The following is a 51,154-nucleotide window of genomic DNA, read 5'->3' as shown; positions in this document are numbered from 1 at the left end:
TCGGATTTGTGAAAATTCAATGTGCATAAACAGCTGTCAATTGCCATTTATTGAAATACGTAACGTCGTTGTTAGTTACGTTACTGTTACGTTAAGTAACGTAACTACCAATTAGTGAAACGGCAACACGATTTATAGGACTATAACGCATTTCACACTTGCATTTAAAACAGGTGTCATTCATTTATTAAATCGGGATAATACCCCAGTTACACTTAACCGGATTAACCCAGTGGGTTTGGGTTTCAAATGTCAATTCCATAGCGCAAACGTCAAATAAACCCTCATGAAGTGGTTTAACCCGGTAAAAACTCTAATCTAACCGTACTATAATGCATGACACAACCATATAAAATACTACAGATGTGTATACGTACCCCTTACAAAAATGAAGTTTAGGTAAAATTGTTAAGGTTTTTGTAGCAACAATTGCATTGTGGCCACTTGGTAATAAAGTAACTATAATTTTACAAATTCATTTTAATATGAAACGTTTATTTATTTCAATTAAATAAATTAAATTTTCACAACACAGAAAAACTACTTGCAACTAGGTTTAATAGTGCGGTTGTATCATGGTGGAACAAGAAGGTGTTACATCAATAACAATAATTGTGTCATTAATCATATCAAACGTCAAATTTGTTCACAATAACGCATTACTGTGAATTGCTTGCTTACCTTTTGTATGTGATTTTATTCACAATAATACATTTTGACAACTAGTGTGATAATCAGCTGTTTTGCCGTTTTAAGGGGTGTTTACACTATCTATGAATGTCATATGATATGTCAAATTTGCAACCTGTGAATGTTGTACACGTACACGCAGAGAAAAAAATATGTTTGATCCAACAATATTCCAAGAGCAAAATATGTATTGTTAACATATTGTTGGATTCCTCATGTAGTATTGTAAATCCAAAAATAGTTTGTGTCAACTGAACAATATTTCTCTCTTTTCTTCGAAAATTTGTTTCTCTTCTCTCGCTATTCGATGGCGTATTGAAAAAACAATTTTGGTGAGTTGTGGTGTGTTTGTATGACATGCTGCCTTTACCTTTGTTTTTGTGTGTATGTACGTGTGAGACTCTTGCTTTTATTTGTTTCTGTTTTGTTTCATTCTTCTTTCCTTTTCATGTTTGTTATGGTGTTTAATTATTCCTTATGTTGTGGTGGGTTCTTGTTGCTTTTTGTTTGTCTTTGTTGTCAGCCAATGCAGTAAACCATGTATTGTGTTCATCAATGATTGCAATATTATACGCGACATTTATATCCAAGTTATGCGAAAAGTGTATATGAGAAGTATATGCACTCAAATCAAAAATTTCTGGGCTGGTTTTCTGTATTGACAATACTTTTTGTAAACAAAATTAGATTATGATAGTTCCTACAATCGGTATTGTTAACGATTTTAACAATATTGCGGAAATTCGAAAGTTGTTTTTGTTTTCTATGTTTGGAACAAAAGATGGTATTTTTGGATTTGGATTACAATGTTTGAACAAAACAAATACATTTTTGGAACCAAAACATATATTTTTGTTCCAACAAAAGCGAAAAATATTTTTTCTCTGCGTGTAGTGTGACCACTATTAAAATGTTCATCTATCAAAATGATGTGGCAAGCCATATGTACATTTTTCATTTAGGGAGCGCTCTATTCGGCCATGTATTTTCGTATTCCGTTGAGAAATTAATTGTTAGAAGAAAACAATTTTACCAAAAAATGAAGGAAATAGGTGAAGAAAACGAAAGTGTGAGTGCGATTAAAGTTTTTAACAATATAAATTGTGTTATTTGCGTGATTTATATTTTGTGGTCATATGAAATTGTATGCTAGTGTGAACGCAAAAACTAAAAGTGGTATGGACTTTGACAAACATAAAGGATGTCGAATGGATAAAAGAAGTGACAGCTCCATGACATAGATAGTGTAAACACCCCTTTACCTGTATTATTGTGCCATGGGTCGTATCATGGTGGAATAATAAGGTGTAACGCCAAAACCAGCTGATCTTCATACCAGTTGTCAAAATACGTTATTGTGAATAAAATCACATACAAAATGTAAACAAGCAATTCACAGTAATGCATTATTGTGACCAAATAGTAGTTATGAAATAATGTTGTGCTAGATATTTTAAACAAATTTGAATTTAATTCTTTAAAATCATTAATGTATATTACTTATTAAGATTATTTAAATATTATTATTTTCGAGTAGCTATGATATTCATGTGGATTCTTTGTAATTATATTTAAATTGGCCATAGAATTGTAAACTGGCTTCAATTGCAAAGTAAATAAATAAATAAATAAAGTGATTTTATGAAATTACTGTATTGGGAAACTCGACCTAAGAACGCCAAAATAATGGGAAAGTTTCGTATGAAAGTTTCAGCGTGTGGCTTTAGAGTAACTGGATTTAATAAAAATACTGGGTCTCAAATGTAAATTATATTGCTTCTAATGCTTGGTTTACATTACGAAATCCACTCGATTTCAACTGTCAATTCCTTTGCGTTACGTCAAATGAAAACTCGTCTGAAATCGACTGGATTTCATTTGACGTTGAAGCAAAGGAATTGACAGTTGAAATCGAGTGGATTTCGTAAATGTAAACATACTATAAGTCAAATAAATCCTCATAAAGAAAGTTAACCCGACAAAAAACTCTTATGTAAGCGGCGTTTAAACATAAATGAAATAAAATAGGATATCTTCAAGGTTCCGTAAAAAGTACATTTAATTAATTTTTCATCGAATACCCAAGTTTATATGTAGTTTACATGGCCAGAGGATGTAGTTACTCCCAAGAACATAATTTTCTAGCTGTGTTCCTTTACTTACCTGAGGTTACCATTTTTCCCATTTGTTACCATTTTTAACCTGCAAAGCGTTCCTTAACCCCGAAAAGTGGCAAAACTGGAAGCAATTTTTAAGAGAGTGAGAGGGGAGAGAGAGCGAAAATGGCTTTCTCTTCTACCACAGGCTACCAGCAAAATTTCTGCAGGTAGAAAATGGCAGAACTGATTTTTCGACTTTTGTTTGACGATTATTTCACAAAATGGACGAAAAACCGAAGGAAAAGTCGAACACTGACAAAACTAAATTAAAAACTGTGAAATAAAAGACGAAAATTGATTTTTTTATGTTTCTTTTTGACATTGCTGCCAGATATACCATTTTCCGTTCCTTTACTTTTCTGGTAAAAATGTTCATGAGAGAGCAATTTTGACACTTTTCTCTTTTACCACCCTCACCATTAAAAAAGTAAAGGAACAAAGCTTCTATTTTCAACACAAATATTGTACTTACAGGGTGTTTTTGTAAAAATGTTTGCCTGTCACACGAACCGTTCGTACTAATGGGTACTTTACACGATATGTATTTTACATATGAGTTGTCACTTTGCATACATGGTTTCCATGATACTTATTTTGTGAATTTTTCATAGGCATCTGCACGTAAAATGTGTTACTTGTTGGCAACCCCGATAAACAGATGCAAAAACAAAAAATAAGAAAAAATGTAATCAAATTTGTCAAAAAATAATTGTGATAATATGAAGAAACGGATGTACATATACGCGTGTGCTTCTATGTCCCGGGCCACACTACAGTAATTTCACTGAAATTTTGATATGAAATTATGCGTCTCTAGATCGACTCTACTATGGAGGTAGAGTAAAATCATAAAATTGCTGTAGTGGGGAATTCGATTTAAGAACGCCTAATTTCACGAAATTTTTTAATGAAATTCACGCTAGTGTGGACCAGGACTATGGAAATAAATAAAATTGCATTCCCTTCCAGTTTTCGTGTGTTTTGTGCCATTTATAACTCAAATTATTTAATTTTCATTCAAAACGATTGGTCTTTTCCATTCGTTTATTTTTGACGTATTCGTTCGTCTGATTTTGTTACGAAAACCAAAAAAATTAGGAAAATAAAAAGCTTTCATTTGTTTGTCACACGAATACAAACGTCAATCGCTATGAAAACCAAATTGTGTCTTCGTTCATGAAATCGACGAACGAATGGTCAAAAACTTTTTACAAAAACACGCTGTTAATCCAAAAAAATCTATTTTAGAATTAACGTATTACAAATGTAACGTGGATAATTCTACAATTAACGTGGAGCCACCAAACCCCACAATAAACTTGGATTTTTTTAAGATTTTTAGGAGCCACCAACCCCCAAAATAAGCTTGGATTATAAGGAGATCCTAAAGGCCACAATGAACGTGGATAAAAATAAAATATTTTTAAGAGCCACTAAAAACCGCAATAATCGTGGATTTTTTAAAATATTAAAATAAAAAAAGAAAATTGAAATTAAAATATTATAAAATGAAATAACCGTGGATTTTTTTATATTTACGTTTTTTTATGAGAACCATGGCAGAACTACCAGGTAGTGGTATCACACCAGCTGATCGAATATGAAAAGTCAAATCCCTTTATAAAAAAATTATTTTTGTTGTGATTTCCCTAACAACATAAAGAAAGTTTTGACATATTATATTCAAAATTTTACGATGCCACTAACTGGGTAATTGTCCCATGATGAGAATCCAAAGACCATAAAAAACGTGGATTATTTAAAGATTTTTAGCAGCCACCAAAGACAACAATATTTTTAAAGAGGTTTAGGAATTTTTAAAGTTTTTAGCAGCCACCAAAGACCACAAATTCTTCCTGTAAAGCAACACAATGAGATGCTTTCGTTGCAGTACCTGCTTGGATGTTATCGTGTGAGCCATCCCAATCACCATCTTGTGGGTAGGCCCGGCCCATTCAGGGAGATCAGGAAGGATATCCATGCTCTAGAGGGAGAGGTCCAACGATACAGGAGAGAACCCCTAGATCAACAAGCATATCAAGCAGGATTGAATAGCATTCACACGGACGTAGTTGCCAAGGCCTTAAGCAATTATATTGTGAATAAAGTACTCGGAGTACATCCTCCATCTATCGCAGCTGAGGAGCGTCAGCTGCCACGAAAACCAGAGTAGTTTTGGCTCAACTACGCTTGGGATATTGCAGTCGCCTAAATTCTTATTGGGCGGAAATCGATCGCGCCGTGCAAGACATATGTATGCCCAGTATGCGGCATGGGCCCGGACGACACACCACACCTTTTTAACTGCCCCGCCAAACCTACCCATCTAACTCCAGTTGATCTGTGGCTACATCCCATCGAAGCAGCAATTTTTCTGGAACTGGAGATAGACCCAGAGCCAGATTGAACAGAGGAACGAACACATAAACGTGGATTTTTTACTGTTTTTATGAGAACCCAAAGACCACAATAAACGTGGATTTTTTAAGTTTTTTATGAGAACCCAAAGACCACAATAAACGTGGATTTTTCAAAATATTTCTAGGAGCCAACAAAGACCACAATAAAAGTGGATTTTTTTAAATATTTTTAGGACCCACCTAAAACCACAATAAACGTGGACTTTTTATGTCGTTTTATGAGAACCCAACGACCACAAAAACCGTGGATTTTTTAAAGTTTTTTTTATGAGAACCCAAAGACCATAATAAACGTGGATTCTTTTAAAGATTTTTTTTTAAGATGATGCAAGCTTATGAAGACTTGGAAGTCAAGAGGGCATCACGATCTCGTCTGAATAAACTAAAAGATACATCCGCTCTTGGCAGATAAAATGACAAAATAGCCTGTACTTGAAATTGGCAAGGACTAGTCGTAGAATTTGCCTAAGCTCAATCATATGAGGAAAACTGAGAAAATGTATGTGTCTAGGGAGATAGTTGTTGGAAAGAAAATTGTAAAATGTTATTGCAAGCACCTTAGTGAGAAAAGCACATCATTTTCGATCAGCCGTGTGCGTTCCTTTTAAAGTTGACGGCTCTGAATCAACGGTCTCAATCAAACTTGTTGATGATACTCTTTGAACTAATAGCCGATGGTTTCGAAGACATAATCTACAAAGCAATCGGCTAAGCAGACATATTAGAAACCGAAGTAAAAGGGGAGAAGAAAAAAGTGTGTTTTGTTCGTTAGTATTGTACCTCAGAAGCCTACGTTTTTTCACTATTTGCTACTACAATCCTAGAAGGAAGCTCACGTTTAACTTCTTTGTATGTGCACGCGCTCCCAGTGAGGGAGGTGCTTTGTGGCTGCTTTGGCTAGATATAAACAATGCATGCCTTATAAAATATCGTCACCATAAATGCCCGAAGTCGTATCTCCAAAAAAGTCAAAATTAGTTTTTTTGGTTGAATCTAATACATAAGACTAAAATACATGCTCTTGCAAAATTTCAAGCCTCTATGTTTAACCCTTTCGGTGATTCTATGCCATATGGCATAACCAGTTTTTGAAGCCCGTTTTAAGGCAAAATACTTACCCTTTTTTAATAATTTTGTATTTTTCCCTGAAGTGTTATCTAAAAATAATTCAATAAAAATTTTTGATTGCTGGACCCTATACATTGTTATGTCTCAAAGAGCAAGCGCTCCTCGTTCGATTTAAAATTTGCATGAAAATATCATCTTATAATTTTATACATATATTTTATTAACAAAAATTATTTTTTTGTTAACTTTTTGTATTTAATTTAGTAGATAATCATTGCATTAAAAATTAAAACGAAAAAAAGGTCCGAAATATAGTTCAATAGAGCTGCCAGATTTTTTATATTTCATATTATGCCATATGGCATATATTTTTCCCAACGGAAATGTTTCATTTTGTTTGACTCCCAGATCTTCTATTGTAAAACCCCTAGATCTTCTATAAGAAGACCTCCAGATCTTGTATAAATAGACCTCCAGGTCTTCTATAAGAAGACCACCAGATCTTGTATAAGTAGACCTCCAGGTCTTCTATACGAAGACTTCCAGGTCTTCTATACGAAGACTTCCAGGTCTTCTATAAGGAAACCTCCAGATCTACCATAAGAACACCTCCGGATGATGTATAACAATTCCTGCAGATTTTCTAAAATAAGTACTCCAGATCTTCTATAAGATGGCCCCCACGTCTTCTACAAGATGACCTCCAGCCCTTCTATAGGAAGACATTCAGTTGTTATATAAAAAGTCCTTCAGATCTGCTATAAGAAGACATTCAGGTCTTCTATAAGAAGTCCTCCAGTTTTTCTGTAAGAAGGCCTCAAATCTTCCATAAGAAATCCCGAGGTTTTCTATAAGAAGATCCTAGGTTTTCTATAAGAAGCTTTCAATGTTCTAAAAGAAGACCTCCTGTAGTGCGATTCCGTAACTCCTTAACGACAGAATTAACGACGAATGTCGGTAGTTAACGATAATTTTCGGTAAGTGCTATTCTGTATACCAATTTTAACAATTTTTGTCGTTAATTACCGAAAATTATTGTTAAGTTAACAACCAAAAAAGAGCTGTTGTTAAGTCTTAACGACAGTACATTATTGCAATATTTTGTTGATTTCTTTAAAAAAACGGCGTTTTTATATGAGCATATGTTATGTTAATGAGGAGTGTACCAAGGTAAATTCTGCCTTATTGAGAAAAATCTTCTTAAAGCGTTTACATAAGGGTTAACTATGTATGATAACATGGGTCAGCTTCGCCACAGTTGTGCTTTCACCAGCGCCGATTTTATTGAAACTGCATAAAGATCATAAAAGTTCTCTTTCATCTTCGATTAACTCATAAATTTCCTTTAGACCAGCTTCATGTAGCATCAATTAAATCGGCGCTGGCGAAGGCGCAACAGTGGCGTAGCTGCCCTATGCTATCCTACATATGAAGACTATGCTAACCTTTGTTTTACTTACTAAAGAGGAAAAACGTTAGCTAATGCTTCAAAAGAATTCGAACGAATTTGAATTCGAATCGACTTAGAGAAACAGGCCATTAGTTTTGTTTTTTTTCCTTTAAATACATTCTATGCCATATGGCATAGTGTCCAAAAACCACTTTTCCAAACAAAATGTTAAAAAATTAGTTTTGATTATTCATATAGCGTGCTTAAGTATATATAAAATTGGTAAACATTTTTTTTCAGACCGAAAACAAAAAAATAAGCACCGAAAGGGTTAAGAAAAGGCATTTCGGAAAATGGGATAACATTGTAGATTTTATTGTAATGACGGTTTTGATTTCATTACTTACTCCCATTCGTATATGATTGATAATATCCCACATACTCGCCTTCACAAGATTAATATTCAAAAAACAGTTTTTCATTTTATAACGTTTTTTGCTCCTCCTGTAAAATTATTATTTTGTTAATTACGACTTTTGGCATTTATGGTGACGATATGTATGTATATTTGGTATGACCTATGTATTTTCCTTATGTTGTACCTATATTGCACCTACACCTCGTAAAAGCGGCATTATCAGACTGTCACAAAAAATCTGACCTAAGCTAATTAAAAAACATGTAATTAAAGAGCTATCGTGTAATTAATTAACATACATTTGTCGATAACAAATGACGCGCTGAAAGTATTACCATTATAATTTACACTTTCAAGTAGAAATACAAAAACTTGAGGATTATTGCACATAGAGGAACTGAGTTTTTACGTTTGAATAGGCAGCAGAGTCATATACAATGTGCAAAATCGACTGGGAACTTGTCTTAAATTTCATAGAAAGTTGGCACATAAATATCTTGAATATTATATATTTCTCGCTAAGTTCCTTAATAATAGTCGGGGGAATGCTAATGCATTTCACAAATTTTAAATTACCCAAAACTGTGAAAGAGTTTTTCCTGTTTGGCAAATATGCAGCATATGACTCAAAGAAATACATCTTAACGGTGCCCAAATCGTGGATATCACATGGATATATAGTGGGATCAATTTCATCATTTTTCTATATTTGGTTAGTAATAGAGGTTAGGTTAGTAATTAACGTATTTCAAAGTGAATTACCTAGATCTTTGGAAATGTTTTTGAATATTGTTGCTGGTGGTAAACATCGTCAAGTTCATTTAAATTCAACAGAATGTCTCGTTGTTACATTGTTGATGGGGTTACAATGTCTTCGACGAGCTTATGAAACGGCATTCATACAAATATTTTCCCGGAACAGCAGATTAGACATAAAACACTATTGTTTGTCAAACTTTTATTATATATTGATAATGCCGTTATTGGTAGCCAATGCTGAGGGTTTTATTGGAGGTAAGTAGTATTAAGAGATACTTTTAACACATAAATGTAATTTCACACCTAAACATATAATTAAACCGTAAATCATAATAAAAAATATCTCTATTTGATATTTCTTCAAGATTCATCTCCCTCACCAATTAATTTTTCGAAACTATCAGTAATACAGTATATTTCAATTGTCGTATACCTTTTCTGTTGGTGGCAACAATATCAGTCGAATTTGATTTTGATACGTTTGCGCAAAAATTTTGATACTGGAAAACAGATTACGGAGAAACACTTGTTGCCCAAAGGTGGCTATTTCGAATTGATATCATCACCTCATATGTTTTTCGAAATTGGTTTATATGTGTCTCTCCTTTTCGGTTTCTTTGTAAGCAACGTTACATGGTGGATAGTGGTAGTTTTTGTCTTAAGCAATCAGGTATTTTTTTTTACAATAAAATGAATTAATAAAATTTCATTAATTTACAGATTTACAGTGGCCTCCAAACACACATTTGGTACATGGACAATTTTAAAAATTATCCAAGAAATCGTAAAGCTATTTTACCATTTATTTTATAATTTTGTACACATTCACCAATGTCGTACTGTAATAAATGCGCCATAAAGGAAACATGTATTTTATCGAAAAGTTCGTTAATAAAATCCACGTTCAAAGAATCCATTAGGCGGCCATCAGACCATCTGCTTCTTCACATGTATGTTGTCACTTTGGGTATACTAATATACAGAACAGCTAATGTCATACACGTGAAAAAGCAGATGGTCTGTTGGCAGCCTTAGTTTCTTAACCTATCTCAAGCTTTGAGACTTACCCCCATTATTATAAGTCTTCTTTTGTTATAGTTTGGATTTAGCGAACAGATTTATAGCGTTCCGGTTAACTTAAAGCTAAAAGTGATGATTGAATTTCAAGGAGGAGCTTCTCAAAATTAACTTTCAATGTAAAAATTATATTTGTAATGCCTCCAAATTGGTTTATTTTACGTTTTGAAATCCATCAGATAGTAAAAGAACACATATAATAATGGCCCTTACTCTATTAACTCCTGCATGGAATGTATTGGGGTAGCTAGCAGTCAGATGTGGTACTATCGAGGTAGAGTTGCTTAACGTATACATCCCCCCTTTTGGAAGGTCATAACCGACTGATCAGGGGGGACCCTCGGAAATGATTATAGGGTATAGTGCTATATTGCTGGCTGAGCAGATTGGTAAGCTATACGTTTTGCACCGACGCCGCTACCAAAATTAGCGGAGATGGTCACAATTCACCAATTATAATCATCGTGTCTGACAAATGACGTCACCTGCCAACCCGTGGTTTGTCTTGGGTCAGACCATCTCCCCATAATTGTCTCGATTAGCAGATCGCCCATGGGAAAGCTAATTGATCTAGCTTAAGAGAGTTTACCAATCACCGCTTCAAAGAATTGTCCTACCCGTCTGATGTTCGGGTTGCAGAGAGAACGTTTCTGGTCATCATCGCTGTTGCAACCGTTCGCTATATACTGGCTGGTCGAATATCCGAAGTGAGACCAAACTTCCCCGCAAAGACTACGGGATTAGCAAATGAGCGTGATGAGCTTTAATCGACAGTTTGTGGTGTACCCCGGTAGGGACTGGGCGAAGAGAAGAGCACTACACCACAATTTACAATGAGTCGGGAGTCGAGTATCTCACTAAAGTTCTCAACCTGTCAGCCACCCACATCGTTCCCGAAGGCCGGGAAATGGACAGGGTGGGCCTGCTAATGAAGCCAGTCAAGGATGTCAGCAAAAGTGACTGCACAGACCGATTTCGCTTTTCTCCAGTTCCAGTTGCCGATCATCAGCATGGGTTTTGTAAGCGGCACAGCACGACAACAGCGCTCCACTCCACACATTAGTCGAGAAGACAGCGATGGTGGCGCTCAAAAGCCTTTGATATTGCCAAGCACGCCAAGCTGTTTGAGGTAACAGTGGTAAGTACTGAGTTGATGGTTGCAGAATTCAGACCACCAACTACCCTGAGATTCTAGGGGTCACATTTGACAGCACGTTCTAAAAGAAAGGGTGCTTCTATAGACCCTTTCTAAAAGAAAGGGTGCTTCTATAGACCCTTTCTAAAAGAAAGGGTGTTTCTATAGACCCTTTCTAAAAGAAAGGGTGCTTCTGTAGACCCTTTCTAAAAGAAAGGGTGCTTCTATAGACCCTTTCTAAAAGAAAGGGTGCTTCTACAGACCCTTTCTAAAAGAAAGGGTGCTTCTATAGACCCTTTCTAAAAGAAAGGGTGCTTCTATAAACCCTTTCTAAAGAAAGGGTGCTTCTATAGACCCTTTCTAAAAGAAAGGGTGCTTCTATAGACCCTTTCTAAAAGAAAGGGTGCTTCTATAGACCCTTTCTAAAAGAAAGGGTGCTTCTATAGACCCTTTCTAAAAGAAAGGGTGCTTCTATAGACCCTTTCTAAAAGAAAGGGCGCTTCTATAGACCCTTTCTAAAAGAAAGGGTGCTTCTATAGACCCTTTCTAAAAGAAAGGGTGCTTCTATAGACCCTTTCTAAAAGAAAGGGTGCTTCTATAGACCCTTTCTAAAAGAAAGGGTGCTTCTATAGACCCTTTCTAAAAGAAAGGGTGCTTCTATAGACCCTTTCTAAAAGAAAGGGTGCTTCTATAGACCCTTTCTAAAAGAAAGGGTGCTTCTATAGACCCTTTCTAAAAGAAAGGGTGCTTCTATAGACCCTTTTTAAAAGAAAGGGTGCTTCTATAGACCCTTTCTAAAAGAAAGGGTGCTTCTATAGACCCTTTCTAAAAGAAAGGGTGCTTCTATAGACCCTTTCTAAAAGAAAGGGTGCTTCTATAGACCCTTTCTAAAAGAAAGGGTGCTTCTATAGACCCTTTCTAAAAGAAAGGGTGCTTCTATAGACCCTTTCTAAAAGAAAGGGTGCTTCTATAGACCCTTTCTAAAAGAAAGGGTGCTTCTATAGACCCTTTCTAAAAGAAAGGGTGCTTCTATAGACCCTTTCTAAAAGAAAGGGTGCTTCTATAGACCCTTTCTAAAAGAAAGGGTGCTTCTATAGACCCTTTCTAAAAGAAAGGGTGCTTCTATAGACCCTTTCTAAAAGAAAGGGTGCTTCTATAGACCCTTTCTAAAAGAAAGGGTGCTTCTATAGACCCTTTCTAAAAGAAAGGGTGCTTCTATAGACCCTTTCTAAAAGAAAGGGTGCTTCTATAGACCCTTTCTAAAAGAAAGGGTGCTTCTATAGACCCTTTCTAAAAGAAAGGGTGCTTCTATAGACCCTTTCTAAAAGAAAGGGTGCTTCTATAGACCCTTTCTAAAAGAAAGGGTGCTTCTATAGACTCTTTCTGAAAGGAAGGGTGCTTCTATAGGTCGTTTGTGAAAGAAAGGGTGCTTCTATAGACTCTTTCTGAAAGGAAGGGTGCTTCTATAGACTCTTTCTGAAAGGAAGGGTGCTTCTATAGGTCGTTTGTGAAAGAAAGGGTGCTTCTATAGACCCTTTCTAAAAGAATGAATGAAGGGTGCTTCTATAGACCCTTTCTAAAAGAAAGGGTGCTTCTATAGACCCTTTCTAAAAGAATGAATGAAGGGTGCTTCTATAGACCCTTTCTAAAAGAAAGGGTGCTTCTATAGACCCTTCTGTAGACCATTTTTGAAAGAAACGGTGCTTCTATAGACTCTTTCTGAAAGGAAGGGTGCTTCTATAGGTCGTTTTGAAAGAAAGGGTGCTTCTATAGACCCTTTCTAAAAGAATGATGCTTCTATAGAGCCTTTCTGAAAGAAATGGTGCTTCTATAGACTCTTTCTGCAAGAAAGGGTGTTACTATAGACCCCTTCTGCATGAAAGGGTGCTTCTATAGACCCTTTCTGCAAGAAAGGGTGCTACTATAGACCATTTCTGCAAGAAAAGGTGCTACTATAGACCCCTTCTGCAAGAAAGGGTGTTTCTATAGACCGTTTCTGCAAGAAAGGGTGTTTCTATAGACCGTTTCTGCAAGAAAGGGTGCTTCTATTGACCCTTTCTGCAAGATAGGTGCTTCTATTGAAAGAAAGAGTGCTTTTATTGACCCTTTCAAAAAGAAAGGGTGCTACTATAGACCCCTTCAGCAAGAAAGGGTGCTTTCATAGACTCTTTCTGCAGGAAAGGGTGCCTCAATAGACCCTTTCTGCAAGAAAGGGTGCTTCTGTAGACCGTTTCTGCAAGGAAGGGTGCTTCTATTGACCCTTTCAAAAAGAAAGGGTGCTTCTATTGACCCTTTCAAAAAGAAAGGGTACTTCTATTGACCCTTTCAAAAAGAAAGGGTACTTCTGTAGACCCTTTCTGCAAGAAAGGGTGCTTTTATAGACACTTTGTAGGAACAAAGTCCTCAATTCCCAGCCGGCAGCACTTGGGGTGCAGATAAAGAAACGTTGTTGACTACATATAACGCGATAGGTCGGTCTGCGGTAAGCTATGTAGCGCCAGTTTGGTCCGCGAATATAAGTGCAATGCGGTGGAAAATTATTCAAACCTGTCATAATGCAGCCCAGAGAACTGCAATAGGGTGCCTCCTCATGTTTTCAGGAAACAAATATTCATCAGGTACAACAACACAATAACATTCTTTCATTGCAGTACTTGTTCGCGTGTTACCGTGAGAGCCAACCCAATCACCATATATTGGATAGGCCCGACACACGCAGGCACATAAAGAATGATATTCTCGTTCTAGAGGAAGAGGTCTAACGATACAGGAGAAAGCCACATATCAAACAGGTTTAAATAAGCAAATATAGTGTGAATAAAGTCCTCGGAGTACATCGTCCGTCTATCGAAGCTGAGGAGCGTCAGCTGCCACGCAAACCAAAGTAGTTCCGGCTCAACTACGCTCGGGATGGTTCAGCCGTCTCAATTCCTACAGGGCAAAGATAGATGACGCCGAACAAAACAGAGCAAGTCACTGAAGTGGCTAGATTTGAAAATTTTTCCACAAAAAATTTTCAAAAATTAATTTTTTGTCGAAAATAGACGGACTTCGACCGGGATTTAAGACTTTCTCTTATGGACAGATAATAAACAGGGATAACGCGATCATAATTTTGTTCAAAATTATTTTTTGTCAAAAATCATATGGTTTTTCGCAAATTTCGAAGCCTATATCTCAGGAAATGCATGGTATATATGTATGTATATTGGGGTAACCAGCATTCCATGACCTATGTATATTTCAAAGCTTTCTAAATCCAGCCACTACATTCATCTTATACCCAAAATTTAGACATGCTAAGCTATCAAGTCGTTTCAAAGGCCGAACTTATTTATTAGTTTAACTTGTGTACATACCTTCAGATCCAGACCATTTTGTTTGATTTTAGTTGTGTTTTGTTTGATCTAGTTGTCTCCTATGGACAGATGCTAAACAGGGATAACGCGATCATAATTTATTTATTAGTTTAACTTGTGATCCAGACCATTTTGTCTGATTTTAGGGAGCAAGTTGAGTTTAAGCATTAAGCTCGGAAAAAAATATAATTTTTTTTTTTTATATAGCCGGCCTTCGGCCGGGGATTTAAGACTTTCTGCTATGGACAGGAGCCAATCTAGGGAACGGGAGCAACATTTTCTTTTAAATTAAAATTATTCTCTAAGTAGCCGACATTTAACAAGGGAATTTTCGGAACTTCGGAGGCCCATATCTCGAGAAGTATGGACTTCCGCAAAAAATGTTGTATATATTTGTGATCAGGGTAACGAGACCTACCTGTGGAAAAAATTTGGTATCGATCCGAGCTTAATGCTTAAACTCATCTTAAGCCGATTTTAGTTGTGTTCCAGAATTAAATTTTTTTTCAATTTTTACCATTTTTTCACATTTTGCGTTCCCTTACACCAAAACACAGCACATTTTATATGGGAGTCGTTCAACACTTTTACGACATTTGCAACTTTCGCAATTTTTATAATTTTGCAAGTGTTGTGATCCGTCAAATTAGGTTAGGTTAGGTTAAAGGACGCGCAGCAATCGTGTTGGACAGCCACTCCACTCGGAGACCTTATGGTCCATTGTGTTCATCCTATAGTAAGGGTAGGAGAAAAGAAAAGAAATAATAGCATATCGAGTTTAGAAGTAGGAAAAAGGAATAATTAAGTAAGTTAGAGGATAGTTGAGAATGATTAAGTAAGTGCTACGGATTGAGAGATTATTTGTAAGGAGAGAGAGAGAGCGAGTAAGGAGGTTAGCCGTATTAAGATGCTGTAGTTTGTTCGTGTTGAAGCCACTTCAGACCCTTGGCGAGAAGAAGCAGTGTTGTCGGCTCGGCTTGGCAGAATGTTGTCAGAGATGATAACGTATGTTCACCCATTGTTTGAACTCTCCTGGTCCTGAGCATTGGACAACGGCATAATAAGTGCTCAATCGTCTCTGTTTCTTCTTCGTCTTCGCATAATCTGCAGTAGTCCGTGGGGTCATCTCTATCCCATTTGCAGGTCATTGATCTTATCCTGCAGTGTCCCGTGATAACTCCAATCATTAGTTTTAGATCGGGTTTTCTCATAGAGAGTAGGGAAGTGGTCTTCCTTTTGGAGAGGTTGGGCCAGATTGCCGTTGATACCTTGCAGCCAGGTTCGTTATTCCAGATCTGACCAGCCTTCTCCCTGTATGTTTGTTCTAGGAGCCGCATGAAGTGACACAGGGGTGGCCTGATTGAGTTATCGATTTCGATGTCGTTTGACTCAGATCCGCGACGTGCCAGTTCATCCGCCTTTTCATTTCCCTCGATGTCGCAATGCCCCGGGACCCAGCACAAGGTAACGATTGATCGTAGGGCCTCCAAAGCTTTCCTGCAGTGCAAGACCGCAGCAGATTTGATTGAATGGGATCTAAGTGATTTTAGGGCCGCTTGGCTATCCACATAGATAGTCACCGGTCCGGCTATATCCCCTTCCATGTTTTTAATCAATTCTGCTGCTTTCGTGACCGCAAAGATTTCGGCTTGGAAGACGCTACAATTTTCGCTTAGCTTGTACGAGATCCGTAAGTTGAGGGTATCGCTGTAGACGCCCGCTCCTGTTCCCTTTTCCATCTTGGATCCGTCGGTATAAATCTCTATACCGGGTAGAGGTAGGGAGTTGTGGGTCCAGGCTTCTCTGTCAGGTATCCGAACTTCAATGTCGTCGAAGTGTAATTGTGGTGATATATAGTCACTGATTACCTCCAAACCCACCGATAGTCCAGATTGTCGTAAGATAGCAGCATGGCCGTAGTCGAAGTTACGCCATGAATTTAACTCCTTGAGTCGGAGAGCACTCTTTGCTGCCAACTCCTGTACCACGAGATTCATCGGATGAAGATCCAGTAATACATTGAGAGCAGCCTGTGGAGTGCTTTTCATGGCACCGGTAATTAGGAGAGATGCCGCTCTTTGAACGACATTAATCTTACGGAGAAGGGATGTCTTACTCAAAGCATTCCACCATACCAATGAACCATAAGTCAGAATGGGGCGAACTATGGCCGTAAAAATCCAGTGTATGACCTGTGGTTTCAAACCCCAACTCTTACCAATAGAGTTCTTGCAAGAATAAAGGGCTATAAGTCCTCTCTTGGCACGTTCCTCGACATTCCTTTTCCACGTTAGTTGGTGGTCCAGGATAATGCTAAGGTACTTGGCCTCTAGGGAGAGCTTTAGGGCCACTCCATCCAGCGTTGGTAGGGTGAATGGTTTGACTTTTCTCTTGTTCGTAAATAGAACCAGCTCTGTCTTAGATGGGTTCACCCCAAGTCCATTGTTGTGTGCCCATCTTGATAATTTGTCCAGAGCTCCTTGCATGAGTTCCGATAGCGTTTGTGGGAACTTCCCGGTGATCATTATGACCACGTCATCAGCATAAGCTACAGTCTTTATACGTAGTTGGTCAAATTCCTTAAGTATTTCGTTAATCACCAGGAGCCACAGCAGTGGTGATAATACACCTCCTTGTGGTGTGCCCCTGGTGACAGACTTCCGAATGGAGGTCTCACCGATATTTGAATTGATTATCCTGCCGCTAAGCATTCCATCGATCCAATTGATCAGTGTAGTGGAAACACCTAAGTTCAAGAGTGAATTGTGGATGGATTCGAGTTTGACGTTATTAAAGGCGCCTTCTATATCTAGAAACGCTGCTAACGTATAGTTTGAGCCCATCATATTCCTCTCGATTAAACCAACGACTTCATTAAGTGTAGTCTCCACCGATCTGCCTTTGATGTAGGCGTATTGGGCAGGACTAATAACACTGTTTCCAAGTTTGGATCTTATTCCTAGGTCAAGCAATCTTTCTAACGTTTTCAATAGAAAGGAAGATAGGCTGATTGGTCTGTAGTCTTTGGGAAGCGTGTGACTTGACTTCCCTGCTTTGGGGATGTATGTCACCGTGACCTCCCTCCACAGAACCGGTGTGAACGATAGACGTAGACAGGCCCTATAAATATGATCCAGGTGTGGTATCAACACCTCCAATGCATTTTGTAGCATAGCAGGGAAGATACTATCTGGACCAGGTGATTTAAAGGGCTTAAAAGTGTTTATCGCCCAAGCTATCTTTGTGTGACTTATGATCTCCTCGATGACACTCACTTCCCCTGTGGCTTGGTTACACATTGGTGGATCGGCTGAGCGATCTGGTGCATCCATGCAGTTGGGAAAGTGGGTTTTGGCCAGGAGATCCAGAGTTTCTAGACCGGAGTTAGTCCATGTGCCATCATCCCGCTTGATACTGCCGATGGATTTAGGGTCCTTCGACAGTACTCTACGAAACCTGGCTACATCCTTTACTCCCTCTATAGACTCGCTAAAGCAGACCCAAGATCTGCGTTTAGCCTTCTTTATTTCGCTGTTGTACTTATTGAAAGATACCTTGTAGTTCTCCCAATCTGTGGACAACTTCGTTTTGTTGGCTTTATTGTAGAGCCTTCTGCTAATCTTCCTGAGATTAGCCAGATCTTTCGACCACCAGACCGGTTGACATCTTCTGCCTGGGTAAGTGAGTGGGCAGGCGGTCTCATAGCTGTCCACCAAAACCTCTGTCACGTGATTCACTGCACTATTAACCTCTGTGGCTGTTTGGGGGTATCGTGATACTCCCAGCTTGGAGCTTACTAGTTCATTGAATTTGTTCCAGTCGGTTTTCCGTGGATTTCTAAATGGTGGCTGTCGAATGCCATTAACAGAGACTTGGAAGAATATCTTCCGATGATCCGAAAAGGAGCATTCTTCCGATACCCTCCAGTCACTGATAATAGATTCGTCTTTATTAGTGAGGGTTATGTCTATAACCTCCCCCCTGATTCTATTTTGAAAAGTGTATTCATTTCCCCTGTTGCATATTCTGAGATTATATTTTAAGATAAAATCGAATACGGACTCACCTCTGGCATTTGTGTCTCTGCTGCCCCAGTGGAAATGGTGAGCATTGGCATCACATCCTAGGATGATGAGGCAAGTGCTACCCATCTCCTTGACAAGCTTCTCCACGTCATTACCCGGTGGGTCAGGGCTCTCGAATGGCATGTAAATGGACGAGAATATGGTGGCTCCATGGGAGCTGCATTCCATCCTTACAGCCGTAATATAATATCCGTCAAATTATTTTTACATATTTCGTTTACCAACACTAAAAACGTTTGCAACTCAATTATCGCCAATCGCTGAACGCAATTGATTGTGTCTCAGACCATCTGTTCTGTTTGCGTGGGATGTTTTGTTTGTGTTTGTTTTTATAATTTTTTTTCTAGTATTTAAGAGAAAGCTACGGAAAACAGTTAACAATCGACATTCTTAGCATTCAATTCACGATTAAGCAGCAGTTAAATAGTAAATTCAAACCAAAATGATATTTGAATTAGTGGAATATTTTGTTAAAAATAACAAAATCAACTTAGTTAACGTAATATTTATTGGTTTTACTGTAATAATTGTTATATTTGGTTCCCTTATAACACTTGTGGAACCACTTCTTCCCGATTTTATTAAACAATCCTTTCGTTATGGCAAACATAAACACAATGGTCCAGAGATTTCGTTAGTCTCTAAAATGGAAGTGCCAAAATCATGGTTTAAACATTTCTACATTTTTGCTTTCTCTTGGGCAATGTTGGCACTTTATTTTGTTTTGAAAGGTATTATTATGCACACAACCGCTCCAAGCTATGTTATAGAGTTTTTAGATTTTGTTGCTGGTGGTGCTGGAAATCGTAAAATTGTAATAAATTCTAATAGTGCACTGGTGGCTAGTGTCTTAATGACATTACAATGTGCTCGGCGATTTTATGAGACCAATTTTGTACAAATCTTTTCGAAGACAAGTAAAATGAATCTATCCCATTATATGGTGGGATATTTGCATTATTTTGGAGCCATTGTGGCTTTGTTACTAAACACTGAGGGATTTGTAAAAGGTAAGTAGCTTTGATTTTAATAAAATAAAATGAGACTTTATTTAAATGTATACTTCTGTCTTACAGGTTCCCTGCCTTCCTCCTTCAGTTTCACCAAAATCACTCTATTGCAATATGTGTGCATATTTGTGTTCCACTTTAGCTGGTCCCAACAATACAAATCAAATATGATTTTGGTTAATTTGCGCAAAAATCCCAATACCGGTAAAGTTGAAACTGAGAAACATTTAATGCCAATGGGGGGATTTTTCAATGTGGTATCTTCACCCCACATGTTATTTGAAATTTTAATGTATATCTCATTATTGGGCATCGTGGGAGCAAGTCTTACATGGAAACTTGTCGTTGTATGGGTTTTTAGTAATCAGGTAAGGATTTGTCACTTTAATTTAAAAATATCATACACTAAATAATAAAAATTTCGTCTTCATTTCCTTCTTCTTTAGCTAATGAATGCCTTGTTAACTCACAAATGGTACAAAGATAACTTCAAGAACTATCCAAAGCAACGTAAAGCACTGATTCCATTCGTATTATAAATAGATAAATTCTAAAATAATCTTATTCTATATGATCCATAGTAAATCAGACCAAAGTAATCATGCATTTTTTAAACATCTATACATTCCTATATATGCATATCCATACATACATATCTGTAGTATTTTTCATTACCAATTAGCTTATTGCAATTATACATTTTTCATAATAATGACAGTTTAATTTGGCACAAAGTTCAATACACTAATATCTCGATTTGCGTTAATGATTGACTCCGATGCAATGCGAAAGAACGCGCCCCAAAACACATGTTCCCACATGTTTTGAATAACCTCTTCACAAAATTCAAAGCCAGAAATATTAGTTTTTATCAACGCAAATCGATTCAGTAGCGGAAATCGATCAAATCTGTTGTTTTTTCTTGACGCACATTGAAATGTTAGTGTAAAATAAAACACTTGTACTGAGAATAAAGCGCTTTTTTTGGACAATTGATGTAATGAAGTTTTAATTATGTGTCAAGATCGCCCTTAATATAACCCTTGCAGATATAATAAATCATAGTCCTGACCTGGAACATACTTTTGAACTGCATAATCAGGCTGACTTCCGTATCGTCAGTTGCTTGGCAAAGTATTATATTTATTAACGCCGTAGTACTTAACAACTGCGAAGCTACGTGTTTAAAAACGTCAAAAGTACGCATTCTTAACAGGTGAAATGCAAACATATATCATTTTTATTTCTGATGCATTTAGTTGCATTTTCGAGGAACAATGCATGAGTATGCAATTGAAATATTTTGACGAAGTTTAAACAACACAAACCAACTGACGGAAGTCAGCCTCATTTCCAATGGGATAGTACTGACACCGATTGGAGGAAAGGTAGATATTAGTTTAATGTCCTTGTTCACTTATAAAAGGAAGGGTATATCCGAAGAATATGATTTTAAACACCATAAAAGGATTTCATTTTAGTGAATATGACCAATAACCCTATAAAGAGGCAGAAGTAGTCCTGCCTGTTATCCTAAAAGTGTAAAAATGCACATTTAAAGTGATTTGAATGAGAACATTAATGACACATCAATATATTAGTTTTTCTTCTGCTGTCTAAATTGAACGGGATTTTATCAACGTTAACAACAATACCGGAAATTATGCAGGGTTATCAGCAAAATGCACATGTTTAATGATTTTGTACCATGAACACGAGACGAAAGAGCTTTTAGGTCACTTTTTTCTTTTTTAGGTCACTCATTTATAAAAAGTAATATTAGGGTGCGAACTCTACGGTGTTTTTCAAGGTTTGCAATAGGGTACGAACTGTATTTGAACGGAGAATGGTTGATACCTGGTCGCCTCAACGAGTAATAATCATTTTGAGCAAGTATTTGCTGTTGTAAGAAGGATATGATGTGGTCGACCTCTGTCCCTCTTCTAATCTATGGGGATTATTCTGATTGTAAATTCCCTGTGAGTTTTCTATCTCCCTTAAGTCGAAACGGCGGAAAGACAAAACTCACGGGGAATTTCAGTTCCCATTGATATACGAAAATTTTAAAACCCTCAAAAGGAACCGAAAATAAATCGTCACTGCTGTAGGTGTGAATACCTTGGCATCCTCAGTTTTCTCTTTCACAAGTGCATCAACTTCACTTTCCCTGACTATTGCAAATATGGACATTTGCCCACTACTGTTAGCAGCAGCTTAAGCTCCTGCGTGACAAAGGAACGGACTGTAGCCAAGGGCGGGGACGACATCCAGTATAGGGATTAACGATAGAAATCAAATGATTGACTGATACCGCAGAACCTCAAAACTGCCAAAGCCAAAGAAACAATGGCCAAGAAAGTGCAACGAAGGGAAAAAAGCTTTTGAAATTTGTCTAAACAAATCCTTAAAAATTAATTTGGTAATTTTGTTTTTCACTTAATTTTAAGGATTTTCTTTTTCATTTATTAAATTTGTTTACACAAAAACAAAAAACATTTTCAATTTAATTTTCTCCCACAATGTGTGTTATTGGTATGTATAGAAAAACGCATCTATTTTATTATTCTTTCACTAAATTTAGGAATTATAAAAGTTTTCCAGAAATAATTTCATTTAAATAAAAAGCTGAAAAGAAACAGAAAACGACAAGTAAATACAAAAGGCAACAACGAAATAATTCAAAATGTTGTGTATTTACCTATAAGGATAACCTTGTGCCTTTGAGCGGAACACAGACAGCAGGAATGAAAAGAATATAGCTAATAATGCTAAACCAACTATGGACATGATGCGACCTTTGCGGGGATCTGTTTGACTGCCACTTTCAGTAAGCAACAACATACCAAAGAAGATTAGGGCATCTACAAAAAATATAAAATTACGTGCTTGTAAAGTAAATCTTAATTTCAATACTGTCTATTGTACTTACTCAAACCCAACACAATATAGGTCTCCACTACCAACTGACCCTGTGAAGAACCATGTATGTAGGCAACACCACCATTTTGCGATTTGTGAACAAGTGGTGGTCCACGAATATGATTCCACATTTGCCCAGAGATCATGGTGAAACAGAAGAACACGGCAATTGCACCCCATATCGACTTATTGTACAAGAATTCCAAATTATTACGCCTCATATAGAGGAAACCACCAACCAATGCGGCCAATGTTATCATGGCAACGGTACCAGAATAATTTGGTGGTCGGAAAATACGAATTTGTACATCGGTACGTTCAGCAATGAATTTACCAATAGCATCAGCAGCAAAACCAACACGATGAATATCCATTGTGTCAGCACCCTTTGGTTTACCCTTGGCAGGGAAATGCATAAATACCGGAGCAGTGTTTAGGCGCAACATTTGGAAAACATCGGAACCTTCATCAAAATCAACCATGGCAAAGAACAGCTTATTCGAGTAGACCGGTGAAAATCGGTAAGATTGGGCAACAATTTGGAATTCATCGTGGGCATGTCTACATATCTGACATTGACGAGATGGAGCCAAGGCGGTTAACATTACAATCATGGAATAGTTTCGTGGTGAATTCTTTACATATTCCTTAAACTTTTGACCATTGAAACGTAACAAAGCCTTCTTGTTATTCATTTCCATGAGGTTTTGTACTTTTTCGGACAGCGAAAGGCCACTCTAGATAATAGTGGGAGAAACAAATTTTACAATCAACAACCGGCATTTTACAATAGAATTTTTGTTGATAGGAAAATGACGTGGCCTGGCATGCCTATTATTGCGACCCAAATAGCTCTTACCTTCTGTTTACTTTGAGCCGTAGTGTTTAGTATTAGGAAACCAGCCATAAACACTGCTGTAAACAGCAGAGTTTTATATAAAATTTTCATTTTGTTAAATACTTATTAAACTATTTAAAGAAAATTATCAATTAAATCGGAGAGATAAACTCTACTGAGAAAAAACACAGATACAATTTACAATTTGATGAATGTCACACAGAAGAATTGTCAAACTGGGTACACTGAGAAAAACATAAGTGAATTGTTTAGTTAAACGACAACGTACAACGACTGACGTATGGCATGATTTCTTGGTATCACACATCGAAGCGTACAATTCATAGGCGCTATAAAGCTAGGTGCACATTGTCAGTTTTGAATGACAGCTTTGTTTGTGCTTGCTAGCTAGAATTTTTGTCATTCATCATACAACCACAAAATATTTTGTGGTTGCTGGACGGTTGGACAGTTATCGATAATTCCGAAAAAGTCTAAACTGATCGTGTGTACCCCGCTTAAGGCCTGTTCGTAACTTCGCAAGTAAAAAGTAGTTTTGTTCCTTTACTTTTTAATGGTAAATGTGGTAAAAAAGAAAACGGTGAAAATTGCTCCCTCATGAACATTTTTACCAGAAAAGTAGAGGAACGAAAAAATGGTAGATCTGGTAGCAATGTCAAAAAGAAACATACAAATTAAATTTTCTTCTTTTATTTCACAGTTTTTAATTTTGTTTTGTCAGTGTTTGCGTAGCAATATGGAAAGAAAATTAGAGAAAAATAAAACACGATGTGAAAGTATTTTTTCTAATCGCAGTGGACTGTATTTTTATTGATTTAACGTTCGTGGAACGGTATTACCATTGTACAAAGGGTTTGACGAGTAGGACGTGATCCTATCGTTGGTGTTAGTTTTAATAACTCTAGCGTAGATACTGAAAGGCGGGCTATATAGAAACGTCACTCATTAGAATATGTCATTACCTTTCCTTTTATGTACGAAGTACATAGTCGTATTTTAAGGTAGTGGACAGACTCTAATGAGGAGAAAAATCATCCTTGGAACAAATTTAAGAATTAAAATGGGTTTAATAAAACCTCATAGCAAATTGTTCATTCCGCCGGCCTTGCAATATCCAGCTATGTTGCAAAATTAAATGTTAGTTATTTAAAAAAGTACTTTACATTCGTGTGCCCGTGGGGCACGATCGTGCAATGCCTCGTGAAGGACTTGATCATCTTGTAAAGATTGCAAAAGGTGATTGAAGACCACCTTTTACAGATATACGTGGCGAGACCACAAGTTTCTCCTGGAGGAACTCCGAGGAGTCGCCGAGGGCGAAATTGGTTAGTATAATTTTTTTTTCCGAAGGAGGGCCGCATCGTCTGCCATGTTTGCCGTAGGCTTCATTGGTTGGCGGCTTTGCAGTCAGCTTGTTGTTCCTTGTCGTGCATGGGGACGTCATCCTCACACCATCGTCGCAACCATCATTCGAAATTTTCCAAGTCATAAGAAAAATGGAGAGGAAGCGAGAATTAAACAAAGAACAAACTTTTAGGTCAGAAGGACCTCTTAACCGTTGGTCGTTTTACATATATATAGCCCGATGTTTCGCGGATCTAACACTGCCATCAAAGCTATATTTTTTCAATAACACGAAAAAGTAGTGAGGTCGCGTAGACGCCTCGAAACATGGTCTATTATTAATGAACTCCGTGGGAGTGGGAATATGGAGGTTTGAGTGCCGTCGGGATTAAATTTCGTTCTCAGCATCAGTATTGATACCCTCTTTCGAAAATAGATAAATATTTTTGCCCCGGAGGAGCTTGGATGAAATATCCAGTGACGGAAATTTTTAGGACTTTTTATTAGTTAAAATTTCAATCAAATGCCTAATGAACATTTTAAGATGTGCCCATTAAAACTAATAAGATAGACGGCCGTAGAGCCAAGGTTTAAGTAGATGGTCGTAGAACCAGTACTTGCGTAGCAAGTGATGGTGAAGCGTAGGCGATGTAATCTCTGTTTTCCGTGGGAAAACTAACCTAGCATGGCTTACTAACCCGTCAACACATACACCACCGAAGGTTAAGTGCATGACTCTTAATAGCGTCCGTATGGATAAATTGGAGCCCAAAGACTCAATGTCCCCAGTCTTCTATCCTAACTATTTCAAGGAGAATCCCTAAATAGAAGGCCCAGTATGGGTGAATGGCATTGGACCTGTAAGGATCCAGCCGAAGACTGTACTCTGCGCTATCAGTGAACCTACGACTTTGGTAGGGGCACCTTGTAGCAGAATCTTCGGATAAAGATCTGCCCCAAGAAGAATGTCAACAGGACGGGAAGAGAATGTGTTGGAATCGGCCAATCGTAGATTTGGCCAATCGTTGATTGGAATGGAAAAGGAGGGCAGATTATCTGCAATGGTCGGGACGATAAGAGCAGTTGTGTCCATTGAATGCGCAGCGTCCAACGGAGACACAATGTGAATGGAACATTCATTGCCAGAAGTGGCAGAAACTGACCCACTTACACCCAAAATTGTGGCCCTAGCTACATTTGTTGCTATACCTATTCTACTCTGCATATTTTTAGAAATGAAAGATGATTCAGAAGCAGGATCAATTAAAGCTCTGGCTGGGTACGTAGTACCTTGGTGCACAATATGGACCATAGCCGTGCCTAACAATACTTTCCTATTCTGAGTGGTATGGAATACCTGTCTCGTAGTAGACCCAGATGAAAGAACTGTAGAGGTAGAAGGGGAACATACTGCAACTAAACACCTGGAAACAGGTGACGTCGGAGACGTGTGAAGTGTTGAGACCTCCCTATGTAACAGGGTGTGATGCCTTTTGTTGCATATAGCACAATTATGTACACTATTACAGTGTGAAGCCTTGTGTCCGTGAGACAAACAGTTAAGACAACAGTAATGTTTCTTAACTGCACTTATCCTTTCAGGAACTGAAAATCTAAGGAATTTTTGACAAACCCTAAGATGATGTCTTTGTCGTGAACAAAGAGCACATGATTTAGGCGAGGGTGCGCGAGAATACCGTGAAGAACGAGGTGTGCTTTGTGGCGTGGCCACAGATGTTTTAATGCTTCCACCATTCGTGGAATGGGAAAGTCTTTTATTGTGATTTAGAGGTTCGACGTAGTCTATGCCCCTAATATCACGTAAGCAGGTCAGAGTTTGGATTCTTTCCGTGAGAAATTGATCCAAATCTGCCCACGAGGACAATGCAGACTTGTTTTTAATGCATTGTTCCCATAGCACAACGCAGTGTTTAGGTAATCTCTGAAGACAAAGGAAAACTAGAATTGGATCCCAGTCTTCTGTCGGCACGTCATAATTAGACATGGACGAAATACACCCGTTTATGCCTCTTTGCAAAGTCTTCAACCCTAAACTAGTTTCCTCTTCTAAAACTGGTAGGTCAAAGAGGCGTTTTAGTTGGTGGTTCACCAAAATACGTGGATTGTCGTAAGTTTGTTGCAAAGCATTCCACGCCAGACTAAAATTTGTGTGGGTAAGCGAAAACTTAGCCACTATTTCATGGGCATCACCACTGGTCTTTTTCTTTAAATGACATAAGCGTTCTATATCACTTATGCCGCTGTTGTTAATATAGAGGGCAGAAAATAAATCCCTGAACGTAGGCCAGGAGAGAAAATCGCCATTAAACACTTCGATGTCACAGGGGGGTAAATTAAGTCTGTGACCAGCATTAACATCTCCACAGGATGTGAGGGATGAGTTATTTGAAGGTGTCAATCGATGTGAAACATCAGAAATGGTCGCTGTATCTTCAGTACGTGGTACTGTAGGTTTATCTATATGAGATTTTGGAGAAGTGAAAGTAGGCGACTGAGACGAGGTCCGGAATACACCTAACTTTCTATTAATGGACGATAAAACATTCATAAAACACTTGTATGCGACATCGAATTTGATGTCGACAGCTACAAGGTTGTCCTTATTGGAATTTTTATCTTCATATAGATAATTGAGGCATATATCAGATTGTAGTTTAACTTTTTCCCATAATGTTCTCGCCTCAGCTCCTAGCAATTCTAAGATATAAACATCGAGCTCATCGTCCCGTTGGGAACTGAAGTATGCATCAAATTTGACTAAAGCATCAGCAGCTCTGTTGAATAAATCTAAAGGAGTGAGGGGCATTTTGAATAAAATTCAGGATTAAAGTCAAAAACAAAGACAATTTGTGACACGAAATGTCGTATTGAGAAATTAAATGTAGTCGAAGACTAAATAAATTTCCTAAATAATGCACGTAGTTGTACAAATTCAACAAAATTGCACAAAAATTATTTTATTACTTTGGAAATGACACGTGATGTCAAAAATTGTATGCGAAAATCCAATAAAGGTAAATTTTCACTAAAGTATTAGAAAAAATAATTTTAAAACACGTGATGCTTCAAAATAAAATTATTTTATTGGTAAAATACACTGAGTTTATTAATAGTCGTAGACTTTATCAATAATGTATCGTGGATACGGCAATATATTTGAGGTTTAACGTGATTAAACCACAAAAAATTCTTTAAATTTTAAGAAAAATGTAAAACTAAATCCAATTTTCTCTCAGTGTATTCCAAATTTTGCAAAATATTTAGAGTGTATCGTATAATACACGTAAACTATGACAACGTATCGAAGATAGCACTTGCCGAAAACAAATTTCCAAAAATATAAAAAAAAATTAAAATTCGCAAAACCACTTCACTAATACCGACGGTAGGGGGGCACGGTGTCAAAAACACGAATAAAATTTATTTTTAGTTAATATCCGAAGGATTCAACTCAAAAAATAAGAGAAAACTGCACTAAAATATCTTTACGAAAATAATTTTAATTTTTAGTACACGGGAATACCCCTAATACAATCGATCGTAGTGTAAATGGTATATGAGTGCCAAATCTGCCACCCGTATTAATTAAAGGTGGAAACAATCAGCAGTAATGACAAGTGAATGACATTTATTCTTTTATATTGGAATTGTTATTGTTGTGATGATTTTTGTGTTTTTGGGGAACATGAAGAAGAGAATAAAAGGAAAACACCACAATAACAATATGTATTTATATTAAATATAAAAGAAATGTGCGAAAACACCAATAAATGTAGAAATTAATAAACATAAAAAAATCACTGTGATTGTTGTTGCTATTATGTGAGAAAATAGTGGGTGATTTGACACTTAGTTTTGTTGGTATTTTTAAATGAATTTTACCGACGGCAATATCGTAGGTGACGGACGGACATTAAATATTTATTGTAAAACGACAAACGGTTTTGTTTTTTTTTTTTTTAATTATGCACAACACTTGTAAATTTTGGTATGTCACTTTTTCACGTAATGAAATGTGTACATACCTTTGTTGTGATGGTAAAAATCGCAATTTATTGGAAAATAAATTGATGTGGTTGATCGTAGATCCTTTGTTGTTGTTGCTGCGACGTAGTCGTTGCTTTTTGTTGGTTTTTGGGTTTTCCTTGTAAAGGCAAAGAGACCGATCGTAAAATCCGGCTCGATTGGACCAATGTTTGCGTAGCAATATGGAAAGAAAATTAGAGAAAAATAAAACACGATGTGAAAGTATTTTTTCTAATCGCAGTGGACTGTATTTTTATTGGTTTAACGTTCGTGGAACGGTATTACCTTTGTACAAAGGGTTTGACGAGTAGGACGTGATCCTATCGTTGGTGTTAGTTTTAATAACTCTAGCGTAGATACTGAAAGGCGGGCTATATAGAAACGTCACTCATTAGAATATGTCATTACCTTTCCTTTTATGTACGAAGTACATAGTCGTATTTTAAGGTAGTGGACAGACTCTAATGAGGAGAAAAATCATCCTTGGAACAAATTTAAGAATTAAAATGGGTTTAATAAAACCTCATAGCAAATTGTTCAGTCAGCGTTCGCATTTTTCTTCTGTTTTTCGTTAATTTTTTTTCACTGGGAAATAATCGTCAAACAAATGTCGAAAAATCAGTTTACCATTTTTACCTGCAGAAATTTGTCTGGTAGCCTGTGGTAGAAGAGAAAGGCATTTGTGCTCTCTCTCACCCTCTTAAAAATTGCTGCCGGTTTTACCACTTTTGCAGGTTAAAAATGGTAACAAATGGTAACCTCATATATGTAAAGGAACACAGTTTTAAATGACGGACGTTTTGTGAAAAAATGTGAAATGTAAAAGCCGCTTTAATATAAATTAGGAAAACGATTTTTTGAATTTTTTTTTTCGTATGTTTTATTCATTATTAACATTTTTCTCATAAAAACGATTCCCTAGATTAAACAATTAAATAAAATAAGAAAACAAAACAGCAACAAAAACCGAAAGAGAATTTATGGGGAAAATTTCACCGTTCTGAGCAGGGGCTGGATTCTTGTTCTATGAAAATGAAAAATATTTCCTTTATAATTTTTTTCATTTGACAGCTTTCTCTTATATAAATATTTTCATTTCACATTTTCATAGAAACAGAATTGAGCCCCTGGGCTGCATTATTTCATTAAATCATGGTAAAATGAAATAATAGGTGTGTACGATAACTTCGCAAGTAAAAAGTACTTGCAAGTACTCAGCAAGTTCTCAGTAACCTCTCTCCACAATTTTTACTCTCTCGAAGCAAAAAATTTGCAGATTGTTATCGAACAGCTATTTGTAAAAACTTGCAAGAAGTCAGCTGATTTGATAAACAAGAAGAAGTTGGCGGAAAAAGATTAAATAAAATAAATAATAAAATAGTCACCACAAGCTACAAAATAAGTTATTTTACTTACATTATCGTTTTCCAAAATTTATTTAATATTTGTTCCCTTTTTTATATCTATTTATTTTAATAGCCAAACGTTTGTTTATGTTTTTGCCAAGACGTCCGCCACAAAACATTCGAATTTAAATCAGCTAATCAAACTTGCAAGTTCTTACAAGAAAAATTTCCCTTGCAAAAACTTGTAAACAAAAGTCTCCAAAACTCTCCAATATTCTCTCACAATTGTCTCCAAATTCTCTCTCTTTTACTTTGCAAGTTTGTTATCGAACAGCATTTTGTAAAAGTTTGTGCAAATTTGCACAAACTTTTGGGTTATCGTACAGACCTAATAGTACATTTACATTTTCGAAATCAGTTGATTTCAACTGTCAAATCTTTTGCGCATACGTCAAATGAAAGCTCATCTGAAATCCATTGGCAAAACCAACGCTGTGGAAGATTTGTGTCGGATTTAAAACAAATCCAGCCTTGTGAGGACTCAATTTTTAATCTGTACAAATTTGAGCGAATTGATCAAATAAATCCTCGTAGTAAGTTAACCGCATACAGCAAATGCAAACCAGCTATAAATCCTACCAAATGCTCTAATGTAAACATGCTATTACCCATGTACTAGGTCTGTGTTTAGACACACAAATTTCTCGGGAAAGTAAATTGAGTTTTTGGGAGAGAGCGGAGAGGAAAGAGCTCCTCAATACTCTTTCCAACCCCCTATTGCCTAAAAACTGAATTTACTTTCCCGTGTGTCTAAACACGGACTAGAAGATCGCCTTGTTGAAACGGTCTATCCACGGCCTAATTATACAGGTCCTCACCAAAAACAGATGATTTCTCGAAATTATGCAAAACATGAGCTCTGTTCCTTTACGTGCAAGAATCTTCAAGTTTTACCACTTTTTAACCGAAAAGCGTTCCTTTACTGCAGACACCAAGCAATTCATTTGGGAGCTGTTCGGTTTTACCACTTTCAAAAGTAAAGGAACAGACCAATGAATGCAAAGTAAACGGTTTAACGACTAGTATACATTCAAATCATATCAAATTTTGTCTTCTCTTTTATTGCAGTTTTTTTCTTGTCCGTCGTTTCGAATTCGCGTACAAATCTAGAAACAAAAATCAAATGCCTGCCAGAAAGTCTATATACCAAAAAGTTATTTTGGCAGGTATCTTTCTCGTTAATTTTGAAAATAGAAAAATTATAAAATGCACTGAAAACACCAAAATTGTGAGGAAAAATAGAAAACATGAATGAAAATAATATAACTTAATATTAAATAGATATCTGAAAGAAGGACAAATATTTTTTCAGTTCATATCAATTAATTTTACTAGTCATTTGGCTGAAACTTTCTTTAAAATCAGTAAATAAAAAGTATGAAAATATGAATCATGTTGCTATGAATTGTGTACCATGTCGTATGAACGGGTTAATTTGTGTACGTAATTACGAAAGCGAACAACGTGATTCAAATGCTGGTATGAACATGACATAAAACACTTTCCGTCACGGCAAAACATTTTTTTCGCCTCTTTCACATTTCAAATCTTTGTTTTTCTTTGAATTCGCTTGCTGGAGGACAATCGACTAATACCCCGGTTACACTTAAGCGGATTAACCCGGTGGGTTTGGATTTAAAAGTCAATTCCATAGCGCAAACGTCAAATAAATCCTCTCGTAGTGGGTTAACCCGGCAAAAACTCTAGTGTAACCGTACTATAACTTTTAATGCGTTTTATTGAAAGATGATAGATTCAGTTTATTTTGTACGGCGTCAAGATAAGATACGATTGGCAAATGACTTCCTTATTGAACCAATGTGAGAACTCCTTATTCACGAAAGTGAACTTCGCTTAAAAGGATCTTTTGCATTTTGGGCGACACAAAGGAAACATCTTATTGGAAAATTGTAATTTTGCACAATAAACGCAACAAGTCCCGTTTAATAATATTAAAAGAAACAAAATATTTCATTTGATCAAGGAAAACGTCGGTAAGAACTTTTAAAGGTATTTGGTATACAGTGGAATAGAAAAGGTGTGTATGGATGTGTGTGCGAATTAAATGTATGCATACTATCTTGCAATTAAAAATAATGTTCTTTTTAAAGTGCATAGGTCAAATTAGGTTTCAAGATAACAAAAATATTTCTTTGTACATATAATGTAGTCTTTTCATGATTAATTCAGTTTTATTAATCTGTCCATAACACAGGGCTGTATAACAAATATTCGGATTTCACAATTCACACTGCATATCCAGATTTTTAGGTTAGGTCGAGTAAGTCTAGTTTAGAGAATTGGAAACCGCGAAATACAGGACATAAAAACCTTAATGTACAATGTGGCATGGTAATTATGAGTAATTGTAGACCTTATATGAATTTAATAATCGCTATATTTGGGGCTTTAGTGGTTTAGTGCGTGTCGCTGTTGTGATGATGTGTGGATTTAGAATGGTGGCAATATGGCGGAGTTTGCCCATCGGTTCTGATTATAACGATATAGGCATTTTTAGCGAACGTCCGTACTTTTAATTTTTGGGAGATGATGAAGACAATATGGAAATCAGTGTTTTGAGCTGAGGTCCTGTTTACAATGACACCTACATATACAAACTACATTCCAGTATTCAAGAAAATGGTCTTCAAAATTCCATATTTTTCAAACTAAAAATAAAGAAGATTGTAGAGACCCGAAACTGCAAGAATCTACTAATTTTTACAATTTTTTTTGATAACAAAGGTAAACTTGTTATCGTAGAAAACATGGAACAAATTGAATACTCTACCAGCTGGCGGAAAAAAAAACTGATTTTTTTAAATTGTAAGTTTTTTTCTAAGTAGCCGTCCTTCGGCCGGGGATTTTAAACTTTCTCCTATTGACATGAGCCAATTTAGGGCAGGGGAACAATTTTTTTTTTTTAATTTAATTTTTTTCTTACTTTAACAAGGGAATTTTCGGAACTTCAGAGGCCCATATCTCGGGTAGTATGAACTTCCCCCCAACATTTATATTTTTGTAATCAGGACGTAAAGATCTACCTGTGGTAGACATTTCAGATTTTTCCGCCAGCTGGTAGAGTATTCAATTTATGCCGAAAACATTTTTAGATTCTTGTAGGTTCTGGAACAGTGCAATATTTTTTGGAATTTGTTGTTTTTGTAGCGGTATATGTAGGTGCTAGCCTGGCAAAACGTTTGTGATTTCGGGTTAATCCGGTTAAAAGAAACCGCTGCCGTGGGAATGATTTTGAATTTATTACATTTTTGTATTGTCCACATATTACGGGTGTAGTTTTGCGCTTTGCACTCTCAGTTCCTAGAACACCAATTCTCACATTTTTTCCTATAATGTTGTTTTTTATGAAGGTATTTTTCTAATTTCATGATCTTAGTCAAATTAAAAAAATGGTTTGACCACCAAATTTGGCGCAATTATTTACTTCTTACTTGGGAAAAATATTAACTTGATGTTCAACATACATTTCTTCAATACACATATATTTTAGTTATGGCTGCATATTTACCTGAGGATGATGATTGGCCAATGGGGCGCAGACATCGCTCAAATGACAGACGCCGGAACAATCGCCGCATAGAACGTCGACCCAGATCTCGATCTCGCTCCGATGAGCGTAATAGACCCATTGATTGGCAATATTCATGTTCCATTTGCGAAGCGGATCATGCTATTAGCGCCTGTCGTCGTTTCCGCCAACTTAATGCTTCACAACGCTATGAAACTATGATGAGTGGAGGATATTGTCGCAATTGTTTGGCTAGAAGCCATTTGGCACCGTCGTGTGCCTCATTGGATGGGTGTCGTATTTGTAAAGGTCGTCACCATACCAGTTTACATGGAGCTGTACAACTGGGAGGAGGAGGTGATGGTAATGAACGATCTTCCAATTTATCTACTCGTCGAAACAATAATCGACAGGTAAGTTGGAATTTGCCTGAAGGAGAACTCAATGACTCTGACAACGACTCTGAGCCGGGTGAAAGAGAACCCGTGTTCTATAGACCACGTCAAGATAAAGTACAAGATTTGGCAGCTCCCTCACAACCTTCTATTAACAGTGTAAAATGGGATTTTGTCTTTGTACCAACTGTAACCATAAAAGTGGCCGAGGACACCTTTGACTCTTACATAACGGTTAGAGCTCTTTTGTCGCAAGGATCGTCTATGTCGAAAATTTCCACAAAAACATTTCGTCGTTTGGGTTTGAAATCTTTTCAATACAAGGACGCTAATTTTACAACATTCAATATAATGTCTAGACATGATCGTAGTGCATGGTTATTACGTGTACATGCATTAATTACCGAAGAACTACCTCGTAGAGTCTATTCGGACCCAATAAACGAAGACCCTGTTCGCGATTTTGGACATGATAATATTGCCGATATAGACCCATGCAATAATGTACCCATTGATATTGAACTGGGTGCCGACACATATTCCGCAATACGCAGAGATGGTGCCATATTTAGTGGAATTGGTGACGTTCATGCTTATCAAACAGCATTGGGTTATGTGTTTTCTGGACCCATACGTAATTTGGCAACATACTAAAACTCATTTAATGGAAAAACATACATACATATTTGGAATATTTGTGCTGGTCACGGTTTACCATTTTAATCGAAGATTTAAAAATATGTACATACCTATATCTAAGAACATAAATATTTTACAAAAATAAATTTGAATTCCGAATAAAAATATATGTATATGGGCAAAATTATTGAAAATTTAACATCGTTGAAGCCAAGGTTTACCCCTTTATAACTCGCGAATAGTGGTTGTATATTGTACAATTTAAATGCATTTGGATAAAATGAAATGTTTTTAGACTTGGCAAAAAATATTGGCCTTCAAAGTTGATTTGCGCGGAAGCTGTGGCTATATTTATGTTAAAAAATGGGTAAAAATGGGTTGAAGCCAACGTGACTTTTTTTGTTTTCTCTCGATTTGTGATTAAACCACATTTTTCCCGATTTTCCTGTCAAAGTGAAAGTAGAAGCCAACTAAATAAGGATCATCCCACCAATGTATAACTTTTCAAAATTTGATCTGCGTCTACCATTAAATGATGCTGACATTTTGAAGCCAGATTTTAAGTGTTTTTTGAAATTTTCTGATAATTTCGTTCCGCAAACAGGTTTTTCAAAAAATCATATATAGGAATGAAGAACTCACGATTCTGATTTATTTGATATATGTGTCGTGAATGTAGCCTACACAGCTTCAGAGAAATCTGTATCCAAATACGAAAATTTTGTGCGAACAAATTTCTAAAAATCAAATATTTCGGATCTAATTTGTACAATTGGCATTCGATTTACTTGTGCATGATTGCAAATTTTAGATTTTTACGTTGCGGATCTAACAAATCAATACTCGTTAAAATCCATCTACTAAAACGCGAGATAGGAGAAATTCCAAGGTAGGAAAATCATCTAATATTGTTTTTGAAAATATCGCGCATTTTATCGCGTATTCTGGGGCCGCTTGCTTTGCTATGAAAAAACTAGTGCAACATCTTTCTTTTTGCGGAAACAGAGATTTAAAAACTTCACTGATAAGGAAACTACATTCATTTTATCCCAAAAATAGTGTGTGATGCTACATCCACGGTTCTTGACTGATTGCCTTGAAATAGGTATATATCGATGCAGATTTTCATGGTGACACTAAAACCTGATGCGGAACGAAATTGTATGAACTTTGTGCAAATTAGCGATGTTTTATAGATTTTTTAATGCTAAGATGCAGCCGATGCTACATCTTAGCGTCAAAATTATATTTCGAAAAATATATACAAATTAAAAGATATGGTCTTGCTGTACATGAAAATCACATGCGGACAAAATGATTTTGATAATTTCGCGATTTACACATATTTTAATAATGCGTATATGTAAAAGCGGTTTATTTGAACTCTATTTCCGTTTAAAATGACTAATGATTTATTTCATCAACCCGATAACTTTCCTCAATGGGAAACCTTCTATGTGAATGTAGATAAAGCAAAATCCGCCCATTTTCTTTGGGAGTTTGAAGAAAAATAAAAGAAGTACTCCTATAGAATTTTTCCAATATTTTCAACTCTAGAATGCATGTGAAAACTATTATTCTAAACCAAAATTTGTTTTTTGTAACACAAATATGTGCTTATTTTGGCTATAATATCCTAACTACTATCCCGATGATTGTAATTTTGGTCTCATTTGATTCCCCGTGATGTCTTTATTTAAAACTGTTAATTTTTTGTAATTTTTGACGGGTAAATGGACCTATATTTTCAAAAAATTCGGATTACATTTAAAATTTTGTCAATTTTTTGTAAATTCCGCGAATGCTGAGTAACATTTTACATATATTATGCAATCTACTTAATGATGTCACTTCGTGATAACTTTTTAGGGACAATTGTGTTCAATAAAATAATTAGCGTTTTTATAATAATTTTTTCTTAAAAGCAGAAGTAAAACCGCGATAACATTTGTCCGCAACAACCAAAAATTTGCTCGTGAGCGGATTTGTACTGGGGAATTTTTTCTTAACCTATGTACCAAAAATCGTTGATGTAGCGCGAAAAGAAAAAATTCAATTTTTTGGAAATGGAATATGAAATAATTGGCAGTTTTGCCCATATATCTTTTTTAAAAAAAGTATTCAATAATTTATCAACGTACGTGGTTCGATTGAACCAACTTTGAATGGAAGGTGCTTACACCTGGGAAATTTTTGCGGATTCTGAAACTATTATGTTCACATTTTTAGGGGGGTTATCATGAATGAAATTTCCCCGTGAGTTTTGTCTTTCCGTCATTGCAACTTAAGGGATAAAGTGCAAAAATTCATGTAGTTTTTATTGGAGTAGTTCAAATTCTTACTTTGCATTTAATGATCTGAAGTTTCATAAAAAATAATGAATTTTCATAAAATATTTGTTTTTGAAATTCTCATTAATCAAAAAATAAAAAATTTAATATTATTTATGCATATTTATATTGCTCTTATTATAAATGCTGTATTTCTTTTGGAGTAGTTTATTATTCTTTCCATTCTTGGAGTATCAAAATTCAATTAATCAAAATGTTTTTTATTTACATTTTTTTTTTATTTTATAATTACTGCCCCCTTTTTTATACATAGTAATTATTTTTTTGAGTAGTTCTAACATCCCTCCCTTGTTATATTTAAGCTATTTTATATAATATTAAATTGAACATTATACTGTAGTATACAGCCTTAAGGTCGAAAGACTGGGCATATGAAAATTGAAATAAATAAAAATAAAAATAAAAAAAATAAAAATATTATTTGTGAGGAAATTAGAAATTTGGAAAACTTCAACCCAAAATCGAGTTCTGGAGGAAAATTCATCATTTTTGCAATATGGACTGAAGGAATGCCACACACTATTCAATCACACACTTACACAAGGGTTCATCGGTTGCTGTCCTGCATGCCCATAGTGTATGCCCGGCATTAAGGGGTGAGTACATAAAGGCCTGCGTACATAAGCTGCTCTGCCTGATTGCCTTGCTTTCCTGCTTCATTTCTGTCATAATAAAAATAAAAGAATAAAGAAGGCCGAGGAAATTTCGAACTGGGTTGCCCTTTTCTTTTTTATTCTTTTATCAGAAGTAAGTCCCAATTTACATTAGGCGAGTTTACTTGCGGCAATTGTCAGTTTGTAGGTGAGAGAGGGTGCTGAGAGGCAAAGGGTTACCATATGCCTCACCTCTCTCTCCTACAAAATGACAATTGCCGCAAGTAAACTCGCCCAATGTAAATTGGGACTAAGCAAGGCAAGCAGGCAAGGCAGCTTATGTACGCAGGCCTTAAGCTATCTTGCCTGCTTACCATGTTTGCTTCTGATAAAAGAATAAAAAAAGAAAGGGCAACCCAGTTCGAACATAAGCTGCTTTGCCTGGTTGCCTTGCTTTCCTGCATCATTTTTGACATAATAAAAATAAAAGAATAAAGGAGGCCGAGCAAATTTCGAACTGGGTTGCCCTTTTCTTTTGTATTCTTTTATCAGAAGCAAGCAAGGCAACCAGGCGAAGCAGGTTATGTACGTAGGCCTTTAAGCGGTTTTTATTTAAAGTTAGTTAAGACGAAACGTACATGACACTGTTAAAGTTGGTTCAGGTGCACTACAGACGAAATGGATGAAGGTAACGTCTTGAAATTTTGCATTAGAAAAGGAAATTCGTACGAAAATGTTATAAATATTTTACCATTGGAATTTGGTGAACGGATGAAGCTAGAAATCTGAAACACGATTCGTGACTATGGAGAGCAAAGTTTCTGCAATGTTTTTTTTTTGACAAGTGGATAATTTAAAATAGGCCGACTTCCGAATCGTCAAATGCTGTGTAGTTTTTAAACTTCGTCTAAATAGTTCAGTTTCACACTTATGCATTGTTCCTCGAAAAAGCAACAAAATGCATCAGAAATAAAACTTTGATTTGTTTGCTTTTTACCTGCGTTAAGAATGCGCAGCTGTGGGTCACAATTTGTGACGTTTCGAAGCTTCGCATTTGTTAAGTAGTCCGGTGTTCTGACATATAATAAGTCATTTTGCGGACTTTTGCAAAGCATCTGACGATACGGAAGTCAGCCATACTTTTACAATGCACGAGCAGAGCAATAACCGAAACAACGTCACATCTGCGCATTTGAAACGCAGAATGCACCCAAAATAAGCATAAAACTTGTGCATTAGGTTGATTTTGCAACGAGCAATATCTGAAACAACGCAGTTTTATGACGTTTCAGAAGTCAGCCATTGTTTCCGAATAGTTCAACCTTCTAAACAAATGAAACGCGCACATGTACAAAAATAATACAAAAAATACAATACATGTACAAAAAAAAAATTTGCAATAAGTGGAGTGGTGCTGCTTGATTTTGGCGTTGGTGTGATCTTGTTTGCAGGCAATTGCTTTTTGATTGGAGAAATTGTAGACTTTGCAGTGGTGTCTCATTAGCTCTGTGCTGCTGTTGTTGTTGCTGTGTTGTAGGCGTATTGATTGTAGAGTTTGTGGAGCTGTTTGTTGGTACATACATACAGTATGCAAAGTTCATATTCGTACACCCCTCCAAATTGAATAAAATAGTCATTTATTCAAAATTTTTTGTGCAAATATGGAACAAGTGATGGGAATTAGTATGAATAAGAAAGCTTTAAAAATATCAAAACGAGTTTTCAATTTATACCGTCATTTAGGTATAGATGGCGCCTATGTGGCTGGCAAAGTTCGTATTCGTACACCTAGGTGCACTAAATATTTGTGGTATTTAAGGATCTTTTAAGTGAAATGCCACTATTTATAGTTATTTTCGTCTTTGAGAATGCTTGAGCTGTAGAAAAATGTAAAAATAACGACATTTTTATTTAAAATTTTGCATGAATAGAAGGTCGGACGACCATTTGAAAAACTTAAGAAAAATATGATAGATATGATTAACTATAGGAATTTATTCCCGAATTTTGGACGAAAATAGCTTCTAGCAGTCCTTCTGCAACAATATTCGAGGTCTCATATGTAAATAAATGTTGCCAGCACTTGGTAATGCAACGAAGCGTAATCCGGGCTAAGGTAATATATAGACAATTTTGGTTTCTACTCCGTAAAAATCTTAAGTTCCGGTTTTTATTTGGCATAAAATGTGTTGACTTTTTAGAATACTGTTTCGAAAATCATCTTATGTCGAAATCTGTGAGAAATTATGAGTAGAAATTAAGCTATACAAGTCTTCATACTGTCTGCGTACGACTGAAATTCTATGCTTACCATGAACGAGAGTTATGGCTTCCAAAACAGCAAAATAATCGTTTTTACTTCTAGAAAATATTATTTCTTTACCGAATGGTCCAAAATTAATACATAAATTTCAAAGGAATCGAGTAAACTGCCCAGGAATGAACGTGGGGCAACCTTTGGAGAAATTCATTATTTTCGAGGAACTTTTCGTCTTCAATAATCCGTTATTCCTCGTTATTTCCGATATGTCTTGACATAGCATGACTTTCAAAACTGTATTCTAAAATTGCAATAAATTGTATACCAAATATAGAGCGAAACTGGCGATTTTTACGATGTAGAAACCAAAAATGTCTTCACGTTGCGTTAGCCCGGATTACGATTCGTTGTATTTCCAAGCGCTGGCAACATTTATTTGCATATGAGACCTTGAATATTATTGCAGAAGGACTGCTAGAAGCTATTTTCGTCAAAAATTGGGGAATAAATTGCCATAGCTAATCATTTCTATCACATTTTTCTTAAGTTTATCAAATGGTCGTCCGACCTTCTATTCATGCAAAATTTTTAATAAAAATATCGTCATTATTACATTTTTCTACAGCTCAAGCATTCTCAAAGACGAAAGAACCTATAAATAGTGGAACTTCGCTCAAAAAGTCCTTAAATACCACAAATATATAGTGCTCCTAGGTGTACGAATACGAACTTTGCCAGCCACATAGGCGCCATCTATACCTAAATGACTGTATAAATTAAAAACTCGTTTTGGTATTTTTAAAGCTTTCTTATTCATACTAATTCCAATCACTTGATCTATATTTCCACAAAAAAATTTTGAATAAATAACTATTTTATTCAATTTGGAGGGGTGTACGAATATGAACTTTGCATACTGTACATACATATGTGCAATGTCGTCTACAACCAAAACGTATACTTGCCCTACATGTAACTGCTTGGTAAAGCGTAATCAAAATAGTGTTGGTTGCAGTATCTGTGGGATGTTTTTTCACATAAAATGTGTCAATGTGACCACTGAACAGCACAATTTCTTGTATAAGAACAGGAACAACAAAATGTTTTCATTCAAATGTCCAACCTGTATCAAGAAACCTACGCATAATGTGGATGCCAACTCCGATGTTGCTGGTAGTAGTAGAAGTGTTGCTGTTTTGAATGAAGCGGATATCTGTGATAAGGTTTTTGATTCGATGCAAAAAGAATTAGACGACTATAAGTTGTGCTTGCAGAATCAGTTTGAAACCTTTATGCTTAAAATGAAAGATGTTATTAAGAAGCTGAGAGAAGATCTTGATGTAAGTGTTCAGCGGATGGAGGAATCTGTGAGAGATTGCCGTACAGTGATTGGGCAATTAGAGCATACTTTGCAAGAAAGAGAAATTGAAAATGATATTCTAACGAGGCGCCTGAATAGATCCCATGGTACAATAATACAGGTAGCATTATCATGCCAGCTGATGGTAACATAATGTGTCAATTGCATTGAATTGATGTCAAATTTTGACATCTTATGTTGCCAACAATTGCCGATGCGGCTACCTGTGTATTTGTACCATGATAGATCCAACGTTATAATAAGTGGACTGCCGGATGGTATCAAAATGTTAAGAGATCCTGTAATGAAAATAGCTTCACTATGCGGCATTGATATTCGACCTAGCGATATCAACCACTGTTGCTACATCTCGAAGGGTAAATCGATACTAGTAAAATTTAACTCGGTTTACCTCAGAGACAGTCTTATGGCGAGTTATCAGAGAAGGCGTAATCCGTTGTTGCTTTGTGAAGTTACTGGTGTTTCTGTGAGGAGTAGGGTTTATCTAAATGATCACCATAACCGTGCTGCCTCGAAATTGATGTACCTATGTCGCAAATTGTGGAGATGCAAAAAAATTCGCAAATTCAAGCTGCTAAGTGCAGACAATCCGAAAGCTTTGGTTATGCTTCCAGATGGTAAAGAAGATGAGTTTGATGTCAGACGATGTGCGGATATGTTGGAGAATGATACGCAGCCTGTTGCTTATTCGCAGCAGAGTAGTGGTAATAGTGATGAGAGTTAAAGTTGGGTTATTTGGGTAGCATAATTATTTATTGATTTTTTAGGATTACCGGGGATTTATTTATTTAATTTAATAATTTAAATTTAGTTTTGAATGATGAGTTTTACTACGAATTTGGGTGATATAATAAGTGATAACAGTTTTTTGGTTAGTCAGCTATGCAATTTTAAAAATAATTTAAATGTTGGACATATTAATCTTCGAAGTTATAATTTAAGCAAGAACTCGTTTAAAATCCATGAGTTAAGAAAAATCTTAGAAGGAGATAATCTTGCCATTTTCGGGGTCACTGAGTCGTGGTTAAAACCTGTTGTTGCGACGGAGTCAATACGCATACCTGGTTATGAGTGTTACAGAAGCGATCGCCCTGATAGTAGAGGAGGGGGCGTTGTGTTGTATGTGTCTCAGTGTATGAGGCATAAATTGGTGTGTAGGGGCAGTTCTTATGGTGTAGTTGAATATGTATTTTGTGAGGTGAATGTGAACAACAATGTAGTGCTCTTTGGTGTGGTATATCTACCACATGGTGATATCGCGTCAATGGAAGAAGAAATTTCTGATATAGTTGTAAGATACCCCAATGTTGTTATTATGGGTGATTTTAACAATAACATGTTTGATTTGTCACGGAGTTTTGTTGTAAGGAATATTTGTAGTAGAATGAATTTATCTGTTGTTCACAATTCTATGCCCACGCATATTGATGTTTCACATGGATCTACCTCGTTGTTGGATTGTTTCTTTGTGTCTTGTCCGAATTTGATTGCTTGTTCAAATCAATTTGCATGTCCTGGTATTTCGGATCATTCGTTTATTTTTCTGTCGGTTAGTATGCACTGTCGTTTGGTTAAGCAGTTTTATGAATATGCGGACTATGACGCTGTTGATTTGTTGGCTCTCGCGGATGCATTTGCTATGTGTGGTTTAGATGGTGTGTATGATGTGGCTGATGTTGATATTCAAGTTGATGTACTTAACCGTGGTTTACGTTATATGCATAGTGTTGTCCCGGTTAAAAAGCGGTTCTGTAGAGTCAATCATGATGATTGGTTTAAATCTCCAGACATACGGTATCATCTGTCTGTTAGAGATATAGCCTACAGTGCATATCTTCGTGACAAGAATATTGTTAATTGGAAGAATTACTGTAGATGTCGAAATCGGGCTAAGAAAGTTATCAGGAGACTTAAATTTATAGCGCATGGTGACATGTTTGCGAATAAAACGTCTAAAGATATTTGGTCCATCTTGAATAAGAGTGGTTTGGGAGATGAGGATAGTGAAGTTGATTGTGTAGATGTTGAACAGTTGAATTATAATTTTGTGTCTAATCAAACGGTGAATGAATTTGATGTTTCTTGTATTCCTGATAGTGTTTATGATGGTTTTTCGTTTCGTGCTGTTGATTTGGCTGAAATTGTAAATGCGTTTTATAAGATTAAATCTAAAGCAGTTGGTTATGATGGTTTTCAGCTTAAATTTCTGAGACTTGTGTTCCCTTTAATTGGACGTCATTTGGTGTATATTGTTAATACGATGTTAACTGTGTCTACGTTCCCCGCAGGTTGGAAAATTTCTAAAGTAGTGCCTATACGGAAAAGTAATGATTCTCGGGATTATAGACCTATATCAATTATGCCGATAATCTCAAAGATGGTTGAGCATATATTGAAAGATCAAATGCTGAGTTACATCAATGAGCTATCACTGTTGCATGATAGCCAGTATGGATTTAGATGTAACCGTAGTACAACGTCCCTCCTTGTTGGATTGACTGACAATGTGAGGAAGACTGTTGGTGGGGGTGGTTGTTGTGTTCTGTTGTCTTTGGACCTTGAAAAGGCCTTTGACAAAATTAATCACTTCATTTTGATTAAGAAGTTGCATAGTTTTTTTAATTTTTCGTCTTCAGCGTGTAAGCTTATCTTTTCGTATTTGTTCCGGAGGTTGCAATATGTGAGTTGTAAAAATTGTGTTTCGAGTATGCTACCCGTGAGTAGTGGTGTGCCCCAAGGTTCTGTCCTTGGGCCTTTGTTGTTTATAATGTATATTAATGATTAGTTTGGTTGTATTAATAGTAGAAATTGTATGTCATTTGCCTTTGCTGATGATATACAGGTTTTGTTTAAAGGGGAATATGTTTTTATGGATGTTTTGCAGTCTTCTATTGATTTTAATATTAATATGTTAGTCACGTGGTTGTCCAACAATGGGCTCTCAATTAATACTAGTAAGACTAAGGCTATGTTTTTTGGCAACTTCCAAGAGAGTTCTATAAATGTTTCCATCTATAGGGAGTCTATAGATGTTGTAAGCTCGATGAAGTGTCTTGGTTTGTTGCTTGATAGTGGTTTGGAGTTTGATCTGCATGTTAATTGTTTAGTTTCCAAGGTAAACTTTATTTTAAGAAAGTTGTACTGTTTGGATATTGTCCTACCTAAGAAAATTAGGATACAGGTAGTACATGCATTGATAATGCCGCATTTTTTGTATTGTATTGAGGTTGTTGGTGGAAGTTGTGGCTACGTTTTGTGTAAGCTTAAGCTATTGTTTAATAGGGTCATGCGCTATGTTTTCGTGCTTAAACGTCGTGATCATATTTCTTCGTATGTAGAAGAATTTCTTGGTAGTTCGTTTGATGCTTTTCTGAATATTAGGTGCATGTTGTTTTTCTTTAAGGTGATACAAATCAAAGCCCCTTCCTCTGTTTTAGAGTTATTTGTTTTTAGTAGATCGGAGAGGAATAAACAAATTCATATACCGCGTTTGACACCTTTTTTGGAAAAATCCTTTTTGGTACGGGTTGCCCGTGTGTTCAATGGTTTACCGCAAGATCTTAAGACATTCAGTGGCTCCTTAATCTGTTATAAAAGGAAGTTATTTGAATATTTCAATCGGAGTGATTTTGAAGATTAATAATTTTTCGACTAGTACAAATTTTTGTTATGATTGTTTATGTTCCTTATTTTTAATATTGCTTAGCTGATTTACTAAACAGATCTTCATACTTTCTTTAATTACATCCTATTAATGAATTTTAAGACTATTAAATTTAATGTATTGTTAGTTTTAAGCTTTTGGAGTAGTGTATGTTTTGTAGCTTTTGGAACCGCTCTTGGCCCTATGGGCTAGGTTCCCATTTATGAAAATAAATTGAAATTGATATCCAGTGTGGCCATTTTAGCATTTTTGCAGCTAAATTTAGCATTATTTTTTTGTATTTAGCCGCAAAATTTCCATTTGGCATTTAGCATTTTTCTTAGCCTTTTTCCATTATAAATTTAGCATTATTCTATCCACTAAATCTGAGATATTTTAGTACTTTTTTATTAAAATGTTGGTTGAATTGAATAGAACAGCTGTTTGAACAGCTCAAAACATCGAAGTTTTTCGCTTTGCTCTGATTTAAAGGAATAAAAATGTGAATAAGCGAATAAAATAAAACAAGTAAAAAACTTTAACAGCCTGTTTCTGTATGTCGAAAGAAGAAAGTGTGCGAAAGAAACATGTCCAAACTCTTGTGTTTTTCAAATTTGTTTTTTGTTTTGAAGCAAAAGCAAAGGTAAAACTATTTCGAAAACTAAAGGCCCCCACTCATTAGTCAGTCTGACTGCCAGCATTTATGGTAGTATGTGTAAATTTTTTAAATTTTGAGAATGTATGTGTGACTTTTTCAAGACTGATAAAAATCAAAATAGTTTTGATTTCAAAATGAACCCCCATTAGTCTGGGTGAATTGTGTTTATTTTCAAATTGTCAATAAACAATTTTGATAAACAGAAAATAATGTTCGTGTAGGAACACAAAAAACGTAGAAATCATTCATTTGTGGAGGAGAAATTCAAGATTTTTTAGACTTGACTGATGGTTGGTGCTACACATCGGACTGACGGCACAGACTAATAAATGAGTGGGGGCCTTTAAGTTTGGGAGTTTTTCATTCGCACACATTCTTCTTTCGACATACAGAAACAGAAAACATGGACCTAGTCCATTTTCGAACTTGACCCGACTGCAAACAAAAGACGCATTTTTCAAGAATTCAGTGCCCTATCTCAATTTTGTGGATGCTAGAGTGATTACCACAGACGGACATACATGCATAGATCGACTAAGAATTTTATCAGGAATATATACTTTATGATTAGTTCAATGCGCTACAAACGGAAAACCCAACCTTATATACCTTCTATACTATGGTGCAGGGTATATTTTATTAAAAAATAACGTTTTTAAATTTATTATTTTTTGGCATTTTAATATTTATTTTAGCATTATTTTAATGCTGATTTAGCTGCAACCCTTTTTCAAATCTGGTCACACTGCTGATATCCATTAAAAGTGTTCTATGAATGCTACGGCTTGCGTCCAGATGACCACTTTTGAAATGTTCACCCTGTTCGTGAGAAACATATGGCCTGTTCCCGTACTTTATAAAGTGGTAAAAGTCGTAAAAGTTGTAAAAGTCGTAAACGATTTTCATATAAATTTTGTGTACGGGAACGCAAAATGTGTAAAAGTGGTAAAAATTGTAAAAACTTTTTAGTTCTGGAACAGAGCTATAACAAACTCTTTAAATAGCAAACCATTATGGCCTTCTGATGCAACAATAGTAGTCACCATATTTTCACCACCTGCCAACCCAGCATCTACCCAAATATAAGCCAGCACCCACAAATCTGAATTGTATTGAATTCCTTTTTTGTCTCTTTATCTATCTTTATTGTCCCTTAATTTATAATTTCGAAATATTTTTTTGAACAGAACGAAGAATAATACATGAGTACCCCTATTGCGCAGTTGAAATATAAAATAACAAAGTTCCATATAGTAGTTTAACGGCGGTAATATCTTTCAAGCTTGATCATTGGCGCCGCCGATATGACATTTTGCCGCCCGCATTTTTGAGTGGCAAAAATGAACGGCCTATAGTGCGATTCTCCAACTCATTTCTTGAGTTATGCCAAGTTTATACTTGCGCCCCAAAATCCACTGGATTTCTCGAAATCCTGAAATACACCCTGGTGTTTACACTTATTTTTTTGTTGATTTCGAACATATCACAATAATCAAGGTAGATGCATATGCGCAGCTGATCGAACATGAATTTTCAAAACAAGTTGTTGTAAATTGAATTAGTCATAAAAAATATACGACAATATAGAACTTTGCAACTTTATTTCGAAAATTATCGTAGAATTATCTATAGTAGTAGTATATGTATTCTTTAATGATTTAATTCAGTTTTACATAGTAATTAACAATATAAATAAAGCAAACAAAAGAATAATTATAAATAGCAGTATATGACATTGACCTGCGGTCGTCTGTCTAATATGAGAAGATAAAGTGTATGAGATATTGTGTACAAATGGTTAGAAATTAAATTCTGATATTAACATATTTCTATATTGAGTACATTTCTCTAGGAAAATTGATAAACTTTTCCAGTTAATTACATCTCCATTGAGTATATTTATCAATTCTAATTCAGTTAGGAAGTGTTTTTGAAAGAACATAAAGCGAAATTCTTTAAAAACTGGACATCGGCCTAGAAAATGCTGTAGGTTTTCAATTTCATTTGAGTTACACATTGAACATATCATATTTTCATTTGTTCCGAATCTGTTGGAGTTAAGTGTAAGCATATCACTTCTAGATTTCAGAATCCACATCATTTCTCTCTGTGTTAGTGCTTCAATGAAGTATGATTCACCAAGGGTAGGCATTAGGTTTTTGTAGAAGCGATTGGAGGTGTTCGCACTTGATAGTGCATCATTCAGTTGCTTTGAACGTAAGTTTTGCAGAAGGTATTGTGTCTTTTGCAGCCACTCTTGTTTTGTGATATTCGTACTGAAATATTCCATATTATACTGTGAGGTTATGTTTATTTTCCAAAATATTTCCAATCTCATGGTTTTTTCAGCTAGTATTCTTGGTAATCTGTTTTCGTCGTAATCATACATTATCCGAGTTAAATAGTTTAAATGGTTGTTTAATGTGAAAATATGGCCGTTGTCAATGCCAGTTTCTAACTTCAAAACATAAGTAGGAGTGAAGCTTGGTATTTTTAATACATTTTTTAAGAAGTAAAGCGTCAGTTTGTCGACTTCTTCAAAATGACAGAAACCCCAAAGTTGCGATCCATACGACTGTATTGACCTACATATAGCCAAGAAAAGTTTCCATTTAACTTTCAGAGAAACATGTGTCTTTGATAAAAAAAACATTTCCATGTTGTGTTGATGCTGTTTTTAGCCAATTGATTTCGTTCTTGTATTTGTTTCCTGAGTGAAAGCTTAGGGGTAAATATCAATCCCAAGTAGGTGTATTCAGAGGTGATTGCTATCTCAGCACCCTTATAGTACCACTTTTCTCTTTGAGATATCTTTCCTCCCTTGCGAAAAATCATTATTTTTGATTTCTCCATATTGACCTCCATGTTCCACATTGCACAATATTCTTCTAGCTTATCGATCATTTTTTGCAACACATTTATTTCGTCTGCTAAGAGGACGATGTCGTCAGCGTACATAAGGAGTCTAATATTTTGTTCATCCACATTGGTACCACCACCAATGTAATCATGAAGATCATTGAGATACAAGATAAACAATAATGGGGAGAGTAAACATCCCTGTTTTACACCTGTTGCAGTATCAAACTCCTTAGAAAGTTCTTTTCCTGTCCAAACAGAAAATGTTGTTTTTTCATACATCTTTTCGATAAACTTGACGATTTTTGTCGATACACCAATGCTATGGAGCTTGTAAATCAATGCATTTCTTGAAACCCGATCGAATGCGGCTCTAAAGTCCACAAAAAAAAGCATAGGTTTTCTTATTTCTATACCAGTTTAGATGTATAATTGAGGATAGGTTGAATAGATTGTCAGTAGTGGAGTAATTTTTCCGGAAGCCGGCTTGATATTCATTAATTTTTCCGTGTTTTTCCGCCCAATTTGACAATCTATCCGTTATTATACCCATCATAATTTTTGGCAAACAATTCATAAAAGAGATGCCGCGATAATTTTGTGGTTGGGTTTGGTCACCTTTTTTGAAAATCGGGTAAATTATGCTTTTCGTAAACGATCTGTCAACTTCTCCTCTTTGTAAATAAACGTTGCAAGTGCGTACTATTTCATACAAGAAATCATCGGAAGCGTATTTATAGAATTCGTATGGTATACGATCAACTCCCGGAGCTTTGTTTATCTTTGCCTTATGTAGAGCTTTTTTAACTTCCGATAAACTTATATCATCATCTAAATCGTCATCCTTTACATACATTTAGGCATAGTGTATGTCTTGAGAAATTTGCGATTGGTTGAGAAGTTCTTCCGTTTGCACTTGTATATCACAATATTTTTCATCGTTTCTCAACTCTTTCACCATATTCCACCAATCTCGGGAGCTGTTCACACTATCAATTCTCATTTCCAGAGAGTGTTCATAATCAGTTTTGGCATTTTGACAAATTTCCTTATATTGTTTGTTGAATCTTAAGTAGTTTTGCCTACTTTCAGCACTGGGATATTGTCTGAATTTATTCAAATATTCAAACGACTTCTTTCTTGCATTGAAACATCTAATGTCGAACCATTTTTCTGATTTTTTAAACGTCGTAGTGCTAGTAGATTTGTGTGCATCTTGAATTATATTTGCCATTTCCTCAAAAGTAAGATGTGATTGCTGATTGCGGTTTCTGAGAGTGCTTGAAACTTTTCTTTGATACTCCAGACATTTTCTATTATTCCACTTCAACTTGGGTAGTAGGGTATTGTTTTCTTCCGTTCTGTTGTTTATTCCAAATTTCATCGAAAGAACAATTGGCATGTGGTCGGACCAGAGTTTATTAATGACTTTGAATGTGTGCACATCTGATAGAATTTCTTGTGAAATCGCACATATATCATTTACCGAAGTTCCAACATTACTGACGAAAGTGTATTCGCCATACTCATCTCCCTTTGTCATTCCATTTGCAATAACCAATCCATTATCTATATATCGTATAAATTGTGTATAGTACTAACAAATGAAAAAATACAAAATGATTTTATCGTTGAGACATAATAATAAATTTTGATAGATAAAATTTGTGTTCAGAACTTGCAAAATATTAATACTTGCAGCAGTTTTCCCGTTTAGTGCTAAAAATGTGTTCCCGTATTCCGAAATCTAGCACGATTTGCACTTCTCTTTGAACAAAAATAGCGCCGAATAACACCCTATTCTCCTGTTTTTGGCAATACAATTTTGGCCTAGTATAAACTAGCAGCATGTTAATTGGTATCTAGATACGATAGCTGATACGTTGATTTTGACATTTCTGCTGCAGCTTTTGCAATTTCCGTCATTTTTTCGTTCCCGTATTTTTTAAGAAATTTGTAAGGGGAAGCAATTTTTGACAATTCTCTTTTTTTCTAGCACTACCATTAAAAAAGTACGATAACACAATGAAAAAAGCATTGTAACAAAGTAATTTAATATTTCTTTCACATTGTTTACAAATTTTGATACAAATTTTTTTTGTTGCAGCAATTGACCATCTACCTTGTTTATTGTGATACGTGAAAAGTGTTGCAACTTTTGGTACTTTTTTAGGAAAAAACAGGGTTGTATATCATGTGTACTGAGATTTCGATGTTGATTTCGCTGAAATCACGAAATGAGATGATTTCATTTTTGTATGCGAAATCATGATAAATTTTGCATGATTCCGCGCGAAATCACAAAACGCCTTCGAAATCACGAAAAGACGCCGAATGTAAACCAAACATTACCGACAAAAATCGGTAACATTTAAACGCAAAATTATGAATGAAAAATTCCAAAGTTGATAACACTGTGGCTATTGGTAAAACTTTATGACTAAGTCCCAATTTACATTGGGCGAGTTTACTTGCGGCAATTGTCATTTTGTAGGAGAGAGAGGTGAGGCATATGGTAACCCTTTACCTCTCAGCACCCTCTCTCACCTACAAACTGACAATTGCCGCAAGTAAACTCGCCTAATGTAAATTGGGACTAATTTTTATTGGTCGCTAACTTACCGAATAATATCGTTAATTACCGAAATTATAAGCATTCTAATTTTACCGATTTTTGTCGGTAACTCAATCAACCGATAGT

The 51,154-nt window shown here is 35.9% G+C and overlaps 4 protein-coding genes across 6 annotated transcripts; 3 read left to right on the top strand and 1 right to left on the bottom strand.

The window, feature by feature from the left end:
- The first annotated feature begins 8,921 nt into the window (after positions 1-8,921).
- Positions 8,922-9,717, top strand: LOC141392456 (polyprenal reductase-like). Its single transcript, XM_073965395.1, has 3 exons — positions 8,922-9,159; positions 9,270-9,574; positions 9,625-9,717. The coding sequence occupies exons 1-3, from the start codon at positions 8,922-8,924 to the stop codon at positions 9,715-9,717; spliced, it is 636 nt and encodes a 211-aa protein (XP_073821496.1).
- A 9,168-nt stretch (positions 9,718-18,885) lies between these two features.
- Positions 18,886-20,566, top strand: LOC141394946 (polyprenal reductase-like). The gene is made up of 3 exons (XM_073970126.1): positions 18,886-19,570; positions 19,637-19,938; positions 20,017-20,566. Exons 1-3 carry the CDS (start codon positions 19,003-19,005, stop codon positions 20,107-20,109), a joined length of 963 nt encoding a protein of 320 aa, XP_073826227.1. The 5' UTR covers positions 18,886-19,002; the 3' UTR covers positions 20,110-20,566.
- A 1,427-nt stretch (positions 20,567-21,993) lies between these two features.
- Positions 21,994-23,619, bottom strand: LOC141394945 (dolichyl-diphosphooligosaccharide--protein glycosyltransferase subunit TUSC3-like). The gene is made up of 4 exons (XM_073970125.1): positions 23,349-23,619; positions 22,500-23,226; positions 22,269-22,431; positions 21,994-22,195 (listed from the first exon to the last, which is right to left on the bottom strand). Exons 1-4 carry the CDS (start codon positions 23,436-23,438, stop codon positions 22,180-22,182), a joined length of 996 nt encoding a protein of 331 aa, XP_073826226.1. The 5' UTR covers positions 23,439-23,619; the 3' UTR covers positions 21,994-22,179.
- Positions 23,620-31,950: 8,331 nt separating this feature from the next.
- On the top strand, positions 31,951-37,474 carry LOC141394944 (uncharacterized). Of its 3 annotated transcripts, none has more exons than XM_073970124.1 (2): positions 31,951-32,183; positions 33,657-37,474. In XM_073970124.1, the coding sequence occupies exon 2, from the start codon at positions 33,659-33,661 to the stop codon at positions 34,721-34,723; it is 1,065 nt and encodes a 354-aa protein (XP_073826225.1). In that variant the 5' UTR covers positions 31,951-32,183; positions 33,657-33,658; the 3' UTR covers positions 34,724-37,474. The 3 variants fall into 3 exon arrangements, with proteins under 3 accessions (XP_073826225.1, XP_073826224.1, XP_073826223.1); XM_073970123.1 differs by having other exon boundaries at positions 31,953-32,139; XM_073970122.1 differs by lacking the exon at positions 31,951-32,183 and adding an exon at positions 32,200-32,497.
- The last annotated feature ends 13,680 nt before the right edge of the window (positions 37,475-51,154 follow it).

The sequence above is a fragment of the Musca autumnalis genome, unplaced genomic scaffold, assembly GCF_047663935.1.
Source record: "Musca autumnalis isolate F117 unplaced genomic scaffold, ASM4766393v1 scaffold_2, whole genome shotgun sequence".
Lineage (NCBI taxonomy): Eukaryota > Metazoa > Arthropoda > Insecta > Diptera > Muscidae > Musca > Musca autumnalis.
This window is presented reverse-complemented; position numbering and strand designations above follow the sequence as displayed.

What these genes read in the sequence shown, in the direction of transcription:
- LOC141392456 (XM_073965395.1), top strand. Translation starts at nt 8,922, where the DNA reads ATGTTTTTGAATATTGTTGCTGGTGGTAAACATCGTCAAGTTCATTTA. An exon ending in TGCTGAGGGTTTTATTGGAG is followed by an intron (nt 9,160 to 9,269) that starts GTAAGTAGTATT and finishes TATTTCTTCAAG; the next exon opens with ATTCATCTCCCTCACCAATT. An exon ending in TTTTTGTCTTAAGCAATCAG is followed by an intron (nt 9,575 to 9,624) that starts GTATTTTTTTTT and finishes ATTAATTTACAG; the next exon opens with ATTTACAGTGGCCTCCAAAC.
- LOC141394946 (XM_073970126.1), top strand. Translation starts at nt 19,003, where the DNA reads ATGATATTTGAATTAGTGGAATATTTTGTTAAAAATAACAAAATCAAC. An exon ending in CACTGAGGGATTTGTAAAAG is followed by an intron (nt 19,571 to 19,636) that starts GTAAGTAGCTTT and finishes TCTGTCTTACAG; the next exon opens with GTTCCCTGCCTTCCTCCTTC. An exon ending in TATGGGTTTTTAGTAATCAG is followed by an intron (nt 19,939 to 20,016) that starts GTAAGGATTTGT and finishes CTTCTTCTTTAG; the next exon opens with CTAATGAATGCCTTGTTAAC.
- LOC141394945 (XM_073970125.1), bottom strand. Translation starts at nt 23,438, where the DNA reads ATGAAAATTTTATATAAAACTCTGCTGTTTACAGCAGTGTTTATGGCT. An exon ending in CGGCTCAAAGTAAACAGAAG is followed by an intron (nt 23,227 to 23,348) that starts GTAAGAGCTATT and finishes ACTATTATCTAG; the next exon opens with AGTGGCCTTTCGCTGTCCGA. An exon ending in CTATATTGTGTTGGGTTTGA is followed by an intron (nt 22,432 to 22,499) that starts GTAAGTACAATA and finishes TATTTTTTGTAG; the next exon opens with ATGCCCTAATCTTCTTTGGT.